This window comes from Rattus norvegicus, chromosome 5 (genome assembly GCF_021556685.1).
Source record: "Rattus norvegicus strain SHRSP/BbbUtx chromosome 5, alternate assembly SHRSP_T2T, whole genome shotgun sequence".
Taxonomy (NCBI): Eukaryota; Metazoa; Chordata; class Mammalia; order Rodentia; family Muridae; genus Rattus; species Rattus norvegicus.
This window is the reverse complement of record NC_141538.1, coordinates 113,966,642-114,038,730: the sequence shown is the minus strand read 5'-3', so window position 1 is coordinate 114,038,730 and position 72,089 is coordinate 113,966,642. Positions and strand designations below refer to the sequence as shown.

Here is a 72,089-nt window from a genome sequence, read left to right as displayed (position 1 = left end):
ATGCGCCATATTTTCTGTATCCATTCCTCTATTGAAGGGTATCTAGGTTCTTTCCAGCTTCTGGCTATTATAAATAAGGCTGCTATGAACACAGTGGAGCATGTGTCTTTGTTGTATGTTGGGGCATCTTTTGAGTATATGCCCAAGAGAGGTATAGCTGGGTCCTTATGTAGTGCAATGTCCAATTTTCTGAGGAACCTCCAGACTGATTTCCAGAATGGTTGTACTAGTCTGCAAACCAGCAACAATGGAGGAATGTTCCCCTTTCTCCACATCCTCACCAGCATCTGCTGTCGCCAGAGTTTTTGACCTAAGCCATTCTCACTGGTGTGAGGTGGAATCTCAGGGTTGTTTTGATTTGCATTTCCCTTATGACTAAAGATGTTGAACATTTCTTCAGATGCTTCTCAGCCATTCGACATTCCTCAGCTGTGATTTCTTTGTTTAGCTCTGAACCTGATTTTCTAATAGGTTTTTTTTTTGTCACACTGCGGTCTAATTTCGTATGTTTTTTGTATATTTTGGATATAAGCCCTCTATCAGTTGTAGGATTAGTAAAGATCTTTTCCCAATCTGTTGGTTGCCATTTTGTCCTAAAAACAGTGTACTTTGCCTTACAGAAGGTTTATAGTTTTATGAGATCCCACTTGTCGATTCTTGATCTTAGAGCGTAAGCCATTGGTGTTTTGTTCAGGAAATTTTCTCCAGTGCCCATGTGTTCGAGATGCTTCCTCACTTTTCTTCTATTAGTTTGAGTGTATCTGGTTTGATATGGAGATCTTTGATCCACTGGACTTAAGCTTTGTATAGGGTGATAAGCATGTATCGATCTGCATTCTTCTACATGCTGACCTCCTGTTGAACCAGCACCATTTGTTGAAAATGCTTTTTTTATTCCATTGGATGGTTTTGGCTCCTTTGTCAAAAATCAAGTGATCATAGGTGTGTGGGTTCTTTTCTGGGCCTTCAATTCTATTCTACTGTTCTATCTGTCTGTCTCTGTACCAATACCATGCAGTTTTTATTACTATTGCTCTGTAATACTGCTTGAGTTCAGGGATACTGATTTCCCCGGAAGCCTTTTATTGCTGAGGATAGTTTTACCTACCCTGGGATTTTTGTTGTTCCAGATGAATTTGAAAATTGTTCTATCTAACTCTATGAAAAATTGGATTGGAATTTTGCTGGGGAGTGCATTGAATCTGTAGATCGCTTTTGGTAAAATGGCCATTTTACTATATTAATCCTGCCAATCCATGAGCATGGGAGATCTTTCCATCTTCTAAGATCTTCAATTTCTTTCTTCAGAGTCTTGAAGTTCTTATTGTACAGATCTTTTGCTTGCTTGGTTAAAGTCACACCGAGGTACTTTATATTATTTGGGTCTATTATGAAGGGTGACATTTCCCTAATTTCTTTCTCGGCTTTTGTGTAGAGGAAGGCTACTGATTTATTTGAGTTAATTTTATACCCAGGCACTTTGCTGAAGGTGTTTATCAGGTTTAGTAGTTCTCTGGTGGAACTTTTGGGATCACTTATATATACTCATCTACAAATAGTGATATTTTGACTTTGTCCTTTCCAGTCTGTATCTTTTTGATCTCCTTTTGTTGTCTGATTGCTCTGGCTAGGACTTTGAGAACTATATTGAGTAAGTAGGGAGACAGTGGGCAGCCTTTTCTAGTCCCTAATTTTAGTGGAATGGCTTCAAGTTTCTCTCCACTTAGTTTAATGTTAGCAAGTGGTTTGCTGTATATGGCTTTTACTATGTTTAGGTATGGGCCTTGAATTCCTATTCTTTCCAGGACTTTTATCACGAAGGGGTGTTGAATTTTGTCAAATGCTTTCTCAGCATCTAATGAAATGATCATGTGGTTTCTATCTTTCAGTTTGTTTATATAGTGGACTACTTTGATGGCTTTCCATATATTAAACCATCCCTGTATACCTGGGATGAAGCCTACTTGATCATGATGGATGATCCTTTTGATGTGTTTTTGGATTCGGTTTGCAAGAATTTTGTTGAGTATTTATGCATCGATATTCATAAGGAAAATTTGTCTGATGTTCTCTTTCTTTGATGGGTCTTTGTGTGGCTTAGGTATAAGAGTAATTGTGGCTTCATAGAAGGAATTTGGTAGTGCTCCATCTGTTTCAATGTTGTGGAATAGTTTGGATAGTATTGGTATGAGGTCTTCCATGAAGGTCTGATAGAATCCTGCTCTGAACCCATTTGGACCTGGGCTCTTTTTGGTTGGGAGACTTTTTTTTTTTAGATTTTTTTCTTTTGCATTTTTTTTTCGGAGCCGAGGACCGGACCCAGGACCTTGCGCTTGCCAGGCAAGCGCACTATTGCTGAGCTAAATCCCCAACCCCGGTTGGGAGACTCTTAATGACTGCTTCCTATTTCTTTAGGATATATGCGGTGTTTAAATGGTTTATCTGTTCCTGATTTAACTTTGGTACCTGGTATTTGTCTAGAATATTGTCCATTTCCTCCAGATTTTCAAGTTTTGTTGAATATGGGCTATTTTAGTAGGATCTGACGATTGTTTGAATTTCCTCTTATTCTTTTATTATGTCTCCCTATTCATTTCTGATTTTGTTAATTTGGACACACTCTCTGTGTCCTCCCGTTAGTCTGGCTAAGGGTTTATCTTTCTTTTTGATTTAGTAAAAAACCAGCTTTTTGTTCTGTGTTTCATTGATAGTCCTTTTTGTTTCTACTTGGTTGATTTAAGCACTGAGTTTGATTATTTCCTGCCTTCTACTCCTCCTGGTTGTGTTTGCTTTTTTTTGTTCTAGAGTTTTTAGGTGTGCTGTCAAGCTGCTGCTCTCTCCTGTTTCTTTCTGCAGGGACTCAGAGCTATGAGTTTTCCTCTTAGCAGAGCTTTCATTGTGCCCCATATGTTTTGGTATGTTCTACCTTCACTTTCATTAAATTCTAAGAAGTCTTTAATTTCTTTCTTTATTTCCTCCTTGACCAGGTTATTATTGAGTAGAGCATTGTTCAACTTCCATGTCCATGTGGGTGTTCTTTCCTTATTGTTAATGAAGACCAGCTTTAGCCCATGGTCTGATAGGACGCATGTTATTATTTCTATCTTTCCGTATCTGTTGAGGCTTGTTTTGTGCCCGAATATATGGTCAATTTTGGAGAAAGTACCATGAGGTTCTGAGAAGAAGTTATATCCTTCTGTTTTAGTACAGAATGTTCTGTAAATAGCTGTTAAGTCCATTTGGTTCATAACTTTAGTTAGTCTGTCTATGTCTCTGTTTAATTTCTGTTTCTATGATCTGTCCATTGATGAGAGTGGGGTGTTGAAATCTCGTACTATTATTGTGTGAAGTGCAATGTGTGCTTTGAGCTTTAGTAAGGTCTCTTTTATGTATATAGGTGCCCTTGTATTTGGAGCACAGATATTTAGGATTGAGAGTTCATCTTGGTGGATTTTTCCCTTGATGAATATTAAGTTTCCTTCCTTATGTTTTTTGATGACTTTTGGTTGAAAATCGATTTTATTCAATATTAGATTGGCTACTCCAGCTTGCTTCTTCACCATTTGTTTGGAAAATTGTTTTCCAGCCTTTAATCCTCTGAAATAGTGTCTATCTTTGTTTCTGAGCTGTGTTTCCTGTAGGCAGCAGAATGCTGGGTCCACATTGCTTATCTAGTTTGTTAATCTATGTCTTTTTATTGGGGAGTTGAGACCATTGATGTTGTGAGATATTAAGGAATAGTGATTGTTGCTTCCTGTTATATTTGTATGTGGAGGTGAGATTATGTTTGTGTGCTTGTCTTCACTTTGTTTTGTTTCAAAACGATTAATTTCTTGCTTTTTCTAGGGTGTAGCTTGCCTCGTTGTGTTGGGCTTTACCATTTATTATCCTTTGTAGGGCTGGATTTGTAGAAAGATGTTGTGTAAATTTGGTATTGTCATGGAATATCTTGGTTTCTCCATCTATTTTAATTGAGAGTTTTGCTGGATACAGTAACCTGGGCTGGCATTTGTATTCTCTTACGGTCTGTATGACATCTGTCCAGGATCATCTGGCTTACATATTCTTTGGTGAAAAGTCTGGTGTAATTCTGATAGGTCTGCTTTTATATGTTACTTGACCATTTTCCCTTACTGCTTTTAATATTAATTTTTTGTTGTTTTGTGCATTTGGTGTTTTGACTATTATGTGACGGGAGGAGTTTCTTTTCTGGTTCAATCTACTTGGAGTTCTGCAGGCTTCTTGTATGTTTATGGGCATCTCTTTCTTTAGGTTAGGGAAGTTTTCTTCTAAGATTTTGTTGAAGATATTTACTGGTCCTTTGAGCTGGGAGTCTTCACTCTCTTCTATACCTATTATCCTTAGGTTTGATCTTCTCATTGAGTCCTGGATTTCCTATATGTTTTGGACCAGTAGCTTTTTCTGTTTTACATTATCTTTGATAGTTGTGTCGATGTTTTCTATGGAATCTTCTGCTCCTGAGATTCTCTCTTCTATCTCTTGTATTCTGTTGGTGCTGCTTCTATCTATTTCTCATCGTCTCTTTCTTTGGTTTTCTATATCCAGGGTTGTCTCCCTTTGTGCTTTCTTTACTGTTTCTACTTCCATTTTCAATTCCTTCACCTGTTTTATTGTGTTTTCCTGTAATTCTTTCAGGGACTTTTGGTTTCCTTTCTAACGGTTTCTACTTGTTTACTTGTGTTTTCTTGCATTTCTGTAAGTTCTTCATGTCTTTCTTAAAGTCTCCCATCTTCATGATCATATGTGATTTTAAATCTAGATCTTGCTTTTCTAGTGTATTTGGATATTCAGTGTTTGCTTTGGTGGGAGAATTGGGCTCTGATAATGCCATGTAGTCTTGGTTTCTGTTGCTTGGTTTCCTGCACTTGCCCCTCACCATCAGGTTGTCACTTATGTTACCTTGTTCTGTTATTTCTGTCAGCGGCTTTACCATCCTATAGAACTGTGTGTCAGGAATGCTGTCGACCTGTTTTCCTCTAGCCAGTTTTGGAAACAGCGTGTTCTGCTTTCAGGTATGTAGTTGTTCCTGTCCACTGGTTTTCAGTTGTTCTTGTGGCATGTGTCCTCATTCCACCAGGCAGGTCACTTGGAACAGAAAAGTTGGTGTTACCTATGGTCTTGGGTCTGTAGTCACTCCTCAGGTCTGGGTTTCAGCTCTCTGTGAGGGCAGTAACCAGAAGGGGTTGCCCCTACTTCTGGGTCACTCTGCGCAGGGGCTCCTGATGGCACTAGGTGCTTTCCTCTAGAGTCAGTAATATGGACAGAGAGTAGTCTTCTCTGGTTTCCCAGGTATGTATGCCCCTCTGAAGGTCTAGCTCTCCCTCCCACAGGATTTGGGTGCAGGGAGCTGTTTGATGGGGTCTGTTCAGATCTGGGCGCAGTCTGGACTGCAGGGCTCCTGCTGCTTAAGTGCCTTTATCTTCCTGCTCCCAGAGGCCCTATAGAGTTTCCTCTTGGGCCAGGGATGAGGGCAAAAGTGGGCAGAAGTGGGGTCTCCTGCCCTGCAGTCTCAGGAGTGCCCACAGGTCTGGGCGATGAGCTCTCTCTCCCAGGGTATTTGGGAACAGGATGCTGTGGACTGGGATCGGTGATGTTCAGGTGACAGCCAGAAACTGGAAGTGTCTGGTCTCAGAGGAATTTTGCCTTTGTGTGTCCTGAGTCCACCAGGCAGGTCACTTGGAGCAGAAAAGTTGATCTTACCTCTGGTCTCGGGCCTGAACTCACTCCTTGGGTCTAGGTTTCAGCTCTCTGTGAGGGCAGCAACCAGTCACCTTTCAATCTTATTACTAGCTTCTGATGTTTTTTCTTTTTTCTTTTTGAGTCCAGACAAAAATAACAGAAATAAAAATAATTAGAGGAGAATCCCAAGAATGAGAGAGAATGAGGAGAGAGGAGCTAAGTGAGAGAGAGAAGGGTGTGAGGAGGAAGGAGAATTACTCAAAATTCAATCTAACTTCCTTCGGACATCCATTCCCAAACAGAAAAAGCAACAAGAACAAGGGTAACAACAACAAAATCAATCTCCTCAAAAGACAGAAAACAAATACGAATGACAACATCAACAAAATAAAACAAAAACAACACTTTTCCTCTTGAAGACTGAAACACTAATTCACTTTTCCATGGTGCTATGATAAATTTTATCATTGAGCTTAAATGAAATAGACACGGCCTTCTGAGGAGCTACAAAGATGAACTAGATTTAATGTACATTCTAAAAATGATGTGATTTTTAAATGTATTATAGCTAAAATTAGTATGAATGCCAATTTGGTTCTATAAATATTGACAAACTCTAGGTCCTATTGAAGGGTAGGCACTATTCCAAATATTTCAGTGTGGAAATACAAAGATAACAGCCTCTGATTTAAGGAACCTTAAAGTTTAGGAAAGAAGGTTAAACAAGCACACAGAATGTAAAAGGGACATGTAACTATGTAGAGATGTGTGGGGTTAGGTAGAGATGCTCACAGATATTTTGGAGGTCTTTAGTCCAGAACAACAGTGCAGTAAGCTCTTTCAATCGAATAGGTTTTCTGTAGGGCAAAGTAAAGGAAGATGACTCTATCTGTGAGGACAACATGAATCGAAGCAACATGTACGACATTTTAGTAGTCTTGGGGATAGAAAACTGTTTAAAGAAGTGTTTCCCAACTGGGATAATAAATGAGGGACTTGCTGAAAGAAAATTGCCTTGCCACCTGTTTCTACACTCATGACTTGTTTCTTAGTTTTCTTGTTTGTTTTTTTTTTAACTTGAAGGATGACAAGTTTAAAATGTCAAAGTAAGAAAGGCAGGCCCAAGCCTTTAATTACAACACTCAGGGGTAGAGTCCAGTGGATTTCTATAAATTCAAGAATAGTCTTTGTCTACATAGTGAGTTTCAGGATTGTCATGCTTACATAAAAAGACATGGTATAGCTCTCCCCCCAATAATAAATAAACAGAAACATAAACAAATAAAACTCTATTGCATAATAAAAATTTTCAAATTTATGGCAACAATTTAACTGGAATCTAGACAAAAGTAACTATCACTATGGTAACATAAACCCCTGTCACAGGTTTTATAGGTTTTATTAGTCATCTCTCACCCCGATAACTGTTATTTTTATTTCTACCATTGTATCACTGTCTATTTTGTTGCTCATAGTTTAATACAAATGAAATAGTATATAGACTCATCTATGTTACACTGCACTTAACCTTCTTTCTGTACCATATAAATATAGTCTGTTCTTCTGATTGTTGATTGTAATTTAATTTATGAAATTATATGCATGATCTATTTTTCATATACATTTGAGATTTTCATTTGTCTTCATCTTGCTTTTCAAAGAAAATGGATTAAACCCAAATCAGTTTCGAAATGACTAAACAGAGCTAGTCACTTGCTGACTATGCATATAAGTGGCTATGTACAAATTTCAAGTCTGAGCACTGATCAGCAACTTTCTTTAATAAAGATGAGTGTCAAATCCATCTGGTAGACCTCTGCAGTGTGTATCACTGCTGTGTCATGTCATCTGTTCTAATCTCTGTAATACCCTGGCCCATGTTGACATCTTTGGAGTTCTAAGTTATTGTTTCTAATTAGAAGAGTCCATATTTTATTCTAGTGCAGGGGTTATTTTCAATGTTTAAATTGTACTCATGATGGAAAACATGCATTTCTTATTCAAGCTATGACATTGAAATAATGCATGCTTATAACATAAATATCAACACATAAATTCCTTGCACAAGCTTAATTTTAAAGCTACAGAATACTTCTAATTGTTGATAGTTCTCTCTCTAAACAGTGTAATTCTCCTCTGAAGGAAACTCAGCAATTTGATCTGGAACAGCAAATTTTCATGCTTGCCATCTGGATGGGTTCTCTCTTGGGAAAGGTATATAGACTCTTTCTCCATTGTCCTGTAAAGCATCAGCCAGCCACAGTTCTGCAACTCTCGCATAGTCTTTACTGTTGGTTCCTGTCTGGGAAAAACAGCCCTTTCAAAGACTGTGCAGTGCACCCACTCCTCTCCTTACTCCCTCCAACCCTTGATATCTACTTGTGTATACTGATCAGACAACTTGAAAGAAAAAAACCCAAACCAGGAAAAGGCATATGTGCGAATTTGACATCACAGTGCACACACGTAGAGAAAGTGGAGGATGAAAAACTGCAGAGCAAGCTGCTCCGTGAAAAATCCAAACACTGTCTGCACCGGAAGCTTAAGATCATTGATCAAAGGATGTAAGTTGTGGGAGGCAGAGTAAGAAAATGCTTCTCTTCACTCAGTCTTGCTATTATACAGCTCCGAATTTCAAGAAAGCTCTGAAGTTTTTTCGCAACCTCCAGTTCAGCAGCTACGATCAGCTTTCAGGAAAGCAGATTCTGTAAATCACAAGACTATCACATAAATAGATGTGGAAATCACTTGGGTGGGACTTGTGCTGCTTTGATATTTTAATAGCACTGGCATTTCCTCTATAAACATTAAATATAAAACAAACTTCTTAAGGAGAGTAGTCTTGTAACGATATAGGAAGAATTTTGTTTTCTTGTATAAAGTCTGTGAGATTACATTTTTCACACCTCTTTCCTCCTTCCAAAGCTTGTCATATATTTAGGGGAAAATATGTATATTCTTAAACATAACCTGATCCATCCATATAATGCATTTTTTTAAAAACAAAATTTCAATCATTGATTTTACCAATGAAAACTCAGGAGTCAGATGCTGTGGTGAAAGCCTACTAGCTCAGAGAGGCAGAGTAAAGCACCCATGTGACCTCCCTTTTCAGTCCAGGACCCAGAAGGAATTCCTTCTCTCATGCCCTTCTCAAAAAACCTTTTTCAAACTCAATGTCCCCAGCTTCTACTTCCTGTGTGTCTCTCTATCTATTCTCCGGACTCCCTATTAGTCTTTATTTTTTTATTAAAAATTCTATGTTCACTTCCTGTCATCGGATGCAAGTTCTGCCTCTTGACCTGTGGTTGACTTTACTTAATCCTATTTACAATAAACTGAAAGGTCTTACAAGGTGTATGCTAAGGCTGAACTACACCACAAATAAAAACATTTTCTTTCCAGTAAATAACACAATCTTGGGGTTCACAGTGTGATCAAATACCCTGCAACCATAATGCTGCACGTATGTTTTCAGGGCTAACCATTTTACACTGGACAATCAATTGGTGGGCTCTTCCCTAGGGAAGACTTCCTCTCAGGCTCACAGATTTCCTTAGATTTCTAATTGAATTTTGATGTAATATTGTTTATTTCAAAGTACTACTTTCCCTGAATAAAATACCTCATTGTAAGATGTTTCATTATTATTGAATAGTAGAGGAAATGCTGAAATTTAATAATACAAGCTCAAATTACTATTACACTATATGGTTAACAACACTTTAATACCCATTACTGAGCCAGCTACTTTAATTCCACTGTTTACTGTACATTAAGTGTTCATCCTTGGTCGGATCTCAGGAATATAAAGCCAATGAAGTTAGCCAGCCTGTATACATTATACATTATAACCCAAAAGACAGTGAAAAAAGAAAAACATTAGATAACATGGTGAGATGTACTTTATAATGAAACCATATGGGAAGCCAGAAGGGACAATTTTTTAAATTGTCTGTTGGTTAGAGGATGTTTTTGAAGCAATCACTATGCACTCAATGCTAGTCATGAACCTGCAATTCTGCTGCCTCAGCCGCCTAAGTGCTGGGATTACCATGTGTATCACCACAACTTGTTGTTTGCTTTAAATAATATGCTTATGTGTAAAGCTTACAAACATGTAAGGGTGACAGAATTTGACCGATCTGAAAATAGGGAGAGTCCATCCAAGGCTTCAGAGCTATATCAATCATGTGTCACAGAAGGGTTTGGAACATGGTTCTGATTTCAAGCTCATGTTTGGTAAACAAAAACACATCTACTACCCTACTCTATTCAAAAAGGACAATGAGTTAGTGTTACTTTTCTTTAAGACTGTAAATTTGCTGACAAATTACTGCAGAATTTTAGATAATCTTCAGTGGGATATTATTACACGTTCATAACCAACTGCCATGGATGTATTCTGTCACATGTAAGAAACAAGGGCAACACTGTAAGGAAATGGTCCTGCATCACCACAAGGACACAGAGTAACATGAAAGCTCTTTTATACTATTTGCATTTTTTACTTTATATTATTTTTGTACAGTCTCTATTCTCAATATCATAGTTACTGTGAGAAAATGGGCAATGTAGACTTATCTAACATGGTGACTAGACCTTTTCTTTATAAAACTATGATGATTTTTAAACAAGGTCAAATCAATGCAGAAAAAATATACTGTCACATATAAGGCAGAATGTATAGCAAAACACAATTATCTTGAAAGAATATCCAAGAAAGTCACATGAAATGTATATTTGCCATGAAGAAACCGTTTGGCTTATATAATTTGATCCAGTAGTATGGAGTGGAGTGTCACTCTTTTAACCCTTTCAAGCTTTCAACCAGTTCCATAAAGGATCCTCACGGAAACGTGCTTAGAAGAATACATGCACATATCTCAAAGTAACAAACGCTTATTTGAGTCTTTTCCTAACATTGCTACTTGTTGATAACCAGGTTAGGTGGAATTTGAGCAGTGATTAAAACTGAAGACGAAAAGAATGACAGACCATGGCAGCTCAGATTTAAAGGAAGACTACTTTAGAGGACATGAAAATGGCCAGGGTTAATATGCTGGTCAGACCAGACACCTGAGAGAGAATCTGCCACATCTTTCGTCCTGTCAGCTGTGTCCAAATAGTCATGCAGAGTACTATAAAGCTGAGGCAGTCATCTACGTGCTGAGAAGAACCTGTCAGGGAGGGCTAATGAGGTGATCAGTGATACTTAGAAACCACAGTTAAATTAGTTTAGATGAGGCTGTAATTCTCGTTTTCATCACAGATTTTATTTTCTTCTGTCAAAGATGTAATAATACTGAATAGCCCTTAAATGATTGAAAGCTCCAGAACACTTTCTCTCTTCATATCTCATTAATTTTTCAGTATGACAATGATGACCAACCCCATAAATGAAACTAGAAAAATAGGCTGAAATGAGGAACCATAACCTTGCTCTTTGCTGATATAAATATAGGTAGAGTGCCATATTTAAGTTGATTTAGTATTTTTTCTTGATATATAAGAAAAAGAAAATTCTGCAAACACTAAATTTCATGTCTTTAACATGGACAAGTTAAATTTGCAAAGGATTATCTTTTTTCTAAGATCAACTCATTTATTCTGACTTTTTATCATAAAATGTAGTATATTCTATACTTTTCTTAGAATTACCAAGAATACACTGGGTATTGTGAAGGGGTAAAATAAAATAGGAAATTGTGTAAGGGATTTGTTCTTTTGTTCTTTTTCCTTTCTTTTCTTCTGTTTCCTCCCTAAAGTTTTAATAATAGAATTGCTACAGAGTTCTAACCCAAAATGTATAACTGTCTTTGAGGTTATTTAAATGTATATTTGATAATACCAATTTGCTACACTAAAATACAACATTAATATAAAGGTGCTTATAAATCTATATATGTAACCTTAATGGATATTATTATGTGTAGTTACTGATACAATCAACAACTGCAATTACATCAGTTATCAATATTATATATTGGGACATATTACTACAATGTGCATATAACTGATTCTGTAGGAATGAGATTCTATACCATATAAGAGGAGAAAGCAAGCCATATCATATTATAGATTTATCTATCTGTATTTCTGTTTGGAGATGTGATATGACCAGCTGCTTCAAAACCTCCAGATACTATGACTTGCCCATGATGGAGCACATCTTAAAATGTGAGCCAAAAGAAAACTTTTTTCCATAAAGTTATTTTTTGTCAGAGTACTTTATCATAGCAATAAGAAAGTAACTAGGACCAAAATCTAGTACCAAAGAAGTAGGATATTGCTGTAATAAACCTGGTGGTGTCATTCTTAGGTCATGGGAAATGTCTTCTGGCTAGAATGGGAAAGAATCTGGTATAAACATGTTGAGCTAGAAAAGGTAGAAGCAAAGGTCAATGGATCAGTTGGGTAGAAGCTTGGAAGACTGCAATGCTGAAAATGCAGACAGTGGAAGCCTGGCCCCTGAGATTTAAGAGAGGAACCAGAACTCTTTCAGGGAGTGAGCTATTTGGGTGATATTTTTGTTAAAATAACAAGCAAACATATGAAACAACAAAAAATGGGTTGTTTTCATTTTTTCCTGTGTCCTAAGAACTGGGGTGAAGTTGAGTTTAAAATAATGAACTAATTTTTTCCAGAGGAAATTTTGAGAGACGAAAGCATTAAAATTGCTGCTGAGAAAGCACCTGTAATTGCTTATTTCCATGGATAATTACCACTGAAGAGAAACCTCCTTAGCTACACTTGAAAAATAGGAAAGGTATCCTGAAGGCAAAAGTAACATCCCTAGGAGGCTCTGTCTTGTGAAAAATCTAGATTCGTTTAAATGAAGAAAGTCTAAACTGACGTCATTCCCTGCTCCTTGGAGACAATTGTCTTAATAAAGTGTTTCCTTAGGGTTACTATGCTGATACTCAGTCCAAGAGAGCCAGGGTCCATATTGTGGGAACATCATCTTTGTGGTACTTGTTTTGCAGACATAGGAGATAGAAGAGCGGGGGTATAATGAAGTCTTGACTTCAAAGAGCCTTTGAACCTAAGCAATGTGTGTCGTGGTCAGAGTTCTCACAGGCTCTGAAGTCAGAGTTCCAGAGAATCCATTGTGCGGTGCTATGAAGCAGTGAGCTAGACTGTAATAGGGACCCAGATATTGGAGATGTCAGGACCATGAGATATATAAACAAGAAGAGCTACAGACATGGAATGAGCTTGGCCAGGGAGAGAACCTGTGTGTTGAGGGAAGCAGATGTGGTAGGGTGAGGCTGTCACTGAAGCATTTTGGGGTCCAGATGATTTTTAGTATGTATCCCAGATAAGGGAGATGAAGCTACAGGGATTGATGTTTATCCAACTGAATCTTGGATTTTCTTCGGTGCAATTGTTTCTTGCTACTCCATAGGTCTTCCATTTTGCAACAGGGATGTTTTCTCTGTGCCTTTCAATGTTTGCAGTGTGTAAAATGGTGATAGGTTTCTGTACCAAATCTAGAATCACCCAAAAGATGAGTCTACAGTCATGACAGCATGATTATATTGATTCCAAAAATTTGATGTGGGAAGCCAGTGTGGGCAGAACTATTCCATGTGCAGACGTTCTGGAGTGTAAGAAATGGAGAAAGTGAAATAAGAACTAGCATAGGCTTATTTGTCTGTTCCTTACTGACTGTAGATGCGATGTGACCAGCTACTTCAAGCTCCTGCTGCCTAAACCAGGATAGAATACCTTGAATTGTAAGACAAAACAAACTCTTTCTTCCTTCATGTGCTTTTGTCAGACTATTCTATCATAGTAACAAGAAAGTAACTAAGATTATATATGCATGTATTGCACATTTAGTACATAACTTTTAAAATATATTTATTAGAATCATAAAGTGTATAAAAAGTCATTTATACATTAGTCATTATTGAACATTGTCATTATAAATGTTAACATTAGCCATCTAATATGAGAGCCTTGTACTAGTTGTGTGGGGTAGCTTATATCCGGGGTGAGGATCACAAGTCATCAGTTTACCATTTGCCAAAGGATCTCCTTAAGAGCTTTTCACATGCTAACACAATCATAGCAATCACCACTGATTACAAAGAATTTCTACATACTTATTTGATATAATATTTATATATGTCCCATGAAATATTTGTTATTCAATACAATTTAAAGCCTAAGACACTGGGGATGCCACAGGCAAGTCAAAATCCAGTATATAATTTTAAAGTATGAAGATTATAAGATCAAACAACAATGCCATCTTCCCACTCTTCATAGTGGGAACAAAGCACCATCTTCCTAAGTACAGCTAACATCACTAGCAGTAAAATATGGCAGGCCTGTTTCCCCTATCGCCTGAAAGAAAGCCCTTCCCCCCTGCTTCCTTCTGTGCCTGTGAAGTGCTCAATTCAATGAAGGTAGCCTACTTAAGTTTGGGACTACATCAATCAGGTACTGTAGGGCCAGTAGGCACTAGAGACCTTCTATTACGTTTTCTTATGAGTCACTAGTGGAGCATAGTCGTTTTCTGCCTCTGGCACTCTATAAGGAAAAAAAAAAAGGACAAAGGAAAGCAGGCAATTTGCTCCTGTCACATAGATTAATCAAGAAAGCCATAACCTTTGTATCTTTGGTTGGTCTCTGATAAGGCGAAAAGGTCGTTATGATAGATACAGGGAGGAATCACTTCAATCATCTTTAACCATCCTAGGACATAAGGCAAGAGACTTAAAGCTTTCATTTAAAGCATACATCTTTTCTATTGAAGCTTCTATAATTATTACCTGTGCTGCTTCTATCATGCTGCATTGAGAATCTCAGAGAACAGAGGGCAGTTCATCAGAGCAAAGAAAAAATATATTGACTAAGAAAATAAAGGATTGTCTTTTGACTAAACACACACATATTCTGTTGTTATGGTAACATACGATCTAAGAATGACACACCAAATAGTATGGCAACAAGGCACACTACTATGATCAAATGTCACTATAAACGTGTTTCAGCTACTGACTGCCACACGCTGTGCTGACTCCTGCTTTTCTAACAACTCTCACTTGAGGCCAAAGCAACTTACTGCAGTGGCAGGGATAATTTATCCTCCTCCTTGGTGTTTCTTCCTTGCAGGAAGAGATCCCATCAATTCCACTGAAAAAAATACAAGCAGTAGGATGAAACTTGGGCTGTTGTTTTCTTTCTTTCCTATAGGGACAAAAATATACCATATCATGTTGGCAATACAAGCAACATCGGAGTTCATTTATTTATGTATGTACAAGAACCTAGAATTGGCTAAAAATGGCTAAACTATGCACATTAATTCATGCTGCTTTACTCGTCTAATTTGTAGATGTGAATGTATATCCTTCTACATGCTTTTTACCCATAAATAAATCTTTGGATTGCTCATTAGCTCATACCATTGGGTGGGAAAAATAAAATGTGACATCGTGTAGAATAGCATAAATTATAACCTGCTATATAATGAATAATGAACTAGAAGAGTTCAAAGTTTCCCAAACCAGAGGAAGGCAAAAAAAAATTAAGATCTAAATGTTAATTAACCATTATCAAACTACATTCCATTAAATATGTACAATTTTCTATCAATTAAAGGCAATATATGCGGAAACAATAGAGGGAATCTTATCCTTTTATTATGCTGCATGTTTGTAACTTGTCCTATTCACAATTCTCATACCACTCTAGTACACATATACATAAATGAATATTTTATCATTGGCACTGACTTAGAGCCTGGGTATGTGAGGTTCCTAAGGAAAAGAGAGGGAAGAAACTGAAGAAGCAGTAGCTCTAACAGGTCAAGAGCAATTTTCTGCAGCGGAATATGGAGAGATCATAGCAGTGAAAAGGTCACACATCTAGGAGGTCTTAGAGATGATGAAAAAGATCACACACTTTCCAGAAGCATGAAGTAGTGAGCACTGAACGAGGCGACCGAAATTGGCTTCAGGGACTGTGTCCTCTTTCATGTTGGAGCTGAACTGGCATGAAAAGGAAAGGCTATGCCGAAATGAAACCAGAGGCTTCAAAGCCTGGTCCTTGGGTGGATGTTATCATCATATGCTCTTGCCCTCTGCCTCTGATAGTTCACCTTGATAGTGCACTTAGATGAGCTCTTTGTTCAGACCAAGCATTTGTCATCCAAATGTTTCACAAACGATTTGTGAATCCTCTTTGTCCGTTTCCAAAGGGTCTTTAACATTTTTCCTTAGGAGCTCACTGCAATAGAAAACAGAATTGCTATTCTGTTAGCGTCAGCTAATTTCACTGCTTTTCTTCCTATTTATTTGAAAAATGTGCTGTTTTGCAACTCAGTGTATTTCTGATGGGACTGAATTAAGGGTGATAATACTGAACATACTAATTTAAAATATATGCTAAGGTTCTTAGCTTAGTCAAACACAGTTAATGTTTCTCTTCTAAATATTCTCACTGACTATTTCAAGCAATAATTTAACAGTGAGTGGCGAGCTGTTCACTGGTAAGGGAGGGCTACCATCTCTAAAGCATTTACTATCAGTTTACTTCAAGTGTTTTAAAATGCCAGAGAAAATGAAATTCCAGCCAGTAATTTAGCCAATGTACTCAGTGCATTTTCTGATGAGATTGCTGTACATTACTGAACCAAATTAAAATGTCAGTAACAATGGATTGGAAAATAGGAGGATTGCAGTAGTGAGGTTGGGGCATTAGCAGAATGAACATAGATTTCTGCACATGTTAATTTAACACTCAAATTTTAACTTTTACTAAGAAGTCCAGTTTATAGAACTACAGAGATAGGAATAGTATAATTCTCTTCTAGAGGACCTGCTTTGATTCTCAGCACCCACAAAAAAACTCATACAGTTTACAACTCTACTTCCAGAGGACCGATAGATTCTTCTGGCCTCTGTGTTGTATAAGACATGTATGTTGAGCCTAGAAATATATGTAGACAAAATATCCATTCAAATGAAAATAATAATAATAATAATAATAATAATTTGTTTTAAAGTCCAAGTTATAACATCAAAAGGGTATGACCTGCCTATTAATCTGAGAGATTATGAAGCCATGCTAAAATATGCTAAACATGCTATAAACTAATACAACATTAAAAATCAATTACTTATTACCAATCAAATATCAAAAACACATAACAGGAGAGAAAGTTAAATTCTAAAGTGTATGTAAAAGATAATCGTGAGGACTTGTGTTAAGCACAAGATACTGAAGATCTTAGCAGTGTCTCAAAATTTTCCTCTTGTATAAAGAGGCAAAGAAAAAAAACCAACTGTCTTATTATTTTTCATGTTCACTTAGGACTGGCACAACTGAGCCATTGCTCCTTGTACCTTTTCTATTCAGCTGTCATGAAGGACCTTAGACTTTTAAATCTTCTACTGTCATTAATTATCGGATTCTCATATTTTAAGTGGTAATCTTCAGTGAATTTCTTCCAGTAAAGCTGGAAGCTACACAACACATGTATGCGGAGCCTAGAAGTATATAGAGACAAAATACAGACACATGCACACACACACACACACACACACACACACACACAGTTACTTATGATTTTTCCCTTTTATTTATTCCCTTATATTTATTCTGTAAGGTCAATATATTGTTATCTATAGTAACAAGAAACACTAACAGGTAGATGTTTTTGAAATTTTACTATGAAATATTGACTACCATTTTGAAGGATGATATCTTTATTAGAAAAAGATTAATAAAGATTAAATACTTGCTTGTATTATAAGTGCTTGAAAAGAAATGATAACAGTCATTCTCTTTTTTTTTATAGTTACCTCTTAGTGTTGGTTAGCTTTCATTGCTGTTATGGGACGCCTAGCAAAGCAACTTGAGAAGCTGCCTCATGGTTTAAGGATGGATTCAGTCTATTAATGTCCTGAAAGTGCTGTTAGGAGAAATGTGAAGTGACTGGTCACATGGCATCTGGAGTCAGAAACAGAGAAAGAAAGATTAATATTGGATCCCAGTTTCTTCTTTACTTTCCATTCATCCTAGGAACCCACAAAATGGTGCTACCCATATTTAGAATGGTTCATCCCTTTTCAGATAAACCTTTGGGAGCCATCTTTATGGAAGTGTGTCTTCTAAATGATTGTATATTCGGTCAAGTTAGCATCAAGATTACCATCACTTTCCACTCATGTCTTTTGTAATAATTATTCATCTATACTTCTTCCCACCTTCCTGCTAAACTGTAAACTCCTTTCTCTATCATTGTTACACTCTTCCTTGGTTATTCTGTTTATTCTGTTATTCTTCCTTTGCAATTCTGTTTATCCTTTTCTTCTTTGCTGTACATGCCATGACAATTGTCAATAATCTTTATTCATACATTCCCTTCACCTGATCAGTTTTTCTGTCATTCAGATTTCTCTGCTGTGATTGTTGGCTTCAATTCTCCAGTCCTGTTTTACCTTTACCTTTCCCATTTGGTTCTCTATTTCCGTGAATAACCTTAACATTATGTCATCTCTTTCCTCCAAATTGTTTCTATCGCCAGTTCTCGCTTCTACACACTTCCATTCATGAATCCTGTAAACAATGCTACCTTTTTTTCTCACTCAAAAAACTAGGACAGCTTCATAGAGACTAGAGAGTTAATTTCAGGTCTTAGATTAGGAAGCCCTAATTAGTGAGAGGAAAGAGTGCAAGTCTCTAAATAGGATAGTTGTCAGTCTATGCATGGGAGATTCATACCTATGACACTCCATTTTCCCATCGAGACAGAGGGATGTCTGACTGTAAAACAAAGGTTTGTACTCTGAAATGTAAGATAAGAGAGCTAGAATCAAACTTCCCATCTTTTGGAAAATGAAGCTGGGGTATATAACCATAAATAAACATGTCATCAATTTTCTTTGTTCTTACAATGTCTACTACCAGTCCAATCTCCAAAGGCAAAATCTGTGAGTATAAAGAAACTGGAGGATCACAACTGACAATCCATAAGCCCTCTTATGGGTGGGGGTTTAGTGTTAAGTATGAGGCCCTCATCTGATAACCATACCATAAAGAAGAATCAGCAACTAACTAAAAGCACCTGTAAATTCTCAATCATTCTTGACCATGACTATGCACTCAGTAGGGTAGAAGGAAATGAGAACAGAACATTCACTTACCCTCCCTGCTTTGGGAATTTTTCCTGTCAAAAGTAGTTAGCCAGACAGGAGCTCATGTACCAAAAATCTCACCCTGCACCTTTGAATAAATTAACTAAATGCATCCAACTGCGATGTCCAGCTTCTACCAATAGGATGAGACAGTCACTACCTACATGCAGATAAAAGACCAATACTACCTTGGCCATGTATACATGCTGGTCCTGCTTAAGTTCTAGCAACTTGAACACATTTTACAAAAATAAACTGTTAGTTTTGCTTTGTGGATTCTTGTATACAATACTACATTGTTCTTTGCCAAACATAGAGGCTGCTTTATCACATCACATAAGGATAAGCCTTCATTAGGTGACTTTCTTTGATGAGTGAAATATGAACAGATGCATATTTGTCCCTCTGAACAGAGAGTTAAGGTTTTCATTGGTGACCACTCCACCCCCTTCACAAGGTCTGCAGCACCAGAAGCATGCAGGTTAGACCCCTGCCCACATTCCACTGCCTGACCATTCCACTGGGGCATGCCCAGTGTTGGATGCTGCTCCCCATCCGAGCTGCATTGTACAGCCACTTCTTTGCCTGCCTTCCTCAGGCCTTCTGCAACAGGAACATTTGGTTAGGCTTTCCCTGACCAGCCCTCAATCTCCAAGAGGCATAGCTGCTGCTCTGAAATATCTATTGCCTCCTGAGTTCTATTGTCCACCCCAAGGATGCTCACTGGAGGCCTGGTGCACCAGGAACTTCCAGAAATCTACTACACTAGAAATGTCCAGGGACAACCAGATGGGTAAAGACCAGCATAAGAAGAAAATCAACAAGAGTCAGGGCGATATGTTACCTTCAGAGTGAAGTTATCCTACTAAAGCAAGGTTGTGTTAAGATGTCCTAATATAACCAAAGCACAAAAAGGACCTTCAATCCAATCTTATGATAGGGGCCATCAAGGAGGAAATGACTAAATCTCTTGGAGAAATACAGGAAAATACAATTAAAAGGTAAAGAAAATGAATAAAATTGCTCAAGGCTGAAAATTAAAAATAGAAGCAATAAAGAAAAAGCCAAACAAGGAATCCTGGAGATGAAAAACCTAGAGACCCAAGCATCACCAACTGTTTACAAGAGATTTAAAAGAGAATCTTAAGTATAGAAGATACAATAGGAGAAACTAATACAGCAGTCAAAGAATATGTTAAGCAAAAAAAAAATACTGATACATGACATCCAGAATTCCATTGTGTAAATGAACCACATTTTCTGTATCCTTTCTTCCCTTGTGGGACATCTACATTGTTTCCAGCTTTTGGCTATCAGAAATAAGGCCGCGATGAACACAGTGGAGCACATGCCCCTGTAGCATGTTGAGGCATCTTTTGCATATACGTTCAAGAGTGGCATAACTGGGTCTTCAGATAGACCTATTTCCAATTTTCTGGGGAAACTCCATATTGGTTTCCAGAGTGGTTTGTGATCCCACATAGAATCTATTCAGCAGTTAAGAATTAGGCCCTCATGAGTTTTGTAGGCAAGTGGATGGAACTAGAAAATATCATTCTGAATGAGGTAACTCAGACCCAAAAGGACATGCACAGTATGTACTCACTAATAAGTGGATATTAGACAAAGAAGAATAGAATAGCCATGATACAACCCACAGAACTCAAGAAAGCTAATAATTCAAAGGACCCAAGTGAGGATCCCTCAATCCCACTGCAGAGGGAGAAGAAATCAATCATGGGAGGGTAGGAGAGAGGGAAAGACCTGGGGGAAAGGGGACACATTGGGGAAGGGGTAACATGATCAGGTATTGAAGGGGGCAGGACTGAAGCCCTGAAGGCCAGCAGAAAAATATGGGAACAGGTAATCTCAGGATATAGGAAGTGAGGGGACCATCTAGAATGTACCAGAGACCTGAGAAGTGAGAGACTCTCAGGAGTCAGAGAGAGGGAGATTAGATAAAATGCCCACCAGTGGGGAGAGGGAACTTATAGAATCCACCTCCATGAGAAAGACAGGACATCAAGTGGAGGAATCCCACAGTCAAACCTCTGACCCATAATTGTTCCTATCTGAAAGAACTGCAGAGACAAAAATGGAGAAGAGACTGAGGGAAAGGAGGTTTAGTGACCAGCCCAGATTGGGATCCATCTCAAGGGGAGGCCCCAAGGCCTGACACTATTACTGATGCTACGGTATACTTATAGACAGGAGTCTAGAATGGCTGCCCTCCAAGGGGCCCAACAAACAGCTTATACTTACACCCAACAAATGAACTGAACTTGCAGTCCCCTGTGGTTGAATTAGAGAGGGGCTAGAAGAAGTTGTGGAGGAAAGTGACCCCATAAGAAGACCAGCAGTCTCAACAAACTTGGACCCCAAGATCTCTCAGACACTGAGCCACCATCCAGGCAGCACACACTAGCTGGTCCAAGGAACCAGACTCATATACAGCAGAGGACTTCCTGGTCTGGCCTCAGTAAGAGAAGATGTACCAAACCCCCAAGAGACTTGAGGCCTCAGGGAATGGGAAGGACTGATATTGTGGGTAGAGTGGGTATATCTCCTTAGAGCCTGGGAAGGAGGAATGGGATGAGGAATTGTCAGAGGGCAGACCTAGAGGGGAATAATGACTGGACTCTAGAAAAATATTAAAGAAAGTTGAAAAAAATCAAAAACTAAAAACAAAAGAACCACAAGACATTTAAGAAATCTGGGATACTATGAAAAGACCCAACCTAAGAATAATAGGAATAGAAGAATGTGAAGGTCCCAGCTCCAAGGCCCAGAAAATAATTTCCAAAAAATCATACAAATTTTTCCAACTTACAGAAAGAAATACATTTAAACATAAAAGCATGTTACAGAACAACAATTAGATAGAAGCAGAAAAGAAAATCCTCAAGTCACATAATAGTTGAAACATTAAATGTACAGAACAAAGAAAGAATATTAAACGCTGTAAGGGGAAAAGGCTGAGTAACATACAAGACAGAAATACAAGAGGTATACATGACATCTTACCAGAGACTTGAAGTGCTCCAAGGGACTGGAAAGATGTCTTCTAGTCTCTAAACAATCACAGATATCCACCTAGAGTACTACACCCAGTAAAACTCTCAATTACCATATGTGGATAAAACAACATATTCTAAAACAAAACCAAATTTAACATCTATTCATAATTCCAGCCATATAGAAAATACTTGAAGGAAAACTACAACCCAAGGAGGTTTACTTGGGTTAACTCAAGAGAACACAGAAATAAATAATTTGACACTAGCAAAAACAAGAGAACCATGTGTGTGTACACACACATACACACACACATTAACACACATATGCATGCACATATACACGCACACACACACACACACACACACACCACACAGTAATACCACCAACATGAAAATAACAATAATTAATAATCATTGGTCATTAATATATCTCCACATCAATGAAGAGTCTATTCCCCAATAAAAACACCCAGGCTAAAATAATGGATATGAAAACAGAATCCATTATTCTGCTGCATACAAGAAACATGCCTCAGCAACAAACACAGATATTAAAGGTCTTGCAAAAAATTTTTCCATGCAAATAGACCCAAGAAGCAAGCTGGGGTAGCCATTCTAAAACTCAGTAAAATAGCGTTTCAACCAAAATTAATAAAAGAAATGGGGAAGAATACATCATACTCTTCAAAGGAAAAATCCACCAAGATCATGTCTCAATATTGAGCATCTATGCCCTAAATACAATGGCATCCACATTCACAAAGAAATATTAATAAAGTTTAGATTGCACATGAGATCACACACATTAATAGTGGGGGACCTTAACAGCTCACTCTCACCAATGGACAGATCATTGAGAATAGAGAAATAATGAAGCTAACTAATGTTATGAATCATTTGGACCTAACAGACATCTACAAAACAGTTCACCCAAACCAAAAATAATATGTCTTCTTTATGGACCATATGATGAATCACAAAGCAAGCCTCAAAACATATAAGAAAATTGAAATAACTCTTTGTATCGTATAAGACTACCATAGAATAAAGGTGAACTTCAACTGCAACAGAAACAACAGAAGACCTTAAAGCCTACAAACTCAAGGAAACTGAAAAGATCTCTACTCAATGATCACTGCATCAGGGAGGAAATAAAGAAATTAAGTCTTTCTAGAATTCAATGAAAATGAAGACACACCATATCCAAACTTTTGGAACCCAATGAAAGAAGCACTAGGAGGAAAGTTCATGGTATATGCTTCCACAAAGAAATTGGAAAGTTCAAATAATGGCAATTTAAACCCATCTGAAAGCCCTAGACAAAAAAAAAGGGGGGGGGAATAACCAAACTCAGAGCTGAAAATCAATACTTTAGAAAAGAACAACAATAAGAAGAATGGACCAGTGCTCATTTTTAGAAAAATGAACAAGATATACAAGCACTTAGCTAAAGTAACTAAAAGGCAGAGACTATTCAAATTAATAATATCAGAAATGAAAAGGGAGAGATAATCTTAAACACTGAGGAAATTCAAAATATTAGGTCTCTATTCAAGGCCTATATTCCACAAAACTTAAAACTCAAAATGAAATGGATGATTTTCTAGACAGATACCATCTACTAAAGTTAACTCACAGTCAGGTAAACTAACAAAATGTCCTATAACCCCTAAGGAAATGGAAGAAGTCATTAAAATCCCCTAACCACCATCCCCCTAAAAGAAAATCCCAGGGCCAGATGGTTTGAATACAGAATTCAATCAGACTTTCAAAGAAAAATTAGTACTAATAATCATCAAACTATTCTTTTTTTGAGCCTTTGTATTATTCATTTATTAATTTTTTCCATAATTATTAAATTGGGTATTTCTTATTTACATTTCAAATGTTATTCCCTTTCCTGGTTTCCAGGCCAACATCCCCCTAGCCTCTCCCCCTCCCATTCTATATGGGTATTCCCCTCCCCATCTTCCCCCCATTACCACCCTCTCCCAAAGAATTCTGTCTACTGGGGATCCAGCCTTGGCAGGACCAAGTGCTTCCCCTTCCACTGGTGCCCTTACTAGGCTATTCATTGCTACCTATGCAGTTGGTGCCCAGGTCAGTCCATGTATAGTCTTTGGGTAGTGACTTAGTCCCTGGAAGCTCTGGTTGGTTGGCATTGTTGTTCATAAGGGGTCTCGAGCCCCTTCAAGCTCTTTCAGTCCTTTCTCTGATTCCTTCAACGGGGGTCCCGTTCTCAGTTCAGTGGTTTGCTGCTGGCATTGGCCTCTGTATTTGCTGTATTCTGGCTGTGTCTCTCAGGAGAGATCTACATCCAGTTCCTGTCAGCCTGCACTTCTTTGCTTCATCCATCTTGTCTAATTGGATGGCTGTATATGTATGGGCCACATGTGGGGCAGGCTGAATGGGCGTTCCTTCTGCCTCTGTTCTAAACTTTGCCTCCCTATCCCCTCCCAAGGGTATTCTTATTCCCCTTTTAAAGAAGGAGTGAAGCATTCACATTTTGGCCATCCTTCTTGAGTTTCATGTGTTCTGTGCATCTAGGGTAATTCAAGATTTGGGCTAATAGTCACTTATCAATGAATACATACCATGTGTGTTTTCTGTGATTAGGTTATTTCACTCAGGATGATATTTTCCAGTTCCATCCATTTGCCTATGAATTTCATGAGGTCATTTTTTTGTTAGCTGAGTAATATTCCATTGTGTAGATGTACCACATTTTCTGTATCCATTCCTCTGTTAAATGGCATCTGGGTTCTTTCCAGCTTCTGGCTATTATAAATAAGGCTGCTTTGAACATAGTGGAGCATGTGTCTTTGTTATATGGTGGAGCATCTTTTGGTTATATGCTCAAGGGAGGTATAGCTTTATCCTCATGTAGTGCAATTTCCAATTTTCTGAGGAACCTCCAGACTGATATCCAGAATGGGTGTACAAATCTGCAATCCCACAAACAATGGAGGAGTGTTCCTCTTTCTCCACATCCTCGACAGCATCTGCTATTGCTGGAGTTTTTGATCTTAGCCATTTTCACTGGTGTGAGGTGGAATCTCACGGTTGTTGTGATTTGCATTTTCCTTATGACCAAAGATGTTGAATATTTCTTTAGATGCTTCTCAGCCATTCAATATTCCTCAGCTGTTAATTCTTTATTTAGCACTGTACCCCATTTTTTAATAGTGATATTTAACTCTCTGGAGTCTAACTTCTTGAGTTCTTTGTATATTTTGGATGTAAGCCCTCTGTCAGTTGTAGGATTGGCAAAGATCTTTTCCCAAGCTGTTGGTTGCTGTTTTGTCCTAACAACAGTGTCCTTAGCCTTACAGAAGCTTTGCAGTTTTATGAGACCCCATTTGTTGATTCTTGATCTTAGAACATAAGCCATTGGTGTTTTGCTCAGGAAATTTTCTCCAGTGCTCATGTTTTCGAGATTCTTCCCCACTTTTTCTTCTATTAGTTTGAGTGTATCTGGTTTGATGTGGAGGTCCTTGATCCATTTGGACTTAAACTTTGTACAGGGTGATAAGAATGGATCGATCTGCATTCTTCTACATTCTGACCTCCAATTGAACCAGCACCATTTGCTGAAAATGCTATCTTTTTTCCATTGGATGGTTTTGGCTCCTTTGTCAAAAATCAAGAGACCATTGTTGTGTGGGTTCATTTCTGGGTCTTCAATTTTTTTCCACTGGTATATCTGCCTGTCTCTGTACCAATACCATGTAGTTTTTATCACTATTGCTCTGTAAAACTGCTTGAGTTCAGGAAGAGTGATTCCCCAGGAAGTCCTTTTATTGTTGAGGATAGTTTTAGCTATCCTAGGTTTTTGTTATTCCAGATGAATTTGCAAATTGTTCTGTCTAACTCTATGAAGAATTGGATTGGAAGTGTGATGGGGATTGCATTGAATCTGTACACCATTTTTGGTAAACTGGCCATTTTTACTATATTAATCCTGCCAATCCATGAGCATGGGAGATCTTTCCATCTTCTGAGATCTTCTTCAATTTTTTTTTTCTTCAGAGGCTTGAAGTTCTTATCATACAGATCTTTCACTTGCTTGGCTTAAGTCACATCGAGTTATTTTATATTATTTGGGACTATTATGAAGGGTGTCATTTCTCTAATTTCTTCCTCAGCTTCTTTCTCTTTTGTGTAGAGGAAGGCTACTGATTTATTTGAGTTAATTTTATAACCAACCACTTTGCTGAAGGTGTTTATCAGATTTAGTAGTTCTCTGGTGGAACTTTTGGGATCACTTAAATACACTATCATCTGCAAATAGGGATATTTTGACCTCTTCCTTTCCAATCTGTATCCCTTTGATCTCCTTTTGTTGTCTGATTGCTCTGGCTCGAACTTCAAGAGCTATATTGAATAAGTAAGGAGAGAGTGGGCAGCCTTGTCTAGTCCCTGATTTTAGTGGGATTGCTTCAAATTTCTCTCCATTTAGTTTAATATTAGCAACTGGTTTGCTGTATATGATTTTTACTATGTTTAGGTATGGGTCTTGAATTCCTGTTCTTTCCAAGGCTTTAATCATGAAGGGGTGTTGAATTTTGTGAAATGCTTTTTCAGCATCTAATGAAATGATCATGTGGTTTTTATCTCTCATTTTTTTATATAGTGGATTACATTGATGATTTTCTGTATATTAAACCATCCCTGCATACCTGGGATGAGGTGTACTTGATCATGATGGATGATTGTTTTCATGTGTTCTTGGATTCGGTTTGCAAGAATTTTGTTGAGTTTTTTTATTCATAAGGGAATATTCATAAGGGAAATTGGTCTGAAGTTCCCTTTCTTTGCTGGGTCTTTGTGTGGTTTAGGTATAAGAGTAATTGTGGTTTTATAGAAGAAATTCTGCAGCACTCTGTCTGTTTCAATTTTGTGGAATAGTTTGGATAGTATTGGTATGAGGTCTTCTATGAAGGTCAGATAGAATTCTGCACTGTGCTGGACCTGAGCTCTTTTTGGTTGGGAGACCTTTAATGACTGCTTCTATTTCTTTAGCAGTTATGGGGTTGTTTAAATGGTTTATTTGTTCCTGATTTAACTTCAGTACCTGGTATTTGTCTAGGAAATTGTCCATTTCCTCCAGATTTTCAAATTTTGTTGAATATAGGCTTTCGTAGTAGGATCTGATTTTTTTTTAATTTCCTCTGATTCTGTTGTTTTGTCTCCCTTTTCATTTCTGATTTTGTTAATTTGGACACTTTCTCTGTGTCCTCTGGTTAGTCTGGCTAAGGGTTTATCTCTCTTGTTGATTTTCTCAAAAAACAAGCTTTTGTTTTTGTTGATTCATTGTATAGCTCTTTTTGTTTCTACTTCCTTATTACATTTTAAATCTTATTTTTATATCCACAAGGCAGTGAAGCTATGCCTCATCAGAGAAGCCTCCCTTTACAGCAAATGGAGACTATCACAGAAAACCACAACTGCACCCATGCACAGATGAACAGATCTTGGTGATGCAAGCTTCAACAGATATATTTACATCACAGTCCCTGTATTGATGACTCAGGAAACATCTCAGAAAGGCTCAGAATGATTGTAAAAGCTAGAATACCAGGAATCCTGAGAATCCTGCTGGGAAACTGTCTCTCCTAGAAATGGCTGCATAAATAAGACCGTAATATCAAGAGACATGCTAATAAGAACAGAGGACATTTTGTGTGGGGTTCTATTCTAGATAAAGAACTTGAAGCTCTTTTGAATTGGGCATGAGAGTCTGGTTTCACAGTGTGTGTGTGTGTGTGTGTGTGTGTGTGTGTGTGTGTGTGTGTGTGTGTGTGTGCATGTGTATGTGCATGCTTGACAAACACTGAGTTTTCCCTTCAGCCATTAGAGGTTTTTGAGAGTAGCTATTCATGTTTCCGTTGTTCTTAGCTAAATGTAAGGTACTGCTTCTCTTCTGAAGATTTTTAATATTATTTTCATCTTTAGTTTTATGAAACTGTAATACAACACATTTATTTTTGTAGCTTTATGAGTCTTATTTTAGCTAGACCTCACACAACCTCTTAGATTAGGAAAGTTCTTAGCCATTGTTTCTTGAAGTCCATTCTCAGGCTTAGTGTTTCTTGATTTTTGAACTCTGTTAAGCGTTCATTCTTTAAGGGACTGGGATTTTTTTGGTTTATTATTTTCATTGCAGGTTTTTATCTCCTTTGTTTGCATACCTCATCAGTGTATAGTCTCCTTTACACATTCAAATGATTTTTTTCTTGTCTCCCCTGTCTACAAAATGTTAAATCAGCTCAGCATTAACTCTAGGTTGAAGGTCTCATGAGAAGATATCATCTAAATCAAGAGAGGGTAAAGCTGAAGCTACTACCATTTACTGAGAAGTAAAAGTTCTCTGCCCTTGTGAACTTGTGAAATCAAAGAACGGAGTTAGTGTATGTAAGCATGGAGCAAACATTCTCATTCCAGAAGAAAAGGGAAAAAATGGCACACACGTTCATAGTGAACCCAAAGTCTAGCAAGACCAATACCATTGATTTTAAAGCTAAATACTGTCAGTTTGTATCTGTATTCTGTCACGTAGGTCCATCAAGATTATATCCTCCAGTGTGCCCTGCAAATTGCTTGCTAAGGGGGCACTTTCTACTCAAAGAAGTCCATGGAGAAACCGGAAGATGCAGTTTGTGATAGACCATATGCATTCTGCAAATGTTTGCCAAACAACTATGGATATATCTGAAGGGGAAATTCAATGTATTTTCCTCCCTTTATATATATTCCCTTCAGCCTTACATTAATAGATACACATGATGCCTTTATACACAATGATAATTGAAAGTCAAGTAACATAACAGACTTTTGAAGCATGTTGCATTTGAAACAAGAAGTAACAAGGGTGGAGGAAAAACATGGAGAGGCCTAAGGGATAGAGATGAAGAGGAAGGGAGGGAGGAGGAGGAGGGCAGGGGGGAGTGAACCTTCACATGAACCAGACCGTATGGCTATGACTGGACAGCCACAGCAAGGCTTTATAATCCTACACGTCAACATTAAGCCTGCCCAGCATTCCCAACTAAACATGTGTTAGGATTTGAGAGTAAAAGAAGACACTGTGCTTTAAATCCTTGTCATTTTTCTTTGCACAGCCTGTGTAAGAACGTGCTTTGGAAAAATGCTGTTTTCTTTCCAAAGAGACAGTTTGGAAAGCTCAGATTTTCAATAGGTTAAAGCATTCTTAAACCTTATTTTTTAAGCACCAGAAATTAAATTCTCCTGGGTTATAGACGTGACAGTGTATCTGGATGAAGGATGTCCTTTTTAAGTGAGCTCCAGCTGCAGACTCCATTCTCCTTCCCTGAAATCACATTTGCATAATATCCCCTGTGGCTTTTCAGATATTTCCTCATGTCCCCTCCCCCCACCATACCTGACATACCTCATCCTAGTCCAGTAGCAAGTTTCTCCCATAACTTAGAATATGATCTGTCTTATAAAAGGACAGAGGTGAAGCCTTCTGCTCTGACATCCAAAACCTCACTTGTACAATATATGACATCGTACCTATTGTGTCAGACCTGGCTAGTTTCTCATTTGTTTCGAAATTGATCGCTATTGATCCCTAGGCACTGTGACTTCAGAACCTTCATGTCACTGTCCCCTAATGGATATATTTTCATACCTCTTCTCATAGACTCACAACTCTGTAAAGATGTCTGATTTCCAGGTAGGCTTTGAGCAATTGGAGTTGACGGAGGATTCTAATTTGCTGTATGGCTGTGCTTCGGTCAGTCTCTCCTTTCATACACCGAGCTGAATCTGTGTGTTTCTGACCTTTACCTTTCAATTAAAGAGTAGGGGGAAGAAGGGGAGAGATTAAAATTCTGCTGATTTTTATTCTTTCTAAATAGCTCTCACTTATAAAACTGCACACCTGGGAACTTGCTTTCTGAGTTGCTATTTTGGTAAAATCATTTCACTTTCAAGACAATGTTACAACTCCCTTGGGTTCCAGGACTTACTTTCATCAGTGTCATTGTTTTATTTGTCATTAATGGGGAGTTGTAGTTCCTGGACTTGTACCAATCCCTGGGATGCCTATTTTACCCATTTTCTAGATTCTCGAACAGGATGATGGGGCTGCATGTTGAAAATGATAACCATGGTTTATATATGCATATCTGCCATCATTACACCCCTATGAAGCCTCGTTCTAATTTCCCCACACCTAGGCTGAGCTACCTCTTAGCAAGGGTTGTAAAAACCAGTGCTATTATGCTAATAGCTGGGATTCATCAGCATAAATTGCTTTGGGGGTGTTTCTTGATGGGCCTGATGCCATATTTGATGTTGTGATTTGTAGTGAACAACAGAGGCCCTTAACAACTTAGCTGTCGTTGCTTAGGTGATGCTTCAAGGGAGCCGAGGGGCTTTTAAATAAACTATGTATGATTTCCTCACATGAGATGCGATTTAAGTGGTGTACATGACAGGCAGTGCATTTGAAGGAAGCTTAAATGCACCAGTGGAGATTTTCTGAGCCAGCCTACGAATCAGTTCCAGAGCTTAGCCTGATGAGACAGTGCTGGGCTAGAAGCCACTTCGAGCCAGAAGTGGAGGAGGTTGGGAGACAAAGAAGGATGTGTAGATGTGGGCTGAATACAAACATTTTCAGAGATTTGGTATTGAGTATTGAACGCAGGAGGGAGAGATGGCTACTGCATGAGAAAGTGTGTGTTTTGTCAAAGAGAAAGTGTGTGTTTTGTCAAACAACCTGAATTACTGTCAGAGTAAAGAAAGAAAGGTCAGGAGTTCATTCAGTGATGTCTGCTGTACAGCAAGTTTGAGACCTGGAATACAATAAACCTCTCATAAGATTATAAGATTACGGGGTTGGAGATTTAGCTCAGTGGTAGAGCGCTTGCCTAGGAAGCGCAAGGCCCTGGGTTCAGTCCCCAGCTCCGAAAAAAAGAACCAAAAAAAAAAGATTATAAGATTACAGAGAGAGAGAATATGAGAGAGAGAGAGAGAGAGAGAGAGAGAAGAGGAGAAAAGGAGAGGGAGGGGGGGAGAAGCAGAGGAAGAGGGAGAAGGAAAGAGAGAGGGAGAGGGAGAGGGAGAGGGAGAGGGAGAGGGAGAGGAAGAGGGAGAGGGAGATCCCAGTTGACTCCAGTACAATGTATTTTTTACCTAGTCTTGTGTCATTTAACCCATTAAATTAACAATCCAGTTTTATTCCAAGTACAATATCTTGAGCATTTGAAAACAGAGTAGGGTTTGTATTTTAGCATTTCATAGTCTTTTGTGTAGTGATGTGTTTATATTCTTTCCAACTAGACATCTACATGTTTTGAATTGTGGATCATTTCTTTATAACGCCAGAACTAATTATAGTACCTAGTATAATGCAATCATTCTGAAGAAGGACTGCATTACAGTTTTGCAAATATTGTCACATTTAAAATCAGCTCTTCACATCAGTTCCTACTCTATGTAAGGTACCACACAAATTTTGAACGTGGGCTCTAGCAGTTTCTCACTATGGAAGTTAGGAATATTTCACTGAACTTCACTTGTTCGAAGGTATCAATGAACAGATAACCCCAAAGGAAACATCCAGCAGTATTCAGAAAGAATTACAAGGAAAACTAACAGTGTGAAAACTTACTGAGATGGTTTAAAAGTAAAATGTGAGTAGTTCCATAATCAATGCAGAAAATCATGTCTACCTGTACACTAAACACTCATAAACAGATAGATTTAATAAACTTCAAAGGATTCAAAAAGAGGCAAGCAATAGCATAAATATTAGATAATAATGCCTACCTTTAATCAGAGAAGGGGTTTACCTGTCTGCAGGCAGGGGAAGTCCACCGACTGTAAATTTTAAAATTTAAAATTTTTAGAATTTTAAAATTTTAAAATTTTGCGTGCTCGAGGAAACTATTTGAACATTAGCAGTGTTCACTGTCTGAGGGTTTACTGCATTATCCATGCTAGATGTTCTTGGCAATCCTTATAAGGTTCTTACCTTATACACTATAGAAGGCTGTGGCCACAGCCCTGCGCACTGAGAGGTCAGAAGCTAGGCCTTCACTGAAGTACGCATGCACATTCACACTGACTTCTGTCACACTCATGAACTTTAACCTTTAAAGGATGAAGACCTCTGTTCTCAAGAATGGATTAAGCTCTTCATGTGTCCAGATTTACAGATTGTCTCTCAGTGGCTCTCCTGAAGGATGTTCTTTTAACCGGCTCTTCCTCTCTTGTCACGTGATAGCTTGTATCTTCTCAGATGTGTGGCAGCAAGAAGACTCAAAGCCAAGAAAGTTCAATGGCCTGCTGAAGTTGGACTAGCGTCATGTTTCAGAATAAACCCATTTTCTTTACACTTCCTTACTCGGCCTGTGAGGTGGCATTAGTAGCAGCATAAAGTAGATTACAGCAGCGCCTTCATCCATGAAAAAAGTTACTTCAGCTAAACAAAACAGATTAGCATCCAAAGCACTTTACATATGTGACAGATGACCCTGGGCTGCTGCAAAGCCCAACAGTCACACCTCTTTGTTTTCACACTTGCTAGAGAAGCTTTGTACCCCATGCGCGCTTTATTGGCCAGTGAACTGCTGGATTTAAAAAAAAAATACAACCCCTGCCAAGCTGCTGCGAACACCGGGCACTGCAGTTTAAGGGATCTCTTGAGGAAATACAAATCATTGCCCTTAATGGCCTGACTGTACAAACATTCGCTGAATGGTGTTTATTTCAGGATCCAAGGCCATAAAATTTGTCAGTGGCCTCCATGCCGGAATAGCCTTTGAAGACATTTCATTTTGCGATCTAATGCCTTCAATTTCCACGGCTTCTATGAAAATGAGCCTAACATTTTGTAATGGTGGAGGGCAGCCTGCATCTGATATCCTGGAAAGATTTTATTTCTGCATTTACATTTTTAAGAAATGACAAAGCTCTGTGATCGGTTCATTTTATGGTAATGAAACACAAAAGGGAGAAGAAAAATCAGACAGAGGGAAAGAGAAGTGGCTGGGGGGGAAAAACATCCAGGAACTCCTGCTAGCAAACACATTACCATTTAAGCAATTGGTGAGGAGGTGGTATCACTCGATGGGGCACTAAACCAGACCATTCATCTCATTTGGCTAGCAATGAGTATTTTTCTTTCTGTGATTTCAAAGGCTGTTTTATAGTGCAGCATGCTTTCTGAGTACTAGAAGGCAAACAGCCCAGGCGCGCGCTCGCTCTCTCTCTCTCTCTCTCTCTCTCTCTCTCTCTCTCTCTCTCTCTCTCTCTCTCTCTCATATTGTGATTAGAACTGGATCCACAAGGATCAGTTGATGCTTTCTTTTAAAGAAAAGCATGAAGCTACAGCTTAGTCAAAAGCTAGCTGTACTGGATTGCTCAGGTGTTCAGCTGTTGCCATCAATCAAATTTATACACAAGTATATTACTTGAGTTAGACTTATTGGGCACAAAATTATGTAGCTGGATTACCAAAAGGTCTAATTTACTATCTTTATAGGGGCATAATAATCGCTGCCCTTTAAAGCCAACCAATAGCAATACCAAAGTATGCTTGTAAGACGGATACTTTACTGTCTCTAGCTGTGTTCTTTCAACCCATAACTTTAGTTCTTCATCTGTCAGTTAGGTCTAACAATTAGCAACTCCCTGGAAGTGTTCTGAAGATAAAGTAAGTCTATAACCCTATATGTAATGGAGGCTCCATAGATGTATATGTCCTGATCCTGTGCCTTTGCTATGTGAATATTTTTTCCTTTCTTACAAGTCTTATGAATCATTTTGCTAGATAGAGAGCTAGTTATATCTTTACTAAAGCTGGGCAAACTGTGACATCCTGGGTAGCAGACATTAAGTTGAAATTTATTAGTGGATTATTTAACTATCCTACTGAGTATATCCCCACAGATATTTGTTCTAGAAAAATATTAAGGTCTTTATGGTTAATTTTGCCAATTTATACATTTTTCTATGGTGTATATAGTAATCATAAATTATATTCATATACACATGTTAACCTATTGAGGAATTATTTTATAACCATATAAAAAGGAAACTGGTTTATTGACCAATAAGAATTAAACAGTATGGCTCTTCAGAAAAATATTAATAATATTAATTGGTCTACTAGGTCCTGGTAGTTTAGTACATCAAGTTTTTACTATGTTTATCTACATTTAAATGCACTCCAAAAATAGGCTGCAAATCTGCTCCTAACTTTTTGTTCCCCACATATTTATTTATTTTGTAGAAATGAACTGTTACCTGGTTATTATTATCCATTTTTCCACTGGGCTCTACTTTCTTTTGTCTGTATCAAGAATACTGAGATTCACTTCCATCGCTTGACCTGTGAGTGTTTTAAGATTCTAGAGTTTTGCAAAAGTTTGCATGTATGAACGAATATTATATTTACCTGTCACTGAATCTCCCTAACTTTGGCAGGGTTAAGAAGCATTCTATACTTACCAAATCTACTAACTAGCCATTGGTGAATAGATCACTAAAAGTTTTCCTGCTATTTATAGTAATTATTTAGTAGTTATATAACATGGTATTATTAATATTGCAATTTGCGTAGTTTGCAAATGATCTTTCTCAGTTTACTATTTCTTCCTAACATCTTGACACATCTGGTAACTTTATGTGGTTTACTAGTTACAATAATGTGTTCCCTACAATGATAAACATTTTCTAACTAGGAAACAAAAATAATACTTCTGGTGTTCCTGCTTCTGCTCTTATAATTGTCACAACATCAATGATCAAAGATGGCAAGCTCAAATATCAGTGATACTAGACCACAATGAAAATGAAATCAGTAGGCAAGTTTAAGTAGAAAATGATGTTTCAAGGCCTAAGGGTATTATTGGGTAGGCAGCCAGAGACAGTAATTGACTTGAAGAGAACCAAGATTCATCCGCTGCAGATTTTGTTATCAAATTGTCATCATTTAACCTCTAGCTGTAATATAAAATATTCGTGTGAGCTCAGAACACTATCAAACACTTATACACTGTGGATTTGTGTTAAATATACAATACAGGAATCATTAGTTTGTTACAAACCAATGTAGAAAATGAACTGAGTCTAACAGGTGGGGGTTTGCAGGATCTGACCTCAAGGATGTAATGGATGGCAACTTTATTAGTGGATAAACAAAAAGAAAAGCTAATTCTAAGTTGTTTCTACTTGATTATTTCAACTAAAGATGTGCATTGTCCAAAGTTCCACCCTAAATCTAGGTGTACCTTTGGTATAATTTTATAAACTTATTTCCTCTGGAAAAAATTATTAGTAGTTTATAATCTGGAAATATATTAGATACCAAGAATGAAAGCCAGGTAATATTGGTTTAAAGAATAAATTTTTTTTGTTTTATACAAAATATTTTAGGCGTACTCATGACCTCTGGGAGAGCAGCCAGTATTATTAGCTGCTGAGCTATTTCTCCAGACCTTAAATGGTAATTTTGGGTTCAGGGATGTTACAGTCAAATCAGGACAACTCTTTTGGGACAATTGCTGATTTCATCAATTATATCAATATTCAAAGTGAGTGGAGGATAGCTACCTTTTGACTTTTATTAAAAAACAAATTACTTCCCTGGACTATGAGAGAATTGTCCTTTTATTTATTTATTTATTTATTTATTTATTTATTATTTTATTTGAACTAAAATATATGACAATTATTAACTAGAGATATTATTGACTTTTCAAACCTGGTTCTGCAAAACCTAGATAAATACATGCGGAAGATTAAGATCAGAACCCTGATATTTTACTCTGCATGAAAACAAAAAATAGAAATAGATAAAAATTAAAATTAAGTCCTGAAACTCTGAAATTATAAGTGAGATACATAGGGAACACCCTTCAAATAATAGTAGTAGGCAATGAGTTTCTGAATAGCAGTCCACTAGCCAGAGAGGTAATGGGAGGGTCTAGGTAGGACTGTATTACATTCAAAGGCTTCTACACAGCAGAAGAAGTAAACGCCAGAAGGAAAAGACATCATACAGAATGGGAGAAAATATTGGCAGCATTCACTAATAACATGCAGAATGCCTAATGATCTTAATAAGTTAAACATCAAAAGAACAAATAACTCAAGCAATGATGGAAAAAGGAATTGAGAAGATAGTTCTCAAAACAAACAAACAACAATGAAAACCAGGTATTTATGACCAAGAAATAATAGTGAGGTAAGAGGAATATTTTAGCCTTCATGGAAGGTGAATCTAAAGTTCACTGAAGTTGCCCAAATCTTGAGTATCAAAAAAACGTGCATTAGTGAAGGCTAGCTAGGATGTAGGGAAGAAGAGGAGGAAGAAGAAGGAGGAAAAGAAGACAAAGGAGACAAAGAAGAAGACAAAGGAGAAGAGGAGGAAGAAGGAGGAAGAAGACAAAGGGGAAGAAAAAGAAGAAGAGGAGGAAGAGAAGAAAATAACAACAAAAAAAGCCTTCCTCATACACTCTTGCTGAGCATGTAAATGAAAACATCTGAATTCATTATGGAGGATTCTTGAACAACTAAAACAATAGAACTACCCTATGATCCAGCCACACTTTTCTGAATTTCTACCCAAATGAATGAAAGAAGCAAACAACAAATCAGTCATCACATCATGTTGGTCCTGCAGCTATACTTGACAGAAAAGAAAGAGAAAAACTTTAGGGGCCCATCAATACATGAATGGATGAAGAAAATACGGCATAAACATATAAAGGGAGTGTTATTTTTCACTAAGAATGAAATCAGGTCATTTGCTGGACAGTGGAAGGAGCTACAGGTCTTGCCATGCAAAATAAAGCCATTCTCAGAAAGACAGATATCACACCCTTGTATCAGTGTCAAAATTGTTTTTTAAAAGCCACTAAGGTATAAGGGAGAGTACTTGAAAGTGGAAAGAAGACAAGAAATGATAATTGGGGGTAAATATGATCAAAGGCCATTACATAAAGGATGGTAATGCCATGTGTCTCCTTAAGTTTTACACTATTTAAATGTAAGTAAAATACACAAACGAAACAAAATAGTCCATTCTGATGGTGAAAGTTAATTATATGTCTCCTCAGCCTTGATAAAAGTTAAGCATTTTGGTGAGAAATTCATTTTAATATCAGACAGGAGATCTTTCATAAGCAGAGTGAAGTAGCTATCTTTATGCAATGATTGAAAGGGATTTTGTTATTGGGAGATTTTGAAGTCCTAGACGGCCTCTGAAGTAATCTTTCAGTCCTCGGATGCTGTGATTTAATCTAGCTAATCTTCAAGAGCATCATTATGTAGTTAACTGAACATCATCGCTGGGCAACAACATTTTACTAGAAAACAAATCAGCAAAATAATAAGTAAAAAGTAACTGCATTTCAGACCTCTGTTAGTTGAATAACAAGATATAGCCTAGTATATATGTGTGCACTCATTAACATGAGATTTTACTCCAAATTCTTTCATCCTCCTCCTACTTCCACCCTCAAATAACATGAATACCTATGGCCAGTAATTTCAATACTTTTTGTTCATTTCTTTACAAATTATTCAGAGGTTTAATACGTTATGATTTATTTTCTAAGCAAATTGCAAATGTAACTACTTTACAATACTAATACTGTTTTCCTCTACTGTAATAGCCATGTGCTAGGATGTTTTTTTTGTTAAGATGTCAGCCCATTTGTAATATGTACTATTATCATTTATTATACTGTACCATATAATTTAAGTATTACAGAAACAATTAGAAGAAATTAAATTTGTACTAACTGGGTAAATTTCTGTGCACAGTAGTTAGGAAGTAAGAGCCTTTAACTTTACTCTATTTTAAATAATGATTAATATTTATCATTTCATTAAAATTACAAACACTATTCAAAATTAAATAACATTTATTCCTTTCTGAATTCAGCATGTTTCAGAGTGAAATATTTTCAAAGAAAAGAATGCTTTCTGTGCAAATTCTTTTTAGAAGTGAAAAAAAATCAAATAGTTGAAGTCCAGCTGAGAACTTCCATCACGAGTATAATTTTTCTAAAGCTGTGTTTGACAAAGAGTCGACATTTAAAACACGTTGATATTAGTGTATATTTGAATAATGCATTTGGGCAATGTTTTACTACTACAAATTGGAATTAGGTGGATTCATGAGGTTTGTAGGTAGTAGGTACTTTCCTGGTGATTACTATAATTTTATACAAAGCAAACAGTTCTGTAAGAGACTGTGCATTTGATGCTGTCATGTGACTTTATTAGGGTCACCATTTCTCAGTGAACTATTATTTTCACACATGAAGAAGATCTTCAATTCCTTATCCTATGTGCTTTGTTCACAGTGGAACCAGAGGGTTTACAAAGAGAAGAACAGCATGGGTTCTGAAAGAGGCTAGAAGATTAACTCCTGTTTGCATTGATCAGAGACTTGGAGAAGGAAAACTGTATCTATTACAGAGATATTTATATGTAAATAGAGAATCATGAGAAGAGCGTGGCTTGTTAAAAACAACAGTAACCGAAAACCAAACTAACCGACCAAACAAACAAAATGCAGAATGAGAGCGCAGTGAAAACTAAAAGCCACAGTGAAACTATGGCTGCCAGGCCAGTGTTTCTGCATCACTACAGATCTTTAATTCATTGTTGAGGTGGACATTATCAGACAAATCTTCAGGTGTGTGAAGGCATTTAAAGGAGTTAAATAAACCAAAGACCCTACACAAAAGGAAAGGGGAAATATAATTTAGTTTCAAAGGCAGACTCTTGTTATCAGAGAATGATTACTACAATCTGCAGTCTAAAGTACAACAAAAATCCAGGACTAACAGAATGGGTAAACTGAGTTCATGTAAATGAGGCTTGCATGCTTTATTTTTTCCCATTTTTCATTTTTGAAAAATAAAAAATTTCATCTAAATACCAATGGACCTGTTGAAAATACCTACAAGTGGATGAGAAGTTAGCTTCCTGAATTAAGAGCACTTGCTCTGAAACCAGAGTTCAAGTCTCCAGCATCCATGAAAACCATCAGGTATAGTTGTGCATGCCTGTAAGTCTAGCATTGAGGGTTGAGACAGGTGAATCTCCAGTGTTCACTGGCCATCTTCAGGTTCAATGAAGTCACCCTATCTTAAGGCAATAAGGCAGATAACCAACAAAGCAGACACCTAAAGTCCTACTCTGGGCTTCCACAGGTCCAGAAATGTAGACACCTGCACAGGCATGCAAACACATGTGTTTGTGTGCACCATCTATTTGCACAATATATAACACAAAGTAAAATTTGGAATTCTGTGAGAAGATTATGAGAAATCCAATTTTTAATTTTAAGAAGAAGGGGAATGATATTGAGAATTATCTTGGCATTCACTATTTAGGGCTGTGTTTCTGAAACATTACTCAGAATAATACTGACTTAGAGATGTAGTAAAATTTTGAGTTCATAGTCCTTGTCCTCAATGTTCTGAGTTTATCTTTCAGTAATCTGTATTTTGTTAAAGCTTCTTTGGTGGTAACTGAGGAAACAACACAGCATGAGGTCTGAAGTTCAGAGCATTAACTATGTAAGAGCTGAATCCAGTGGCACTTATTTGTTACAGCAATGTGGGGAAGGGGCTGAGAATTGCAGATGCTGGAGGGAACACACAATACTTCAGTTCAGTGAGAGACTCCACACCTGTAAAGAAGGTGAAAATCAATTCAGGACACCCATTGTTAATCTCTGGCTTCTAAAGAAGGAGGCATAACCACACACTTGTACATACAGACAAACATCTTAGGTGGTAATGACTAATTAGTTTTAACAGTGTGTTGATTATTTTACGTCAACTCAACACAAGCTAGAGTCATTTGGAGAGACTCTCAAATGGGAAAAAAGGTTTTCTTAAGATTGGCCTATAAGTAAATCTGCAAGGCATTTTCTTGATGAATAATTGATGTAGGATAGACCAACCCAGTATGTGCTGCCACTCAGTCATGAGTTATATAAGAAAGAAGACAGAGTAAGCCATAAGCAAACAAGGCAAATAGAGCATTCCTTCATGGCTTCTCTATCAGTTCCTGCCTCCAAGTTTCTACCACAAGTTACTTTGCTGAGTTACCTGCATGGTAGACTACAAACTATAAGATGAAATAAATCCTTTACTCCCCACGTTGCATTTGCTCATTGTGGGTTTTTCCTCTTTAGGTATTACTTTTTTCTTAATTTACTTTATTTATTACCATTCCAAATGTTGCCCCCTGTCCCTGGTCCCACCTCCCTAAGTTTATTACCCCATCTCTTCTCCCCTTTGCCTCTGAGAGGGTGCTACCCACCCTCCCCAAACCCCATGTATGCCCCAACCCTCACCTTACCGCTTCCCCCAGCATCCATTTTTCTGGGACATCAAATCTCTACAGTATTAGACACATCTTCTCCCACTGATGCCAGAGAAGGCAGTCTTCTGCTACATATGTGTCAGGGGCTGTGGGCCAACCCATGTATGCTTTTTGGTTGGTGGCTTAGTCTCTGGGAGCTCCCAGGGGTCCGGGTTAGTTGATGCTATTGTTCTTCCTATGGGGTTGCCATCCCTTTCAGCTCCTTCAATTCTTCCCCTAACTCTTCCATGGGGTCCCCAAGCTCAGTCCAATGGCATTAATATTCTGCATCTGTCTCAGTCAACTGTTAGTAGATCCTCTCAGAAGACGGCCATGCTAGGCTCCTGTCTGAAGCACAACATGGCATTAAGTGACATCAATAAAACCTCACTAAACAGTCAACAATTCAAGAAATATTAATATGAGAGAATGTTCTGTAAATGATTTTAGTAGAGTCCTTTAAATACTCATCCACATATATCCATGTATGTGTATGTGTGAATGTGTGTGTCTGCAACGTATTCACTATGTATTCACATGGAGCCATATTATATAAGGATGAGCAGCCAGCACAATATAAATATATTATAAATGATTTTCACACACTTCTGTAACAGAAAACAACTACATTTAGTTAAAAATATAAGTTCCAATGTAAAATATTCATAGTATGTTTTAATATCCACTGAGGTTCCACACTCTGCACTTGATGATAGCCAAATTGCATAGACACAAGGCTCCTAACTCTGGAGATATTTGTTCATGATAATTCTGCCTTGACTTTATGAATATATTTACTATTGCTGCCAAGCATTATACATAAAAAGATATAAAGTTTTGAAGAACTCATATAAACATTCTGGTTTTTTCAGGATTCATAATATATTGTGCTAGTTGAGTATTTATGATGAGTTGATATCAGCTTCTTCAGGCACAGGACTTAGCAGATAGCATCAAATACTATAAAATCCATTTATGTTGCTTCCACAGCTGGAGACATTTTTAAGCCTTAACTTTAAATATACAAAGTAATTCTTGATCAGTATTTGAGCAGTACACAATTCATTCTACCTGTGTTCCCTGGCTGCAGTCTAGGCATTTTATTTAAAACTGGAAACAAGATAAGGGTATGTTATTTTTCATTATATGTCAGTATTTAGTAAGTATAATAATAAAAGAAATGAAATATTCAAGGCATTACTTATTATTTAATATGAAACTAAGGGAAGTTCTAAACACTGCAGGAGTTGGTAGGATGAATAAATACAACTGAATTTATTTTTTTTTTGAATTTTTTTTTTTATTAACTTGAGTATTATATACATTTCGAGTGTTATTCCCTTTCCCGGTTTCCGGGCAAACATCCCCCTCCCCCCTCCCCTTCCTTATGGGTGTTCCCCTCTCAACCCTCCCCCCATTGCCGCCCTCCCCCCATAGACTAGTTCACTGTGGGTTCAGTCTTAGCAGGACCCAGGGCTTCCCCTTCCACTGGTGCTCTTACTAGGATATTCATTGCTACCTATGGGGTCAGAGTCCAGGGTCAGTCCATGTATAGTCTTTAGGTAGTGGCTTAGTCCCTGGAAGCTCTGGTTGCTTGGCATTGTTGTACTTTTGGGGTCTCGAGCCCCTTCAAGCTCTTCCAGTTCTTTCTCTGATTCCTTCAATAGGGGACCTATTCTCAGTTCAGTGGTTTGCTGCTGGCATTCGCCTCTATATTTGCTGTATTCTGGCTGTGTCTCTCAGGAGCGATCTACATCCGGCTCCTGTCGGTCTGCACTTCTTTGCTTCATCCATCTTGTCTAATTGAGTGGCTGTATATGTATGGGCCACATGTGGGGCAGGCTCTGAATGGGTGTTCCTTCAGTCTCTGTTTTAATCTTTGCCTCTCCCTTCCCTGCCAAGGGTATTCTTTTTCCTCATTTAAAGAAGGGGTGAAGCATTCACATTTTGATCATCCGTCTTGAGTTTCGTTTGTTCTAGGGATCTAGGGTAATTCAAGCATTTGGGCTAATAGCCACTTATCAATGAGTGCATACCATGTATGTCTTTCTGTGATTGGGTTAGCTCACTCAGGATGATATTTTCCAGTTCCAACCATTTGCCTACGAATTTCATAAACTCGTTGTTTTTGATAGCTGAGTAATATTCCATTGTGTAGATGTACCACATTTTCTGTATCCATTCCTCTGTTGAAGGGCATCTGGGTTCTTTCCAGCTTCTGGCTATTATAAATAAGGCTGCGATGAACATAGTGGAGCACGTGTCTCTTTTATATGTTGAGGCATCTTTTGGGTATATGCCCAAGAGAGGTATAGCTGGATCATCAGGCAGTTCAATGTCCAATTTTCTGAGAAACCTCCAGACTTATTTCCAGAATGGTTTTACCAGTCTGCAATCCCACCAACAATGGAGGAGTGTTCCTCTTTCTCCACATCCTCGCCAGCATCTGCTGTCACCTGAGTTTTTGATCTTAGCCAATCGCACTGGTGTGAGGTGAAATCTCAGGGTTGTTTTGATTTGCATTTCCCTTATGACTAAAGATGTTGAACATTTCTTTAGGTGTTTCTCAGCCATTCGGCATTCCTCAGCTGTGAATTCTTTGTTTAGCTCTGAACCCCATTTTTTAATAGGGTTATTTGTTTCCCTGCGGTCTAACTTCTTGAGTTCTTTGTATATTTTGGATATAAGGCCTCTATCTGTTGTAGGATTGGTAAAGATCTTTTCCCAATCTGTTGGTTGCCGTTTTGTCCTAACCACAGTGTCCTTTGCCTTACAGAAGCTTTGCAGTTTTATGAGATCCCATTTGTCGATTCTTGATCTTAGAGCATAAGCCATTGGTGTTTTGTTCAGGAAATTTTTTCCAGTGCCCATGTGTTCCAGATGCTTCCCTAGTTTTTCTTCTATTAGTTTGAGTGTGTCTGGTTTGATGTGGAGGTCCTTGATCCACTTGGACTTAAGCTTTGTACAGGGTGATAAGGATGGATCGATCTGCATTCTTCTACATGTTGCCCTCCAGTTGAACCAGCACCATTTGCTGAAAATACTATCTTTTTTCCATTGGATGGTTTTGGCTCCTTTGTCAAAAATCAAGTGACCATAGGTGTGTGGGTTCATTTCTGGGTCTTCAATTCTATTCCATTGGTCTATCTGTCTGTCTCTGTACCAATACCATACAGTTTTTATCACTATTGCTCTGTAATACTGCTTGAGTTCAGGGATAGTGATTCCCCCTGAAGTCCTTTTATTGTTGAGGATAGCTTTAGCTATCCTGGGTTTTTTGTTATTCCAGATGAATTTGCAAATTGTTCTGTCTAACTCTTTGAAGAATTGGATTGGTATTTTGATGGGGATTGCATTGAATCTGTAGATTGCTTTTGGTAAAATGGCCATTTTTACCATATTAATCCTGCCAATCCATGAGCATGGGAGATCTTTCCATCTTCTGAGGTCTTCTTCAATTTCTTTCCTCAGTGTCTTGAAGTTCTTATTGTACAGATCTTTTACTTGCTTGGTTAAAGTCACACCGAGGTACTTTATATTATTTGGATCTATTATGAAGGGTGTCGTTTCCCTAATTTCTTTCTCGGCTTGTTTCTCTTTTGTATAGAGGAAGGCAACTGATTTATTTGAGTTAATTTTATACCCAGCCACTTTGCTGAAGTTGTTTATCAGCTTTAGTAGTTCTCTGGTGGAACTTTTGGGATCACTTAAATATACTATCATGTCATCTGCAAATAGTGATATTTTGACCTCTTCTTTTCCGATCTGTATCCCTTTGATCTCCTTTTGTTGTCTGATTGCTCTGGCTAGAACTTCAAGAACTATATTGAATAAGTAGGGAGAGAGTGGGCAGCCTTGTCTAGTCCCTGATTTTAGTGGGATTGCTTCAAGTTTCTCTCCATTTAGTTTAATGTTAGCAACTGGTTTGCTGTATATGGCTTTTACTATGTTTAGGTATGGGCCTTGAATTCCTATTCTTTCCAGGACTTTTATCATGAAGGGGTGTTGAATTTTGTCAAATGCTTTCTCAGCATCTAATGAAATGATCATGTGGTTCTGTTCTTTCAGTTTGTTTATATAATGGATCACGTTGATGGTTTTCCGTATATTAAACCATCCCTGCATGCCTGGGATGAAGCCTACTTGATCATGGTGGATGATTGTTTTGATGTGCTCTACAACTGAATTTAAATGAACTGTTTAGAAGTAATTGTGTTGTCCTATGAGTGAGAAAAAAATTTAAACGAAAGAGTTTTTAGTGGCAGAAGCTATCTTGCATAAAGCATTAAAAGAATACACATTAAAAAGTGAAATGCTGATGAATGTGATTACATTAGTATAAGATCCCAAGTAAAACATATATACAGTATGTTTAATTAAAAGATATGGATATATATTCATAGTGTGGAAAAACATATAAATCAATATGCAAATGACACGAGTTCAGCAAAAGTACCTACCTACGACAACGTGTGTAAGAGAAAAACTGTCCAAAAAGGGAAATAAAAATTGTTAGGTTTCACTATGTTGAGAGAAATGTAAATAAATGCCAAAAATATATTCTCTTGCATAAGGGTAGATAAACATTGGAAAGTTGAAAATTTAAAGTGATTGGCAAATTATAGGGCAATCAAGACTCCCATGATGGTGGGTAAACTGTTATATTCATTGCTCTTCAAAATACAGCAAAAGTGTTCAGTATTTAGTACCAATGAATAGAGATAAGTATATATATTTATGTATTACAGTATATTTAATGAAATATATGAACATATATATATATATATTCGTCTTGTAGAAAAAATGTAAATGCAAGAGGACACATATAAAAGAAAAACTGAATAATGGAGAAGGAGAAATAATATAGCAATATATTTGGAGAGACAGAGAGAGAAAGCAAGGAAGAGAGAAGTCTTCTGGTTGATTATTCTGCTGTGATTTTACTCAACCAAGGGTCATGCAAGTGCTGCTTAACAACTCAACTGATAAGACATATTCTCTAATTTTAAATTAGTGAAAGATAAAAAACAATCTGAATATTCATCAACAGAAAACAATGGATCAATTATAACACATACAAAAACTGAGCTAGTATTAGTGTTTTTAGATTTGAATATTAATAGCTGAATCTTGTGAATTTTGCTCATACAAGATAGAAAAGATGTTAAATGGTGTGTGCAGAAAGATTTCAGTTATATGAGTGTGCAAAAGTATGATTGACAATTAACATTTTATTGCTCATCTTTTTATACATACACATACATTACACATATATATTAATATTCATATTAACATACTGACAGTTATGAACTGTATGAACAGTATGAACAGTATGTATTACTGTACTGATAATCTTGTCAGTAAATACTGGCGTTCTTATATTGTATTTTTTTATATTTTGTATGTTTACAGAATTTCTTACTGAAAAAGACATTCATGCCATAAAAACTAAACAGAAAACATAAATAAAAAAGAAGAATGAATCAACATGTAAAATGTAGACACAGTATGAAATGGGGAAAGAACAATCTGAATAAAACTAGACAGAGACAAATGAGAACAGACAATAAAATACACTGGAAACCATTTCAAAGTCTGCTCACTGATACAGCTCAGTATTGTTATAAATGTGAACAACAAAGTGCTTTACCTGTCTGTATGAATCAGGAGGGGGTGTGGGTAAACAGTATTCAAAATTAAACCTATAGTCTGAGGGTCCGAGTTAGCCCTTGACCTCCACTTATTTCTTTGAGGGAAGGGTATCATTTCTATATACTTGAACTTTAGGGTTGACATCTGGTCATTTTCTTTTCTCTTTTTCCAGAGTTTGGAAATTCTCTGAATTCTATCAATAAAGTCCCACTTTTGAGGAATCCTTCAATTCCAGACTGGAATAATCTGGCTCCTTTGTTAAGTGGACATGGACATCAAAATATTTTGCATGCTATTTTATTACAATGTTTTGCTGACAATTTAATACCGACATGTAATGCATTCCGACGATTCTCTCATCTTGTCTTACTTCTTGATATTATCATACTCCCTCCTCCCCCTAATCACTTAAGTAGATTCAGAACCTTTGGTTTTGTTTTGCAGTCCACTTAATTTAACCAGGGCCGTGTATGCATAGGATCACATCAATAAGTGGAGACCGGCTATGGCCACGTAGAGTCACGCACTGGCCAGGTACAGTATCTCTAGTTCCCGTGAGTGAGTTCCTGACTGCGATGGCTCTGTCTTGCACAAAAGATGAAAGTCATAGCCCTATCCTTATCTTTATGTTCCTACATTCATACAAATAAAGGCATTTAAATAATACCCTTCCTGTTTCCCCTCTACCTGCCCTAAACTGCCCCATAACATCACCCTCCAAACTTAATGCCCTGTTCTTTTTTTGTTAATAACTGCTTGAGTCTAATTAGTGCTGCTTGATGCCCATCTGGTGTAAACCACACTGGAGCACTGGCAACCCACAAGGAGCCAAGCTCCTTTTTAAAAAAAAAAATCGCTTCCTGATTGCTGCCGCCACGGAGAGCTCGTAAGCAGCACCCCACGAGCAAACTGGAGCCTCGGGACCACAGGTAAGACCAACTTTTCTGCTACAAGAGACCTGCCTGGGGAACTAAGGACACACTGAGGCAAAATACCTCTAGGACCGGGCACTTCCTGTGTTTACCTGGAGTCCCAAACCCGCGGATCCCGGCCCACAGCAGCTCTGTGCTCCCAAACCCTGTGGGAGAGAGACCTCACCGCCTGGTCTGGTGGGCACTCCTGAGGCTGCAGAGCAGAAGAGACCACCAACACTGTTCACCCCTGCCCACATCCCTGGCCCAAGAGGAAATTGTATATGGCCTCTGGGTTCCCGTGGGGGAGGGCCCAGGAGCGGCAGGACCCCTGCGCCTGAGACACCACCGAAACCAGAGGGACAGACCGGATAAACAGTTCTCTGCACCCAAATCTCGTGGGAGGGAGAGCTAAACCTACAGAGAGGCAGACACGCCTGGGAAACCAGAAGAGACTGCACTCTGCACACATCTCGGACGCCAGAGGAAAACACCAAACGCCATCTGGAACCCTGGTGGACGGAAGCTCGCGGAAAGGGCGGCGCAGATCTTCCTGGCTGCTGCCGCCTCAGAGAGCTCGTAGGCAGCACCCCACGAGCAAACTTGAGCCTCAGGATCACAGGTAAGACCAACTTTTCTGCTGCAAGTGACCTGCTTGGTGAATTCAAGACACAGGCCCACAGGAACAGCTGAAGACCTGTAGAGAGGAAAAACTACACGCCCGAAAGCAGAACACTCTGTCCCCATAACTGACTGAAAGAGAGGAAAACAGGTCTACAGCACTCCTGACCCACAGGCTTATAGGACAGTCTAGCCACTGTCAGAAATAGAAGAACAAAGTAACACTAGAGATAATCTGATGGCGAGAGGGAAAGCGCAGGAACCCAAGCAACAGACACCAAGACTACATGGCATAATCGGAGCCCAATTCTCCTATCAAAGCAAACACGGAATATCCAAACACACCAGAAAAGCAAGATCTAGTTTCAAAATCATATTTGATCATGATGCTGGAGGACTTCAGGAAAGACGTGAAGAACTCCCTTAGAGAACAAGTAGAAGCCTACAGAGAGGAATCGCAAAAATCCCTGAAAGAATTCCAGGAAATCATAAATAAACAAGTAGAAGCCCATAGAGAGGAGTCACAAAAATCCCTGAAAGAATTCCAGGAAAACACAATCAAACAGTTGAAGGAATTAAAAATGGAAATAGAAGCAATCAAGAAAGAACACATGGAAACAACCCTGGATATAGAAAACCAAAAGAAGAGACAAGGAGCTGTAGATACAAGCTTCACCAACAGAATACAAGAGATGGAAGAGAGAATCTCAGGAGCAGAAGATTCCATAGAAATCATTGACTCAACTGTCAAAGATAATGTAAAGCAGAAAAAGCTACTGGTCCAAAACATACAGGAAATCCAGGACTCAATGAGAAGATCAAACCTAAGGATAATAGGTATAGAAGAGAGTGAAGACTCCCAGCTCAGAGGACCAGTAAATATCTTCAACAAAATCTTAGAAGAAAACTTCCCTAACCTAAAAAAAAGAGATACCCATAGGCATACAAAAAGCCTACAGAATTCCAAATAGATTGGACCAGAAAAGAAACACCTCCCGTCACATAACAGTCAAAACACCAAACGCACAAAATAAATAAAGAATTTTAAAAGCAGTAAGGGAAAAAGGTCAAGTAACATATAAAGGCACACCTATCAGAATCACACCAGACTTCTCCCCAGAGACTATGAAAGCCAGAAGATCCTGGACAGATGTCATACAGACCCTAAGAGAACACAAATGCCAGCCCAGGTTACTGTATCCTGCAAAACTCTCAATTAACATAGATGGAGAAACCAAGATATTCCATGACAAAACCAAATTTACACAATATCTTTCTACAAATCCACCACTACAAAGGATAATAAATGGTGAAGCCCAACATAAGGAGGCAAGCTATACCCTAGAAGACGCAAGAAACTAATCATCTTGGCAACAAAACAAAGAGAATGAAAGCACACAAACATAACCTCACATCCAAATATGAATATAACGGGAAGCAATAATCACTATTCCTTAATATCTCTCAACATCAATGGCCTCACCAACCCAATAAAAAGAAATAGATTAACAAACTGGATACGGAACGAGGACCCTGCATTCTGATGCCTACAGGAAACACACCTCAGAGACAAAGACAGAAACTACCTCAGAGTGAAAGGCTGAAAAACAACTTTCCAAGCAAATGGTCAGAAGAACCAAGCTGAAGTAGCCATTCTAATATCAAATAAAATCAATTTTCAACTAAAAGTCATCAAAAAAGATAAGGAAGGACACTTCATATTCATCAAAGGAAAAATCCAACAAGATAAACTCTCAATCCTAAATATCTATTCCCCAAATACAAGGGCCCATACATACGTAAAAGAAACCTTACTATGCTCAAAACACACAGTGCACCTCACACAATAATAGTAGGAGAGTTCAACACCCCACTCTCATCAATGGACAGATCATGGAAACAGAAATTAAACAGAGACGTAGACAGACTAAGAGAAGTCATGAGCCAAATGGACTTAACAGATATTTATAGAACATTCTACCCTAAAGCAAAAGGATATACCTTCTACTCAGCTCCTCATGGTACTTTCTCCTAAATTGACCATATAGTTGGTCAAAAAACGAGCCTCAACAGGTACAGAAAGATAGAAATAATCCCATGCGTGCTATCGGACCACCACGGCCTAAAACTGGTCTTCAATAATAATAACGGAAGAATGCCCACATACACGTGGAAATTGAACAATGCTCTACTCAATGATAACCTGGTCAAGGAAGAAATAAAGAAAGAAATTAAAAACTTTTTAGAATTTAATGAAAATGAAGGTACAACATGCCCAAACTTATGGGACACAATGAAAGCTGTGCTAAGAGGAAAACTCATAGCGCTGAGTGCCTGCACAAAGAAACAGGAAAGAGCCTACATCAGCAGCTTGACAGCACACCTAAAAGCTCTAGAACAAAAAGAAGCAAATACACCCAGGAGGAGTAGAAGGCAGGAAATAATCAAACTCAGAGCTGAAATCAACCAAGTAGAAACAAAAAGGACCATAGAAAGAATCAACAGAACCAAAAGTTGGTTCTTTGAGAAAATCAACAAGATAGATAAACCCTTAGCCAGACTAACGAGAGGACACAGAGAGTGCGTCCAAATTAACAAAATCAGAAATGAAAAGGGAGACATAACTACAGATTCAGAGGAAATTCAAAAAATCATCAGATCTTACTATAAAAGCCTATATTCAACCAAACTTGAAAATCTGCAGGAAATGGACAATTTCCTAGACAGATTCCAGGTACCGAAGTTAAATCAGGAACAGATAAACCAGTTAAACATCCCCATAACTCCTAAGGAAATAGAAGCAGTCATTAAAGGTCTCCCAACCAAAAAGAGCCCAGGTCCAGACGGGTTTAGTGCAGAATTCTATCAGACCTTCATAGAAGACCTCATACCAATATTATCCAAACTATTCCACAAAATTGAACAGATGGAGCACTCCCGAATTCCTTCTATGAAGCCACAATTACTCTTATACCTAAACCTCACAAAGACCCAACGAAGAAAGAGAACTTCAGACCAATTTCCCTTATGAATATCGACGCAAAAATACTCAGTAAAATTCTGGCAAACCGAATCCAAGAGCACATCAAAACAATCATCCACCATGATCAAGTAGGCTTCATCCCAGGCATGCAGGGATGGTTTAATATACGGAAAGCCATCAACGTGATCCATTATATAAACAAACTGAAAGAACAAAACCACATGATCATTTCATTAGATGCTGAGAAAGCATTTGATAAAATTCAACACCCCTTCATGATAAAAGTCCTGGAAAGAATAGGAATTCAAGGCCCATACCTAAACATAGTAAACGCCATATACAGCAAACCAGTTGCTAACATTAAACTAAATGGAGAGAAACTTGAAACAATCCCACTAAAATCAGGGACTAGACAAGGCTGCCCACTCTCTCCCTACTTATTCAATATAGTTCTTGAAGTTCTAGCCAGAGCAATCAGACAACAAAAGGAGGTCAAGGGGATACAGATCGGAAAAGAAGAAGTCAAAATATCACTATTTGCAGATGATATGATAGTATATTTAAGTGATCCCAAAAGTTCCACCAGAGAACTACTAAAGCTGATAAACAACTTCAGCAAAGTGGCTGGGTATAAGATTAACTCAAATAAATCAGTAGCCTTCCTGTATACAAAAGAGAAACAAGCCGAGAAAGAAATTAGGGAAACGACACCCTTCATAATAGACCCAAATAATATAAAGTACCTCGGTGTGACTTTAACCAAGCAAGTAAAAGATCTGTACAATAAGAACTTCAAGACTCTGAAGAAAGAAATTGAAGAAGACCTCAGAAGATGGAAAGATCTCCCATGCTCATGGATTGGCAGGATTAATATGGTAAAAATGGCCATTTTACCAAAAGTGATCTACAGATTCAATGCAATCCCCATCAAAATATCAATCCAATTCTTCAAAGAGTTAGACAGAACAATTTGCAAATTCATCTGGAATAACAAAAAACCCAGGATAGCTAAAGCTATCCTCAACAATAAAAGGACTTCAGGGGGAATCACTATCCCTGAACTCAAGCAGTATTACAGAACAATAGTGATAAAAACTGCATGGTATTGGTACAGAGACAGACAGATAGACCAGTGGAATAGAATTGAAGACCCAGAAATGAACCCACACACCTATGGTCACTTGATTTTTGACAAAGGAGCCAAAACCATCAAATGGAAAAAAGATAGCATTTTCAGCAAATGGTGCTGGTTCAACTGGAGGTCAACATGTAGAAGAATGCAGATCGATCCATGCTTATCACCCTGTACAAAGCTTAAGTCCAAGTGGATCAAGGACCTCCACATCAAACCAGACACACTCAAACTAATAGAAGAAAAACTAGGGAAGCATCTGGAACACATGGGCACTGGAAAAATTTTCCTGAACAAAACACCAATGGCTTATGCTCTAAGATCAAGAATCAACAAATGGGATCTCATAAAACTGCAAAGCTTCTGTAAGGCAAAGGACACTGTGGTTAGCACAAAATGACAACCAACAGATTGGGAAAAGATCTTTACCAATCCTACAACAGATAGAGGCCTTATATCCAAAATATACAAAGAACTCCCTAGACCGCAGGGAGACAAATAACCGTATTAAAAATGGGGTTCAGAGCTAAACAAAGAATTCACAGCTGAGGAATGCCGAATGGCTGAGAAACACCTAAAGAAATGTTCAACATCTTTAGTCGTAAGGGAAATGCAAATCAAAACAACCCTGAGATTTCACCTCACACCAGTGAGAATGGCTAAAATCAAAAACTCAGGTGACAGCAGATGTTGGCGAGGATGCAGAGAAAGAGGAACACTCCTCCATTGTTGGTGGGATTGCAGACTGGTACAACCATTCTGGAAATCAGTCTGGAGGTTCCTCAGAAAATTGGACATTGAACTGCCTGAGGATCCATCCAGCTACACCTCTCTTGGGCATATACCCAAAAGATGCCCCAACATATAAAAAAGACACGTGCTCCACTATGTTCATCGCAGCCTTACTTATAGTAGCCAGAAGCTAGAAAGAACCCAGATGCCCTTCAACAGAGGAATGGATACAGAAAATGTGGTACATCTACACAATGGAATATTACTCAGCTATCAAAAACAATGACTTTATGAAATTCGTAGGCAAATGGTCGGAACTGGAAAATATCATCCTGAGTGAGGTAACCCAATCACAGAAAGACATACATGGTATGCACTCATTGATAAGTGGCTATTAGCCCAAATGCTTGAATTACCCTAGATCCCTAGAACAAACGAAACTCAAGACGGATGATCAAAATGTGAATGCTTCACTCCTTCTTTAAAAGGGGAACAAGAATACCCTTGGCAGGGAATAGAGAGGCAGAGTTTAAAACAGACACAGAAGGAACACCCATTCAGAGCCTGCCCCACATGTGGCCCATGCATATACAGTCATCCAATTAGACAGGATGGATGAAGCAAAGAAGTGCAGGCCGACAGGAGCCGGATGTAGATCTCTCCCGAGAGACACAGCCAGAATACAGCAAACACAGAGGCGAATGCCAGCAGCAAACCACTGAACTGAGAATAGGACCCCCGTTGAAGGAATCAGAGAAAGAACTGGAAGACCTTGAAGGGGCTCGAGACCCCATATGTACAACAATGACAAGCAACCAGAGCTTCCAGGGACTAAGTCACTACCTAAAGACTATACATGGACTGACCCTGGACTCTGACCTCATAGGTAGCAATGAATATCCTAGTAAGAGCACCAGTGGAAGGGGAAGCCCTGGGTCCTGCTAAGACTGAACCCCCAGTGAACTAGATTGTACGGGGGAGGGCGGCAAGGGGGGAGGATGGGGAGGGGAACACCCATAAAGAAGGGGAGGGGGGAGGGGGATGTTTGCCCGGACTCCGGGAAAGGGAATAACACTCGCAATGTATATAAGGAATACTCAAGTTAATAAAAAAAAATCAATTTTCCCTTCTCCAACAGCTATCAACTTCCCATTAAGGCAGGGTAGGAAATAAGCAGCCAGCCCCTCTGGCTGGAATTTAGGCTGTCTTTATTTTTTGCAGATTTTGTGCAGGTTGCCACAGCTGTTGTGTTTTACCAGTACAGGACTGTGTCATACCCAGAAGACAGCATTTCATCGGACATCTCCTCATCCTCATCTGGATTTTCTTTTCTTTCTTGCAGAAATCAAATTGTTCTTTCTTGGATTTGGAACATTATTTTTGGATTCATAAATTTCAATGTATTTTCAGAATTTTCCTATTCTTATAGTTTGAATAAATCTTTTGTTCATTTAAAGAACTTTGTGGGATGAATATAGAAGGATCTTCGTCAGTCCAGAAATCATTTGAATGGTTGTGCTTCATACACTCTTATTATTTCGGGATTCTTTCTGATGAGTTTTTTGCTCTTACATGAGGTGGTGCCATTTATATTCCAATTATGGGCCTTGACATTGCTTTATCATCACTACAAAAATAGCAACCTATTTCAAGATAGTCAGAGGTGTGTTTTCAGTACTGCTATGGCTTAAAAGTCCTGGTAATTCTGTTTTTGCTCTACAAAGTAACCAGAAAGAAAAGCTTCATGGGACACACAACTTTAAGGTCTCTCTAGGTGCTTTGTGCAGGTTTATTAGGAGAAAATAACTTTTTTGCTGAAATGTCTCCATACATTGGTGTCTCCATACATTGTCTTCATACATATGGTGTGTGTGTGTGTGTGTGTATGTATGCATTTATATATATAGTATATATATTCATCAGAATTACAATGTTTCATATATCACTTCAGTATTAATATACAAATTATGTTTTTGATTTAGGAAATATGTAACATTGGATAATATTAATGATCATTTGACGATACCATTTGATTAAAAATTTATTCATTTCAAAGTATTCTAAAGTAAAAACAGTTTTCAACTAATGTGTATTTAATCTCTACTAGAATTACAGCAGAAAAATACATAAAAGTATGCCTTTCATTTAACAAAATCAATGATGTACAAAAATTCCATCCCTTACTCTTTTTTGTATGTTCTACAGTACCCAATAAAACCAGGTCTGCTAAATGATTAATTTCTAAATTTAAAATGGAATGTCTGCTACAAAACTAAATCATGGCCAGCGGACTGTGTAACATAAATCCGTCACAGGGTGCTGTAACCTTTATCGTTTTGAAATGTGCCCCATCAAGGAGCCCTCAGGAAATGTACAAGGGACCTATGTGACATTTACATAGCCACTGTGTCAGATTAGACTCTGTGATCTTTCCATATCATTCCACAAAGCCTGCACAGAGCAGATGCCCGACAGATTGTGCAGCACATGATGCATTGCAAACAAACAAAATAAACAACTGGGCCTTATTCACACTAGGGCCACATGTCAGAGGGTCTCCTATCAAGGACAATCTTTAAGCTCATTTCTTTCAGTCTGGATATTCTGGAAACACATAGAATCCCAATTCTTTTCAGCAGCATATGATCATCCATTGATAGTGTGATAGTCTCCTGGTACCCAGGGACAAAGAGAAGGCAGCAAAAATTTTGTAGACAACGCATTCCAGAGCAACTGAGCACTCATTGGAATTTGATTCTTTCATTAATGAGTGGTTCCCTTATAGTGAAAGAAATTATGATTCTGAATTTTATTATATTAAAGATTAAAAATAAATCAGGAGTTTGGTTTTTTGTGCTGTCAAAAAATAGTACACATAGGGTTGAAGAGGGAAGCTGAAGGCACCGAAGGCAGGTTGTTATCTATTGGATTGGAGATGTTCAGTATTGTGTATTTGTGTGTTTGTATGAGAAAGAGAGAGAGAGAGAGAGACAGAGAGAGAGAGAGACAGAGACAGAGACAGAGACAGAGACAGAGACAGAGACAGAGATTGGAGGAGGTAATCCTGCACTTGTATTCATGCTTCAGAATCCTATTTGCATTATAGTGACTAGGAAATGAAAGTAACGAAAACAAACAAACAAACAAAAAGAAACAATGAAATCAACCAAGCAAACTCACATACAGGAAAGGAATCAGCACACTTAACTCCTGAGTCTAGGAAAGAATTGAAAATCATTCTGATTCACCAAGCCCCTTGCCTGTTTCTCTCTCTCCTTGGCCCCTCCCCGTGTTTAATGTGTGTAAGTGGGGGGAAGAAGTCAATGTTGCTGTCTTCTGTGTTTGTCTTTCCCCACCCTATTTTTTGACACAGGACAGCTCACTGAACCTGAAGCTTAGTGATGAAGCTAAACAAATTGGCCAGGGGCTCTCTATGTCTCTACTCTCCCAATGCTGAATGGAGGTGCTTTTAGGTGAGTGAGGGCCTTACCACTGTGCAGAAATATTTCTTACAGTGTCATTCTCATAGCTCCTGGTCCTTGCATTCCTACTATTATTTTTCATCTATCGTAGAATGTTGTTCATGTTGACTTTCTGTTTAGGCAAAACCTGGCTTAGTTGTATAGAGAATAACAGTAGTGCTGATGTCTGCACCAATACCCTGGAGAAATCAGGGTTGACAGTCCTCTTGGCTGTGTCTTGAATATGAATGTACTTCCATTTATCAGTGCAAACTTGAACACTCTGGTGATGAAACGAGAAAGCGATGCCATTAACATGTTATTTGGTCATAGTGAGTGAATATAACCTTCTACGTGATGTACTGGCACAGAGCATGCGCACACTTCAGGGAGCTGCCTCCTCACATGCTGCCCTTTCATTCTGAAGGAGACAAGATATTCATGTTTTCCATCTTGGTTGTCCATTTCTTCCTGGGAGGACAGCAAGATGGTGCTTGGCTGATGTTAAGAGTCAACACCTCGATCCTTCTTTTCTTGGACTGTGCACAAGCTCAAATCATGTGGGAAGAGGATACATCAATTAAGAACTTGTCTACATCATATTGATCTGAAGGCAAAGCTTTTTGGCATTTTTCTTTGCTGATGATTGGTGAGAGAGGGGTCCAGCCCACATTAAGTGGTATTACCCTTGGCAGGTAGTCTTAGGTTGTATGAGAAAGTAGGATGAGCAAGCCGTCGGGGAGCAGGCTGAACTGTGAGTCAAATTTTTTTTCTTTTTTTGAGTGGCTTTTAAAAACATATTTTTGTCTAAACAATGGGAAAAGAAAATAATACTCTCTCCTGCCACTCACACATATTTGACACTTGCCTCCAACACCATTGTACCAAGATCTGATAATAGAAAGAGATAAATAGAGAAGTGCTTATAATGTCTGAGTTATCAGTTCCCAAGGAAAAGGAGAACATTCAAAAGGATGTTCACACACACACACACACAACATGTCAAATGAGCATGAAAGACATAAATGCCAAAGCCTAGACTATTTGAGGTCCAGTTCTAGGAATTTCTATTTTACAGTAAGGAGGCTAGCATTAAAATTTCCTTTCAAATATCAACTGTCTGAAGGAATTAAGTTAATATAAGAAATATCTTCACACATAAAGGCTCTTTGCAGAATACACGGCATTTAATATACTACCTTATAATAAGTAGATAAATCACATATCTTATATAATTGGTGTTTTATAATTCATAAGGTACTTTCATAAAAATTCTTATTAGTAATCTCAATTAATCACATAGTACTTATTAGGACTTTTTTATACTCTTAAGGATTCTAAAGCTTGAAGAGGTAAAATGAGTTGTCTGAGTAGTCCTAATAAATACATGCTCAATGGGGTTTAAACTCAGATGTTCTTAGGATCTCAAATAAGATTTCTTTTAATATATGCTATAATATTTATAATATATGTATACAATATATAGTATATATGTATAAGAATGATATATAATATTTATTATATGAAACATGATACAAAATGCATGATATATGATACACAATGCATGATAATGTTATATAATATATAATTGATATTATATAGCATATATATTGCATATAATACAATATATAAATATATCCATACATATAGAGACACCTATATATTTGAATATATATGTATATCTATAATTGTAGGTTAAGGACACAACTCTGTGAATATAAGGTAAGAGAAAGATGATGCTATAAAATTACTATAGCAACTTAAAACATTATATTTTAAGATCACATTTCCCCCTAGGCCACATAGCTTAATTCTCAGTAGGTAGAGCTGAAATTTATTAACATAGAATAAAAGAGTGCCTAAGGCTTGATTCAGTAATGGAGAACTCAACCCTTCCAAACAGTAATTATTGTAGCAAAAGATTGCAAATCACCCTACTCACATGTGAGAACATTGTTCTTTGCTCTGTTCTAGTGCAGTCTAGACTTACTGACCTTCGTAATTTGTGTAATTAACTCAGAATAATTTCTAATGAGCACTCAGTTTGCTAAGAACTCCAATCACTTTAGTTCTCCCCCCCCCCCGGAGCTGGGGACCGAACCCAGGGCCTTGCACTTCCTAGGCAAGCGCTCTACCACTGAGCTAAATCCCCAACCTCCAATCACTTTAAATAGACGTCATATAGGAAGGAGATGTGCAAAAAAAGATGAGTGTTATAAAATAGACCCAGAAAGTAATTCAAACCCTGTATTTGAAATATGTATTTTATCACCTCAGATTTAATATTTTATTCTGAAATAATATGATGGAACCGTATTTAAGAAAATATTTGGTTAGACCATTTTAGTTCCTTTAAAATACTTATGCCTCAGTTCTTACAAAGAAGTTCTTCATTCTTTTTTTTAGTGTCTTACATATATATTGTATGTCTTACTATTGACATACATTTATCATATATACATACATATATACACATATATACACACATATATACACACACATATATACACATATACGTACATACATACATACATACATACATACATACATACATACATAATCAGGTATGTAAGATAAATTCCTTTGAATCCACTATTTAAAGCAATCATGACTGCTTTGGAATTGGCGGTGTGTTGCCTCCAAGTTCACTGTAGAGATCAGACTGTGCCCAGCTTTATGTTACTGCACTGCTCTAAGTTACTCGATCTTACAAAGCAAGACACGCCTCCACTCTTAGGACAAGTAACTAACTAACCAAATTAACTACAGAGACAGTATCTGAATTAACAAAATCTGAAATCAAAAGGCAGACATAGCAGAAAATGAGAAAATTTAAAAAAATCTTCAGAAACTATTACAAAAGCCTATATTCTACAAAACTGGGAAATCTAGATAAGGATGATTTTCTAAATACACACCATGTGCCAAAGTTAAACCAAGATTAGGGAATCTATCTCAACAGTCCTATATCCCCCAAGAAAATAGAAACAGTCATTGAAAACCTCCCAACCAAGAAAAGTCCAGGGCCAGAAGGTTTTAGTACAGAATTTTACCAGACCTTCAGAGAAGAGCTGATACCAATAGCCGTCAAATTATTTCACAAACTAGAAACAGAAGGAACACTACCCAATTCATTCTGTGAAGCCACAGTTATTCTGATACATAAACCACACAAAGACCCAAGAAAGAAAGATAATTTCAGACCAATTTTGCTAATGAAAATCATTGCATAAATACTCAATAAAATTCTCACAAACCGAATCCAGGAAGACATCAAAACCATCATTCAGCTGCATCAAGGAGACTTCATCGTAGGGTTGCAGGTGTCAGTTTGCATCCTCCCTACCACAGGGCATAGCCACTTGGGAACACAGGGAGTTTGACTGCACTTAACGCACCACCACTGGAGTGGGTGCCAGGCTTTAGGGAAGCACTGAAACACTGCTGAGGGGGTGGGAAGGGGTTGTTTGAGATGTGGTTGGGGGATTCCCTGGGACTGTGACAAAGCTGGGGCTGTGGGGTTCTCAGACTCTTGAACATCAAGGCATCTCAGGGAGCTGCAGAAGAGCAGAGAATTGAGTGGGGGGCCATTGTCCCATGGGTGATAGTGCTTTGCTTGGCAAAGGCAGACTTTGTGGCAGTTGTGACTGAGAGCGCAGAGGTGCCTTCTGTGGGAGAATTAAGCTGCAGCTCCATAGGCAAATGCCTTCTCCATTTCACCCCATGGCAGATCTTGAAGAAAGCAACAGTCCATGAGTCTAAATAGTTTATTGGTTGTTCATGGCAGAGAATGGATGCATAGTATACAATATCCACTTCTCAAGGTGAGCCCAAGATTAAATACCTTTTCCTGGGAAGGGAAGCTTATTGGCTAAGCCCTCTGAACCTCTAGGTAACTCATTAACACGGAGAACTATGTTTGGGGACCATATGTCCATAGGACACCTTTCTTTATGTGAGGAGTGAGGTATGTGTTCCAGGCCAGGAGTCTGGCAGGGACATGGGAGCTGCCTAAGCCTCAGGTGTGTGCCAAACAGTCTCTGTCTCTACCTGCTCTACCTCACCAAACTTCCTCCATGGCTTTATGTCCCACATGGAAGGATGGTTCAGGATTCAAAAATCTATCAATTTAATCCACTATATAAACAAACTGAAGAAAAAGGTCACATGATCATCCCATTGGATGCTTTCAAAGCCTTCGACAAAACACAGTACCCCATCATGTTACACGTTTTGGAGAGATCAGGAATTCATGGCGCATACCTAAACATAATAAAAGCAAAATATAGCAAACCAACAGTCAATATCAAATTAAATGGAGAGAAGGTAAAAGCAATCTCATAAAATCTGGGACATGACAAGATTGCCCACTTTCTCCTTGTCTATTCAATATAGTACTCAAAGTTCTGGATAAAGCAATTAAACAACAAAAGGAGATCAAAGGAATACAAATTAGAAAGAAAGAAGTCAAAATATCACCTTGCAGATGACATGATAGTATACATAAATGACCACCAGAGACCCACTATAACTGATAAACTACTTCAGCAAAGTTGCAGGATATAAAATTAACTCAAACAAATCAGCAGCTGTTTTTTATACAAATGATAAACAGGCTGAGAAAGAAATTAGAGAAACAACACCCTTCACAATAGTCACAGATAGAATAAAATATCGTGGTATAATTCTTACCAAGTAAGAGATCTGTATGACAAGAACTTCAAATCCCTGAAAAAGAAAATCATTGGACTGAAGTTGGGAACCCCATGGTTGAATTAGGAGAAGGACTGAAGAAGCTGAAGGGGAGAACAACTCCCTTAGGAAGACCAGCAGTCTCAACTAACCCAGACTCCAGGGAGCTCTGAGAGACCCAGCCACTAACCAGGAGCATACACAGGCAGGTCAGAGGCCCCTGGCACATATATAGTTGAGGTCTCCCTGGTCTGTCCTCAGTAGAAGAAGATGTGCTTAATCCTTAAGAGACTTGAGGCTCCAGTGAAGGGGGAGGCCTAGTTCAGGAGGAAGCTCAGAGAGGAACTGTGGGAGGGGAGATCGTGAAGGGGTACAGTGACTGGAATGTAAATAATTAAAATAATTAAAATAAAAATAATAATAACTGCCCTGATATGGTTAAAAATAAAATAAAATAAAGTAAAATAAAATAAATATAAGCAAGAACAATTCTAGGAGATCAAAGATCCACACGAGAATACAGTGCCCAATGTATAAGCCCTCTCTAAAGTGTTTAAGAGTCAACCTTATCTATTGTAGAACAAAGTTGTGACCTTTCCTCTTGTTTTTTTTTTTGTTTGTTTATTTTGTTTTGTTTTTTCCAGAGCTGGGGACTGAACCCCGGGGCCTTGAAGCTTACTAGGCAAGCGCTCCACCACTGAGCTAAATCCCCAACCCCTTTCCTCTTGTTTTTAATAATCTTGAAGGCTGCATGTTGAGTAACAAACACCACTCTTCCATCCACCCTCTCCTTTCTCAAGCAAGCTCAGTACCCACTCTCAAATGTAACTGCAAACACTGTTCTCTGATAGCACTTCACCCACTTCAGTGGCAGAAATTACTTGTATAATTGGAACTATCCAATTAGGTGTCATTAAGATGATCTTTCCTCTGATCCAGGTGCTTCCTTAATTGACAGTCCTACTGTTCCTGACTTGAGATGACCTCATTTGTGTCGTTGTGCTATATATGGCACGAGGTGAAAGTGTGTTGGGCACTTGGCTGCCTATGGCCAATGATGGTACAGTTAGTGTCAGATTTCACCTCATCTAGAAGAGATTGATCTTTTAAAATTAAGATAATAAAATAAACCATACTCTATGTGTAGCAAAATAATGTATACATTAATACTATATACTATAGTACAGTGATTTCATGTAGTTCCAAACATAAGAAAAAAGAACAAGATTTCAGATAACAAAATGCTTCTCCAATTTTTTTAAAATCACTTTTCTAAGTTGAGCAATGAGACAAATGCGTTCATTATCTAATAATGTTTGCTTCCTAGCACGGTAATGGTCAAAGTACTTAAAAAGAATTTTCAACTAAAAAGCAATTCAATTTCTATCCTCTTTCATGGCTGTTGGGTTCTTTTGCCTATATTCAATCCTTTCCCATCACCTAATATTACTACTTGTTGTCCTTTCTCTAAATGTTGTACAATACACATACTATTTACACACACACACACACACACACACACACACACACACACACACACAATTATGTTTAATATTTGCTTTGTCCTGGCTTCTTCAGTTCATGCAAAGGAGCAAAGGAAAATTTTAAGTTCATTCAATTAGATCTGAAACTCTCTTATACATTAGGCAAACACTCTACCCCAGGCTGTAATCCTGGTATGAGGTTAATATTTTTATTTGAAAGAGAGTCACACAAATTTTACTCAGCTGCCCTTGGATCACTGTCTAGCTCAAACAGGTCTTAAATGTAGAATCCTCCTGATCTCTTTAGAAATTGGAGTTTCTGCTATGTGGCAACAGACACAGCTCCCTCACTCCTCTCAGTCAGCCCCCCTCCCTTCCTTTCTAATATCTCATGTTGACATGGAAGGATAGAGAGAACACCGACCATGTGCCAGATCCCAGGTCAGTGGTAGAGTACTTACTTTGCATGCACCATGCCCTAGCTTAGTGATACAGTACATACCTAGCATGCACCAGGACTTAACTCAGTAATGGTATAGTTAGCTACCATGTGTCAGGCCCTAGCTTCAATCTCTAGTACAAAAAAAAGTTAAAATATATCCTGAAAGTTGGTGAGAGGCAACATGTCAGAATGAAAGTTTCTAGACTAAAATTATTTGATGAGATAATGTTCATTACAGATATGATCCCAGCCATTGTAAGTTAATGCTTTGTTAGGTTAGAGTAAAACCAGGAATTTGAAAAAAATATTGCTGGTTTGGTTGCAAGTAATTTAAAGTCCTGCCTCAAAACACAACTTTTATATTTGTCTATGAAGGGAAAAACAAGTTCAGATTATTTGAATTATTTTTATTAATACCCTTTTATTTCCATCTATTACTGCCAGTATCATTTTCAAGATATTTTAAATTGTAGGTAATTTTAGTTTTTTCACATACTTTTCCTTAAAGTACACTGTTGTTAAGGGGAAAGAATAGTTTCAGGATGATAGTGTCTATTCTTCTCTATATATAATGTGAAACTCTCAGTTTGTACTTTCCAGTGGGCAGATGTTTTGGGAGGGGGAGGGAATTATCATTTTCTTATACATAGTAGTAATGACAGAAGTGTTGAAAACATTCTTTACCACAGTATGCCATTTCCTTCTTGGAATATCATGCAATTTCCCTGAAAATAGCAGATGATAGTCATGAGACCATTTTATATTTCATTAAATACCTTATATTTATCCTAGTAACTTGCATAGTATATGAGGGCTTTGACAGTTGTTTTTGTCTCCTTGGAGATATTTTAGCATTTTTATTTGCAGAGGAAGTGCTGAGCCAGATGTGGGGCTAAGGAATGCAGGGTATTGTTTCTCCTATAAAAGGCAATTTTGCTTCTCTCTCTCTCTCTCTCCCTCTCCCTCTCCCTCCCTCCCTCCCTCCCTCCCTCCCTCCCTCCCTCTCTCTCTCTCTCTCTCTCTCTCTCTCTCTCTCTCTCTCTCTCTCTCTCTCGGTGTATGTGTGTGTGTGTGTCTCTCTGTCTGTCTCTCTCCTTCTCCATCCTAAATTCTCTCTCTGCATCACTTTAACGAAATAAACAATAGTAAAATAATCTGCACTGTTAGGAGTAATTAATTTATTGAATGATTTCTTGATTCCTCTATTTTAGCTCTTACATAGAACCACTTAGGAAGTAAAATAAAACAGGAAGGCTTGTTTCACTATTACTTTCATCTAACAACTAGATAGAAAACTTGTATTATTGTGCAGTAATTCAAAATGTGAAATAATGTTATGTGTCTTTGGCATATTTTAGCCTTACAGATCACTGCTGATGAGATCCAGTTCTCAGCAGGACTTTATTTCCAAGAGTTCTATGCTTTGTTATTCTATTTAATAGAACTTAGAAAGCCATTTGCAATGTAGCCTGAACCTATTTCTGTCAGAGAAGATTGTTAGCCATTAGAATTAGAAAGAGCTAAAAAAAAAAAAAAAAAGCAGAACTGTTGCCTTGTTTGTTCACCCTTCATGGTTGTATTTCACCTTGAGACAAACTGCCTATCCCATTAGGGAGTCCCCTTGATAGACATACTTCAAAGGAGTTATCCCTGGGTCATCCATGAGCATACTACTTGACTATGAAATAGGCAAGAAAATACTTAATGGTCTTATACCTGCATTAGTTACTTCTCAATTGCTGGGATAAAATTCCATGACCACAGGAAACTTACAGAAATGAAAGTTTATTTTTGGATTATTGTTCCAGGAATAAGAGTCTATTGTGACATAGAGGCATAGGTGCAAGCTTTAGCAATGGCAGCAGGAGCAAAAGCCTGCATGCTTCCATGATTTAACCATAAAAGTGAACTAATGCCCTGCCCCAGTGCCATACTTTTCCCAAGCCTTGCCAAAAAGCAGACCAAGTGTTCAAATGCCTGGGACTAAGATGTACATTTTTAATTAAAACCATCACAATATACCAGATATATAGAAAGAATTCATGTGCCCCACCTGGGAATCCATCCCATATACAGATAACAAACTAGATGCTATTGCTGATGCCAAGAGGTGCTTGTTGACAAGAGCCTGATATAGCTGTCTCCTGAGAGGCTCTGCCAGAGTCTGAAAAATTCAGAGGCAGATGCTAACAGCCAACCATTGGACTGAGCACAGGGTCCCCAATAGAGGAGTTAGAGAGATGACTAAAGGATATGAAAGGATTTGCAATCCATAGAAAGAACAGCAATATCAGCCAACCAGACCCCTCAGAGCTCCTAGGGACTAAACCACCAACCAAAGAGTACACATGGAGGGACCCATGGCTCAAGCTGCATATGTAGCAGAGGGTGGCCTTACCTGCGGCATCAATGGGAGGGGAGACCCTTGGTTATTGAAGGCTTGATGCCCCAGTGTAGGGGAATCTTCCTGTATCTGTTAAGACTTGTTTTATGTCTGATTATATGGTCAATTTTGGAGAAAGCTCCATGAGTTGCTGAGAAGGTATATTTCTTGTTTGGGGATGAAATTTCTGTAGATATCTGTTAAATCCATTTGATTCATTAGTTCTGTTAGTTCCACTGTGTCTCTGTTGATTTTCTGTTTTAATGACCTGTCCATTGGTGAGAGTAGGGTATTGTACTCTCCCACTATTATTGTGTGAGGTTCAATGTATATTTTGAGCTTTAGTAAAGTTTCCTTTATAAATATGGGTGCCTTTCATTTGGGGTGCAGATGGTGAGAATTTAAGCTTCCTCTTGGTGGATTTTTCCTCTGATAAATATGAAGTATCATTTCCCATCCCATTTGATAACTTTTGTTTTAACATCTATTTTATTGGATACTAGAATGGCAACTCCAGCTTATTTTTGTAACCATTTGCTTTGAAAACTTTTTTACAGCCTTTTACTCTGAGGTACTATCTGTCTTTGTTCCTGAGGTGTGTTTCCTTTATACAGCAAAGTGCTAGATTCCGTTTACATGTGTAGTCTGTTAGCTTGTGTCTTTTTATTGGGGAACTGAGTCCATTGATGTTGAAACATATTAAAGGCAGATGATTGTTGATTCCTGTTATTTTTGTTGCTGGTGATGCTATTATGTGTGTATGAATCTCTTTTCTGGGGTTTGTTGAAAAATGTTTAATTTCTTACGTTTTCTTGTGTTGGAAATTTCCTTCTGATATTGTTCGTAGAGCTGAATTAGTAAAAAGATATTGTTTAAATTTGGTTTTGTCATGGAATATCTTGATTTCTTCATGTATGGAGAATATTTTGCTGGGTATAGTAGCCTGGATTAGCATTTGTGTTCTCATACAGACTAGATGATATCTATCCAGGAACTTCTGGCTTTTCAAGTCTCTGTTAAGAAGTCTGGTGTAATTCTGATAGGTCTGCCTTTATATGCTACTTGGCCCTTTTCCCTGACAGATTTTAATATTCTTACTTTGTTCTGTGCAATTAGTGTTTTGATTATTATGTGACAAGAGGATTCTCTTTTCTGGTCCAATTTATTTGATGCTCTGTAGGTTTCTTGTACATTTATGACCATCTCTTTCTTTATGTTAGGAAAATTTTCTTCTATGATTTTGCTGAAGATGTTTTTGGGTCCTTTGAACTGGGATTCTTCACCCTCTTCTATTCCTATTATCCTTAGGTTTGATTTTTTGTTTGTCCTAATTTTCCTGGATATTTTGAGTTAGGAGCTTTTTATACTTTTTATTTTCTTTAGTCATGTGACAGTATTTTCTATGGTATCTTCTAAGCCTGAAATTCTCTGTTCTATTTCTTGTATTCTGTTCATGATGCTTGGAATCTATAGCCCTGATCTCTTTTGTAAGTTATTCATCTCCAGGGTTAATCTCCTTTGTGTTTTCTTTATTGCTTGTATTTCCATTTTTAGATCTTGGACTGTTTTGTTCAATTCTGTCACCTACTTGATAGTAGCTTCCTGCATTTTTAAAAGGGATTTATAGGTTTCTTCTTCAAGGGCTTCTACCATTTTGCCTGTGTTTTCCTGTATTTCTTTAAGGGAGTTATTTTATCCACCTTAAAGGCCTCTATTATCTTCATGAGATGAGATTTTAGGTCATTGCCTTGCTTTTCATTGCCTTGCTTTTCAGGAATTTTAGGTTTTCCAGGTCTTTCTGTGGTGGGAAAACTGGGTTCTCATGGTACTGAATTGCATTTGGTTCTGTCAATTATGATCTTGTGCCTGTGTCTGGCCATCTGGTTATCCCTGGGTGTTAACTGGCCTGGGTGTCTCTGATTACAGCCAGCCTCCTTGCAGGCAGGCAGCACTGTCTCTGGTTAGGGTTTGTCTCTGGTGTCTCTGGTTAGAGCAGAACTCATGTGCCCATAGTGTGTCTGTAGTGTGTGCAAAGAGGGTAAGCGGCCACTGATCTAGACCAGATGGGGAAGCAGACCTAATACTACTTTTATTAAGTGGGCTTTCTTAACAAACACAGGAAGAATCAGAAATGAGTGTTATTCAATTGTCAAAGCCATTAATTTATTTTTTATACTGTTTTACTTTGTAAAAAAAGAAAAAAAAGACAAAAACTGTACTCAGTATTACAAGGAGAGTCAGGGGAATTCTTTCCAGTCCTAACATTTGATTTCTAGGTATTTGTTTGAGGGAGACAATTTTAGTTGTTAATTTATAGTTCTACTCTCCATAGTCCTACCAAATCTCATAATGTATTGTTTAGCCAAATTTATGTTTGCTTTTATGGTTTATACAAAATGTCCAGAGAGTGGACAACATACAGAGGCATAAATATATGGTCGCAATCTTGATAATTAATGTCTGGTATCTTTCTAAATAGGGCCCTTGTATATTTATTCCCCTTGAAATGAACATGCCTTTTCTTCCTTCCAAAAACTGTGGTGGATTTTGATTTCCTCTTAGATCTGAAACACTCTAGTGATCTACAGATGAGTTAGGTGTGGCACTGTGACAGATTTAAAGCTTTATTTTTGTTAGGTTTGGCAGCTTCCGCTTATGCTCAGGGGACAAGCCAGGATGGCCTCGATAGGTTGGGAGTATCCTGGTGTTTGAGCAGGTTCCATATAAAGAGAAGAGGAAAGCATGGAAAATGGTGCACTGAGCATTCCATACTGAGTGACGACGGTTCTTATACTTCCCACCCAGCCAAGAGTTTTGGAGAATGGATGTCTAGTGAAAGCCACAGCTTATGCTACATGCATCACATACATCTATCCTACCTCTATTTGAATTTGTGATCTTCACCATTGTAAGAACTGACACTTATAAGTAATTAAAGTGAACTTGATAATGTGCAGTATTTATTCTATGTTTAATGTATATTTCACATGAAATCCAGATCATGCTGTTCAACATTTGTTATGAATTTACCAGTCTTGATCCCAAATTGTATCAGTATCTGTAGTTTTAAGATAGTTACTTTGATAACATACTAGTTACACATACATGATAAGATACAGAGTGCTTATTATTTTCCCAAATACTCTAAAAAATAGCATCTGTATTTTATTTTCCTGGAGCCTGATAATAGCTTCTCATTTTACCATAACTGCATTGAGATGGGGGAAGAGGTTGAACCATTGTTTTTTCATTTTTTTGTTTGTTTTCTTGTTTGTTTGTTTGTTTATGTTGTCCTGCGTTTCTTTAAGGGAGTTCTTCATGTCTTTCTTGAAATCCTCCAGCATCATGACCAAATGTGATTTTAAATCTAGATCTTGCTTTTCTTGTGTGTTTGGATATTCAGTGTTGGGTGGGAGAATTGGGCTCCGATGATGCCATGTCGTCTTGGTTTCTGTTACTTGGGTTCCTCAGCTTGCCTCTTTCTATCAGGTTGTCTCTGGTGTTAACTTATTCTGCTATGTCTGACAGTCGCTAGACTGTTGTATAGGCCTGTGTGTCAGGAGTACTGTAGACCTGTTTTCCTTGTTTTCTTTCAGCCAGTTGTAGGAACAGAGTGTTCTGCTTTCGGGAGTGTAGTCTTTCCTGTTTACTGGTCTTCAGCTGTTCCTGTGGGCCTGTGTCCTGAGTCCACCAGGCAGGTTGCTTGGAGCAGAAAGTTGGTCTTACCTGTGGTCCTGTGGCTCAAGTTGCTCGTGGTGGTGGGCTGCTTTTGAGCTCTCTGTGAGGGTGGCAAACAGGAGGGCCTGCACTGCCTTTTCCCTGAGCCCCTGTGCACAGGGGTCCCAGATGGCATTAGTTGTTTTCCTCTGGAGTCAGAAATGTGGGCAGAGTATAGTCTCTTCTGGCTTCCCAGGCATGTCTGCCCCTCTGAAGGTTTAACTCTCCCTCCCATGGGATTTGGGTGCAGAGAACTGTTGATCTGGTCCCTTCAGGTCCGGGCAGTGTCTGGAGTGCAGGGGATCTGCCACTCTAGTGCCCCTATCTTCCGGTTCCCAGAGGTTCTATACAGTTTCCTCTTGGGCCAGGGATGTGGGCAGGGGTGGGCAGTATTGGTGGTCTCTCCTGCTCTGTAGTCTCAGGAGTGCCCACCTGTCTGGGTGGTGAGCTCTCTCTCCCAATGGGTTTGGGAGCAGTGAGCTCTGGGCCGGGATCAGTGAGGTTCTAAAATTATATTTTAAAGGAAATTTCAACCATCCAACCAGAAATTCCTTCCTCCATCTCATTTGCATTTGTTTTTTTCCTCAATTTTCACAAGTAAGTATTACTTCCACCCTATTGTAGTTGATGGTTTCTATATTTTATTCATAACAATGGACAGCCACATTTATGCTTTCGCTGACAGGATAATCTTAGCATTGTTAGTTCTCTATAAAAGTTAGCTATGATAAATGATGCTTATGACAGAGTCTTAGAGACTCAGGAACATGTAAATATGCCTATCAGTTCTCTAAAACTGAATTTACAATTCTTGGTCAAACTTGGTTTTAATCTTATCTGCTTTGTTCTGTGCACACAGTTTGTTGGTTTTAGTCATCTAAATCTATAGTTTTAGACATGCTTACACAGATAGTCAGTTCTAGCATATCTTGCTGTTATTTTCCCTATTTGTTTCTGAGCTGTAATAGATTTCTTAATTTGTTCTTTTCCACTTCAAACCTAAACTTTTGTGAAGCAACACACAGAGAGACATTACAAAGAGGGAGTGCATTACATTGATGTCTCTGCTCAACTAAACCTACTGGCTTTAATGCAGGCAGGAGACTATATTGAAAGCTGTTTCATATCTGACACTGCAGTTACTATGAGTTTGTGCTTGATCACATGATTTGGAATCCAAGAAAATCCTGCAGGAAGATGTGTTGCTGTTTCCTGGGATATCTGTCTTTCCTTAAATAAGTGAAGTCTTGCTTCTATGTCATGGATACTATACTAATGTTAATGATTTTATTTTCTATGACCATTCATAAGCAAATTTAGAATGAATGTTTTTTGGTGTTCTTTGAGCAAGAATGCAGGGTCACATTTCTCTGAATGTGTATACAGCACCATCCTGCTTATGACATGTTCTTCTGTGTTTATTAAATCTTAGCCTAACTTTCCTTACTGATAATAAATGTGTTTTTACTCTATACCATTTTTACAGCTGTGTAAATATTCAAAATATCTGACTAATCAATAAACTTGAGTTTTAAAGTTAACTATACACTTAATACAACATATTTCAGTAGCTTTAATATTTTCCAATTCCAAAAACACACGTTTCATTTCACACAAATAATTAGAAGTCGCAATCTTGGCATCACAGATAACTCCTGAGTGATTATGTTGGCTTAGGTTCACATTTCCTAAATAAGAAATCTCAGTGGGAGTCCCTGACTTCCAGTGATAATAACATTAATATCTAGGTATTATCAAATTTCAGATGGTGTTCAGTGTGAGAGATACAGACAAGTTGTGTACAATATTTAGGGAGTACAAGTGTGATGTAGGAGACCAGCTGAAGATCATGTTAAAAATATGTGTAAATATTAGAAATATGGAAAGAAGCAAAAGTTAGGTGCTCCTATGTCATCGTGGGATATTAGACAATGCTTTGGACAAAGGTGACACTGGAAGAACATTCCGAGGGGCAGTTCCATAGGTGTAAATGCAAGCAGTGTAGTGTGAGACTTATCCAGGAGTAATGAAGCACACTCACCTATCTACACTTCCAGGCATTGAACCCAAGGCATACCAAAGCATCAGTTATACCAGAATCCAGCCTACTGAACCATTGGCTTTTTGTTATGTGTACTAACAGGAATATGAGTGAGGGATTACTAACAGAAGCTTCAGGACTCAAAAGCAATGGCGTCACCAGAAAGCCCATCTCTATAAGGGCGAAGATTCATAAAAGCTCTAATACTGGAAGCAGATACACAGTGCTGGAAGTTTAGAGGCTAGGGAATCCTCCAGCAGTTTGGCTCAATGGTTTCATCTTGTAGGAGTTGTTTGCTGCTTCTAAAAGATGAGGACACTCTTTTATAATCTTGCAAGTTTGAGCCTATTATATTTGGATCCTTTTTTATTCACATTTCAAATGTTATTCCCTTTCCCAATTTCCCAGACATAAGCCCCCTATCCCATCCCCATCCCCTTCTTCTATAAGGGAGTTCCCCTCCCCATTCACCATCCCTTCCTGACCCACCCCCAACACTACCATACACTGGGAGTTCAACCTTGACAGGACCAAGGGATTCTCCATCCATCTGTGCCCAACAAGACCTTCTTCTGCTACATATGCAGTTGGATCCATGAGTCACTCCATGTATGGTCTTTGAGTAGTGGTTCAGTCCCTGGGAGCTCTTGTTGGTTGGCATTATTGTTCTTATGGGGTTGTAAGCCCCTTCAGTCTTTCGATCCTTTCTCTAATTCCTCCAACGGGGATCACATTCTCAGTTCTGTGGTTTGTTGCTAGCATTTGCCTATGTATTTGACATGCCCTGGCTGTGTCTCTCAGGTTCTTGTCAACATGTCCTTCTTACCCTCATCAACATTATCTAGTCTTGGTGAATGTGTGTGTGTGTGTGTGTGTGTGTGTGTGTGTGTGTGTGTGTGTGTGTGTGTGTGTATAAACATGTGGGACCAGGTCTAAATGGCCATTCCTTCAGTCGCTGCTTCAAACTCTGTCTCCATATCCACTCCTATGAATATTTTTGTGCCACCTTTAAGAAGGAGTGAAGCTGAAGCATCCATACTTTGGTCATCTTTTCTTTCTTTTTTTTTTATTTTTGAGCTTCATGTGGTCTGTGTATTGTATCTTGGGTGAATTGAACTTTTGGGCTAATATCCGCTTATCAGTGAGTACATACCATGTGTGTTTTTCTGTGAGTTACCTCACTCAGGATGATATTTTCTAGTTCAATCCATTCAAAACAATTGCGCAAAGTCATTGTTTTTGATAGCTGAATAGTACTCCATTGTGCAGAAGTACCATATTTTCTGTATCCATTCCTCTGTTAAACAGCATCTGGGTTCCTATCAGCTTCCGGCTATTATAAATAAGGCTGCTATGAACATAGTGGAGCATGTCTCTTTGTTGTATGTTGGAGCATTATTTGGGTATATGCCAAGGAGAGATATAGCTGGGTCCTCAGGTAGTGCTATGTCCAATTTTCTGAGGAACCTCCAGACTGATTTCCAGAGTGGTTGTACCAGTTTGTAATTCTACCAACAATGGAGGAGGATTGCTCTTTCTCCACATCTTCACCAGCATCTGTTGTCATCTGAGTTTTTATCTTAGCCATTCTGACTGGTGAG

General features: G+C 38.1%; 1 long non-coding RNA gene across 3 annotated transcripts; it reads right to left on the bottom strand.

Moving 5' to 3' along the window:
- Positions 1–13,549: 13,549 nt before the first annotated feature.
- LOC134479008 (uncharacterized) lies at positions 13,550–32,188 on the bottom strand. 3 transcript variants are annotated; one of them, XR_015620970.1, is made up of 5 exons: positions 31,670–31,720; positions 29,526–29,683; positions 18,442–18,505; positions 17,520–17,667; positions 13,550–15,942 (listed from the first exon to the last, which is right to left on the bottom strand). It is a non-coding gene; the product is annotated as an uncharacterized LOC134479008 (long non-coding RNA). The 3 variants fall into 3 exon arrangements; XR_015620968.1 differs by lacking the exons at positions 18,442–18,505; positions 31,670–31,720 and adding an exon at positions 31,875–32,188; XR_015620969.1 differs by lacking the exon at positions 18,442–18,505.
- Positions 32,189–72,089: the final 39,901 nt, after the last annotated feature.